The following is a 72,089-nucleotide window of genomic DNA, read 5'->3' as shown; positions in this document are numbered from 1 at the left end:
CTTCTTCCTTCTTCCTTCTTCCTTCTTCCTTCTTCCTTCTTCCTTCTTCCTTCTTCCTTCTTCCTTCTTCCTTCTTCCTTCTTCCTTCTTCCTTCTTCCTTCTTCCTTCTTCCTTCTTCCTTCTTCTTTATTCCTTCTTCTTTCTTCTTTCTTCCTTCTTCCTTATTCCTTCTTCCTTCATCCTTCTTCCTTCTTCTCCATTCTACTTCTTCCTCACTTCGCACTACTCACATCTCACTCCCTAGTTCTCATTCGGCCTAATGGCCATTCGGCCTAATGACCATTCGGCCTAATGGCCTTCGGCCTAATGACCTTCGGCCTAACGGCCTTCGGTCTAATGACCCAGCATCCTAAAAAGGGTGACCTGACTGTATGCGATAACTGGCGAGGCATTATGTTGCTGTGTATCGTTCTCAAAGCTCTATGCAAAGGCATCCTAGCCCGGATTCAGGAAAAGATCGATGCGACACTACGGCGGCAGCAGGCCGGACTCCGTGCCGGAAGATCCTGTGTGGACCATATTGTCACGCTCCGTATCATTCTGGAGCAGGTCAACGAATTCCAAGAATCGCTTTACTTGGTATTCATTGACTACGAACAAACTTTAGCCCGTTTCAATCACGAGAATATGTGGGGTGCCCTGAGACGCAAGGGGGTTCCTGAGAAAATCATCGGCCTCATCGAAGCACAGTCAGTACGAGGCCTTCTTGTGTAGAGTGCTGCACAATGGGGTCCTGTCCGACCCTATCCGGGTCGTAGCTGGTGTGAAGCAAGGATGTATTCTATCACTGTTACAGTTACGTAGGGGTTACTGTTCCTTATCGTAATCGACAAGATTCTGGTAGGTGCGATTGACCGTGAACTAAACCGCGGGCTGTTATGGCAGCCTATAACCATGGAGCACCTAAAGGACTTCGAATTGGCTGATGACGTTGCACTCCTCGCGCAACGGCGCTCTGATATGCAGAGTAAGCTCAACTCCTCAACTCCTCCAAGCTCAACGAGCGCTCCTCTTCGGTAGGCTTAGTCATCAACGTTAACAAAACCAAATCGTTGGATCTAAACACGGTAACCCCTTCCAGTTTCACAGTAGCTGGGTAACCAGTAGAGAATGTCGAAAGCTTCCAATATCTTGGTAGCGAAGTGGCGTCAGACGGCGGTACCAAGATCGACATAGACGCATGGATGAATAAAGCAAGGGCTGCCTTTGCGAGTTTAAATAATATCTGGAAAAACAGGCAGATAAGTGAACGCACAAAAATACGAACTTTCAACTCTAACGTGAAATCTGTTAATTGCATATTATTCGGCAACTCGGCTGTGATTTTTTTAATATCTTCTACTGCGGTTTAGCTCTCTAAGAGAGCTAACCGCGGTGGAGGTTGGTACTCGGATTCTGATGGCTTTTCCGCAAACGTGACCTTTAAGTGGTCTTGTTGTGTAGGGGTTATCACGCCTATCTAGAGAGTAGGAGGTTGAGGGTTCGAGTCCCTCCAAGACACGTGGTTTCTTTTTCGCAAATTTCATATCAATTTGTCCATTTCGAAACATATGCTGTGCATATGTACAGCCAAGATATTTAACAAAAAAAAAAAAAAAAAGGGAAATCTGTGCTGTTATATGCTAGCGAAACATGGTGTGTATCAGTGGAGAACGCTCAACGGTTGCAGGTGTTCATCAACAGATACCTGCGGTATATAATTCGGGCCTGGTGGCCTCACAATTGGATCTCAAACAACGAGCTCCATCGTCGTTGTCACCAGAGGCCGATAGCAACAGAAATTCGGGATCGGAAGTGGGACTGGGTCGGCCACACTCTACGTAGGGGCGGAAACGAAATCTGTAAACAAGCATTAGACTGGAACCCAGCGGGACATCGCAGCAGAGGCTGATTCCGAGACACATGGCGACGAAGCCTCAATAAAGATACAAAAGAAGTCGACCGAAAGCGATAGCTGGACAACGCTCAGGATGGAGATCTTTCAAGCCGGCCCTTTGCACCATCGGAGGTGTACAGGATCCATAAGTAAGTAAGTAAGAATCAATCTCCGCCAGCGGTCTGATGCAAATCAACTCCATTTCAAATCGTAATGGTAGAGTGCTTGGTCTTGTGTTCACGAACTCGTCGGACATCATAGAAGTTTCTCAGCCAGCCATCCTACCACCCGCCAGTGCTAATACAAATGGATGTTTGCAGTTCCGTGCCCGCTCAAACTGAACGCGATCCAGATGCTATAGATTTCGATTTCCGGCGATGCGATGGTTTCTCCCTCAATTACGAGCTCTCTACGATCAACTGGAATCAATATCTTCAGGCGCCTTCTATCGATGGTAATGTTGTCTTGTTCTATGACAACCTGTATGATTTTTTTCAATTGATGATACCTCGTCGTCGAAGTAATAATCACGGTATAAGTAGAAAGCCCAGGTGGAATGCTGAACTTCGTAACCCGCGAAACAAATTGAGAAAAGCGTGCAAAAGATTCTTCGCTTACAAAACCGACGAGAACAGGAATGCACTCCAACTGGTGAAATCTTCCTTTAACGACCTCCTTGACTCTTACTACAGTAGGCACCTGGGCAACTTGCAGTCGAATTTAACCCTTATGCGACCGACAGGGTATGTACCGATTGTACCCGTGTTCCTTTTTCCACTTCAAGTGGTGATATTTCAGTGTCTTTTTATAACTGGTAGCTGAAACTCGGTGACATCTAAGAACTCCATAAAATGTAGAATCTGTGAGAAAATCGCGTTGTTACGGTGAGGGGGGACATGGGGAGGGTCATCTGATTTTTTTACCACGTGGATGGCCGATAGGGTACCCGTGTTCCCATAAATTGATATTTTCATAACTTCAACAATTTACATAATAATTTTGGCCGTTTTGGAAACTGAAACTCATATACTTTTTGTTGGCTCTCAAGGTTTACAGCTTTTGTCCATGGTTATACAAGAAATCCTTGAAGTAAGGCTTAAGGGTCTACACGCGTAACCAAATGGCTTTCAACCAGTTTCAAATATGTGACATGCGCATTGCGGTTCTTAGAGTAGTCGGTGTTAACGATATAGGTTCTGGGTTTCCAAAAAACCTCTGGAGTGAGGCCTCAGTCATCCAAAAAATCCCTGGAATAGGATCTTGAGGTCTGCTTGCGTAACCAAATTTCCAAATACAAAAACCGGTATATGCTCTTTATGGTACTTAGCATATAATGCGTTCACAGTATATGTTCCGGTACATCCAATAAATCTCTGGAGTAAGGCCTTAAGGTCTACACGCGTAACCAAAAGTCTATCGACTTGTTTCAAAAGCGGCACATGCTCTTTGTGATCCTTCAAATAGAACGTCATCACCAAATTTGTTCTGTTCTATCCAAGAAATCTCTCGGATAAGTCTTAATCATATAAGAAATTCCTAGAGAAAGACCTTAGGGTATTTACACGTAACTAAAGGAGTTGTTTAAAAAGTGGCACATGTTCTTTGTGGTACATACTTAGAATTGAATGTAATGGCAATATATGCTTTACGGTATACAAAAAATGTGGTCCTTGGAATAAAATGTGATCACAACATATGTTCCGTATCTGGTGTAAGACCTCAGTCATACAAGAAATCCTCGGAGTAACGGCTTGTGGTCTGCCTGCCCTACTAAGCTAAGAATGCGTTCACATGATATGTTCCGGATCATCCAAGAAAAGTTTGGAGTAAGACCTTAAAGTCTACATGCGTAAAAAGAAGTCTATCGACTTGTTTCAAAATTTGTACATGCCCTTTCTGGTCCTTAGAATAGAATGTGATCACTGCTTATGTTCTACGTTATCCAAGAAATGTTTAGAAGTAAGGCCTTAGAGTCTACACGCGTAACCAAAGGTCCATCGACTAGGTACACAAGTTGTACAAGCAATTTGTGATCCTTTGAATAAAATGTGATCACAAAATTTGTGCTGCATCATTCAAGAAATCTCTTGAGAAAGACGAAAGAAAACCTGGAGTAAAGTCTTTTGGTCTGCCTGCGTAACCAAAGGTCTATCGTCCAAATTCAAATACGGTACATGCTCTTTATGGTACTCAGCATAGAATCCATTCACTGTGTATAGTCAAGATCATCCAAGAAATCTCTGGAGTAAGGCCTTAAGGTCTGCACGCGTAACAAGTAGTCAACGGACTTTTCTCAAAATTGGGTGTTTCGCAAGGCAGTATGCTAGGGCCTTTAATTTTCGTCCTGGTCCTCAAAGGATACATAGATTGCTCGGATCTTCTCTCGGAGACCCAACTTATCGCTCCTAGTCTTAGGCTACGGCACGCTTCTCTCATCGCTGTCCCCATGCACTTGACAAATTATGGGTATAACAGCCCTTTAAGTTCCTGTTTGAGAAATTTCAACGTTGTGTGTGATATGTTTGATTTAAGTGTTCGTTAAGCTTAGGAAAAGTGATTCTGTGCTCACTTTTGGTTTCATCACACCGCACAACGGGGACACAATTCCTTTACTGTATTTCTTCCTTATATACTTTCATCTCCAGGTACTCACAGGAACCACACAGCACAGGTAAGTCTTTGATAGTTCAGAAACTCTTTATTTTTATTACTATTATTTCAAAACTTTTATTCCAGAACTAACTAACTTTATTAACAACTATGCACAATTCAAATTAATTTCCCAACAGTGGGGTGGTAACTTGTTCACTGGTTTGTTTTTGTTCACGTTCGCTGATGGTTGTCGATGACGTCGGAAAGTCGTACAGAAAGAGGAATTCCTTGATGACAGACGTCTTTTTAAAGTAGGCATGGTTTCTTCATCTAGTCTTCATCATATTTGACCGGATAGAGCGAGATCGATCAAAAACGCATATTTCTGCAGGGCGCCATGTTCAGGATAGGATAAGGTTGATGCTATCGGTCGTCACAGTCCACACATAGATGGTGCGGTGACACTTCTTCGCGTATGCGAACATTAAGTATTTCAAAGTATTGTTTTGAAACTAGGATTAATAATCTAGTTTAATTTTATAATTAGGAAAGCTTTGATCACCGCGTGACTTTATCGAAATTAATTTATTGGCTTTTTTCGGTGATAATTATTACTCAAAGCGAAAGGGAGTAGATGAAAGTAATGAAGATACAGATTCGATTGACACCGCAAGCGAGCGGCAAGTGTGAAATGAATAGAAACTGAAGATTAGCAGAGGGCCATATGAGAGAACAAGCATTGTTGAAATCGCTGTTATTCTGCCTAACGTCCACCCAGGAACGGCTTGGATAGTGACGTGGTGATCACTGTACCAAGACAGGCAAAATAACAGCGATTTCAACCTGCTAAAGTGCTGTTCGGCAAGCGTAAACAGTTCTATTGATTCGTGGCTTCTATTGGAGGAATTCCCGATGAAATTGCTATAACATTGACAAACAAAGATAATATCAATTGAAAAAAGAAAACCTTGAAGAATTCACCTGGAAGAACTTTTCTTGGAATTCATATGAAAGGCGCTAAGGAAACTCCCGGAAATATTTCTGCAGAAATCCTGAAAACCTACGGGAGCTGTCGGAGAAACTCTTGGAAGAATTCCCAAACTCTGAGATTGCTGGAAAATCTTCCAGCAACATCAAGTCAATGTTAACTTCAGAATAACGCTATGGATTGCCAGTTCCAGTGGTAAAATTCCTCCATACAGATGACCCCTGATTCTTGGTGTGATGCAGCTTTATGCTTAACGTGCCTACGAATGAATGGTTAGGGGATTCTAATAAAAACCTAATCGCTAAGGGGGGCCTGTGAAGCAGCTGGCCACCCTTCACAGAATTAAGCCCTTATTGCGCCAACCGGAGCTATGGCGTAGTTGACTTTTTGCTTCTCCGAAACAATCGCCTACTCTTAATTCAATCTCAACTTGAGGTCAAATAAGGGTGGGATTATGAGTGCGTTTCTATTTAGTTTTTCATCAAGGATTCGCTTTATGTGTTTTCACAGTGTACTCTGTGTTTCGTTTTTGACGTTCTTGATGGGATACCGAACTGGTTTCATCATTGCTTTTCACATAAATGTTGAAGTTGTGGAGTGTATTGTTTTAGTTCGCAATGGATAAGTTAAGATAGCAGAAATAAATTTTCAACATAATAGAACAAGTGGTTTTGGTGCAGGAATCCTATTTTCGCAAGGGTAGCTTCTACCTAGGTAACGTAGCGAACCCGGTTTTTGCTGCTTTCAGTAATGAAATTGCAAACTCTTGATCAATGCCATTTTTACCGGATTTCTGTCCGACATACTGGCAACATGCCTGGCGCACCGCAGCCGTCCGATTTTCATGGTGTGAACGATGGACGGTTATCCCAACAGCTGAGGCAAACTCATGGTTCATTCGCCTCCTCCACGTATCGTCCACCATCTGCACCCCACCATAGATAGTACCCAGCATTTTCTTCTCTAAAGCTCCAAGTACGCGTTGGTCCTCCACGAGAATCGTCCAGGTCTCGTGTCCGTAGAGAACAACCGGTCTAATAAGCGTTTTGTAGAAGAAGAGTTTGCTACGGCGGCGAACTCTATTCGATCGAAGCATCTTGCGGAGTCCAAAGTACGTACGATTTCCAGCCTCTATGCGTCTCCGAATTTGATATGATATCATTTTCGGCAGTCACCAGTGAGCCCAAGTACACAAATTCTTCTACTACCTCGATTTCGTCACCACCGATGCAAACTCGAGGTAGGTGGCTCACATTGTCTTCTCTTGAGCCTCTTCCTATCCTGTACTTCGTCTTCGACGTGTTGATGACTAGTCCGATCCGCATAGCGTCCCTCTTCAGTCTGATGTAGGCTTCCTCCATCTTCTCAAAGTTACGTGCCATAATATCTATGTCGTCGGCAAAGTGAAATAGTTGGACGGACGTATTGAAAATTGTACCACTCGTGTTGATCCTTGCTCTTCGTATTATCTCTTCCACAGCGATGTTGAATAGCAGACACGAAAGACCATCACCTTGCCGTAACTCTCTGGGCATTTCAAAAAGACTCGAGAATGCTCCTGAGACTCGAACTACGCACATCACCGGATCCATCATCATCTTGATCAACCATGTCAGTTTATCTGGAACTTCGTGTTCGTGCAGGCGTTGCAAACTATCCCATCATTCGATCTTTTGAGCAAAGATACTGATGAAATGATGGGATATCGATCTTAGTTATCTATCCGTTCAGTAAACAAAGTGCAATGTTCGTCATGGAGAAACATTTTTTCACAGCTTTTGTTGTAGCAACACCTTCGCAACGCGAACAAACCTTGAACTGCGTTAGCTATCCGGATCATCATCAAACGATCAAATGATAATATCTTTCCAGAGTGCTCTTTGATTAGAGATAATATCTTTGCAGAAGCAAGAAGAAGCGGCATAAAATTTGGGAGAGTACCTTGTAGGCGGTGTTCAGCAAACGTGATTGCCCGATAGTTGCTACAATCCAGCTTATCGCCTTTTTGTAGATGGAACACACGACAACTTCTATCCACTCCTGCGGCAAAACTCCTTCCTCGATTTGGTTTTCCGTTTCTTGGTTAGGTGATCTCCATGTGGCCTTGTGTATATTTTTGCGAGGAAAAAAGGTGCTTCAGACTACCATTCCGCGGAAGGCTGCGAAGTTCATGAATCGTTGGCCGTTATCATTTGATACGGTGTTCAGTCAGACTATCATGTCCGATGACCGCTCTATACATTTCCTTCCTTCCTACCTGTGCTTTCATGTCGCCGATAACGATTTTGACGTCCCGCAGTGGGCATCCGTCGTATGTCTGCTCCAGCGTGCGTAGAACGCTTCTTTCTCGTCGCCGGGTCTCCCTTCATGTGGGCAGTGCACGTTGATGATGCTATAGTTGAAGAAACGGCCTTTTATCCTCAGCTTGCACATCCTTGAGTTGATTGACTGCCACCCTCGTTGGCGCATCTTACCCCGCACTATGAAGCAGGTTCCCAGCTGGTGCCACAGCTTTGATAGAAGGTAGCCGCTCGATGCCCGCTTTTCAACACTTTCTGTCCTGTCCAGCAAATCTCCTGCAGTGCCAAGACGTCGAAGTTGCGGGGATGTAATTCATCGTAGATTATCCTGTCGCAACCTCTGAAGCCTAGCGACTTGCAGTTCCATGTTCCATGCAACCAATCGTGATCCTTTATTCGTCGCTAAGGTCTTTGCTGATTATATCGAGTCGTATTATCTCTTATATTGCTCGTTATTAATATTAATATAGTAAATGCCATCGTTTCAGCATAGGGAAGCGAAAAAGTCAAAATTTGAATCAGTCTATTACTCATGCAATAGCGGACAGAAAAGCTTTAAATTCTAGACCAACATTTGAAAAGGGCGTAACAGCCAAAATTTATTCTTTCTAATTCTTCGTCTACATATATAGCTTAGCTATATATGTAGACAAAGAATCAGAAGGAATAAATTTTGGCTGTTACGCCCTTTTCCAATGTTTGTCTAGAATTAATAACTAAGGAAATGATAATAGAATATTGAAAGCAGGTCAACATCCAGTTGGAATATATATCCATTGTGTGTGTGTGTTATTACAATCTAACTCCCACTGTCTGGCAGTGGCATTATGGATAGAATATTCGTGCAACTATCAAAATTTACTATAATTGCAAGAATCTTAGATCCGGGAGCTAGAAGGTGATAGCTCTATTGTAACTCCTATAGCCCATTTCAAGAACGCAAGCATTCCGAAGCTATAGTCGCACGCAAAAAAAAAGCGTTCCCGAATTCGTGAACCAGCAAAAATACACCGTGATTTATTTCATGGATTCGGGAACAACAGTCACGTTTTCCAGAACGTTCCAGAAAACGTGACTGTATTCCCGAATCCATGACTGTTGTTCACGAAAAAATACACCGTGAACTCGTTAGTTCACGAATTTATGAACGCTTTTTTTCCGTGCGTTTGCAATAAGCCCCGCGTGATTACACCCACATATCATAAGGATATCTGAAGTGCATTCACACTTCCTGGACCAAAATTTAACTTTCTGATCCTGGCGCGTATAGCGACCGACGCGAAAACAACAACACGTGCGTTCATAACCATGGCACACTTCCCAGTTGGAGTATATATCCATTGAAGAAGAAAAAGATTGTTGAAATTTCGTGCATTACCTACACAAAAAAACTAATTTCGGGTCTCTTATTTTTCAAAAGGCCGAAACACTTGTTCTGTAGGATTTTAAATCCTTCATCGATGTGTCTAGTCCACTTGAGAGTATGGTTCCAAGTAGCGGTTATCCCCTATCTTACTGTGGTTACATCCCACTTCGCAGATACTTCATCGAGATTACGTTGTACCTACCCATCACGTTCGTCGTCTAATTAGTTTTATTCCCATTTTTTCCGATACCAAAAAAAAAATCGAAAATTTCTTTCGAATCAAATCATCATTATTATCGAGCTTGACTTGATTCGGCAGGTGCACATCCAGGCGCGCAAAGTCCTGTTAGATCGAGAGTCGTCCTTTTGGAAGGAAACCAGAAACAACCGTTGCTCCGTGGTGCGCTCGTTCGTTTGGTTGTTAGAAAGCGCACACACTCTCGCCCAGGAGGGAAACGAAACCAAAATCCAGAAAAAAATCTCGCGTCAAAGCAACCCAGAAAACAGGTGAAAGAAAATTTCCTCACTTGCAACGCGTTGCAGCAATGCGATCGCGGCGCGCAGTAGGCAGTGTAAGAGGGCTCAGCTGGATCACCTGTAGGTAGGTAAACGCAATGAACGGAAGGTTTTGGTTTGGAAATGAGAGTTGACTTTATGACTGTCGGCCTGCGGGACTTCTGAAGAGGTGGATAACGTTACTGGACCGAGCGAGGAGCGGAGGAAAGGAAACAAATGCTGACTGTCGATTGGTGGATGACACGAGCCGTCCGTTCGTGGTCGTGCGACTGTTGTTTTGAATGATCACTCTTTGCGCTCAGATTATTCAAGTTTTCGAAGAAGGTGTTAAAGGATTTTAGTTTAAACAATTTACATCAGGACGATTCTAAATAATGATTCTAATTATTTTAATCAGGCGTTCTTTTTATTCATGATTTCATTTTTTGTTTTATTTTGTATTTGTAACTTAATTTTCTATTTAATCAACAATGTAAATTTGGACAATATCTCTTCTAATAAGATTACACAACAATTGACATCGTGATCTCATAAAAAAATCAACAATAATTACACTCATCATAACAGTTTTACTTAAAAATTTCACGCTGTATTCTGAGAACCAGATCAGCGATCAAAATGGCTGTGTAATTGTGCATATTTCAGAAGTTCGTTAATTCTTTAAAAACTGTTTTTTTGCTACTCTAAGTGTACTTATGGGGTATATGATCCTTTACCAATCAATAGTTATATAAACATCACTTTATTCGTTGATGAATCAGTATCATTTGCGAAATTTTTTGGCATAGTTCAATCTAAAATAATTTCATCACGAATAACCAAAATTTCCACATCTTTTAGACACATTGAAACCAAAATCCGACCAGGGTGGTTTTATAAGGTATAACGTAATAATTTTTCAATTTTAATTATGAAGCAATTGCGATCATGATATTTATTCCAGTTAACACTGTGTACTGCGGAAAAGGTGTCGCATCGCGCGTGTTCCATTCGTCGGTTGGCGGCAGGTGCGTGCTCTCCGCTCTCCGGCAAAGACATCAACGCCACCAAATCAAATGTTGATGGTTTTGATAAGCGCACTCTACGGCCAGTTCGGTCAAACGCAATAATGGCACACGCCACAATGTATCGACCTAACTAACGACGGAGAGGAGTGCGGTGGCTCCATCAAGTACCTAAGTGTAAAGGACGACGATACGAGGCAGAAAATTACCGTGAAAAGGATTTGTTTTGATTGCAGTGGGTAGAACTGTGAAAAAAAGGATGCAAGGTGCCGGGAAGCAGGTGCATTTATTTCTTGTGGATTTTCTGCGTCGTTAGGAGAGAAAAAAAAGGGAAAAGCTGTGCCAAATTTTCCATGATGCTTTTATGTTAATTTAAACTGACATTTTGGGTTTAAAACAAATTCATGTTTTTGGTAGTCAATGGGTATAACAAATGATTACGTTTAATCACAATTGGCAGGGATTGAATCTAAAAAAGAATGAACAAATCTTTCACTTATCATCTCTTTATACACTCTTGATATGTAGCATACCGTGAGAGACTTTTTTCGCTGTCTTGACAAAGAACTAATTCGGGAGGCTATACCCCATGATAAATTTCTTTTTAAAAGCTCCAAACATAGGGGGAACTAGTCCTGAGGATGCATTTCAACTTGCTTTACACAATAGAGCAAACATATGGTGTCCAACGCAAAATTAGCGAGATATCATAACTTCTCGGTGGGGGCTGCCTATCCGATTTTGTTTTTTCGCACTTGTATACAAGTTTGATAAACTTGCTATCACGGCTTGTAATAATTCGAGACAGTTTTTTCCTCTCTTTTATCGTTGTTCGTTATCTAATAAGGGCGATTTCTGCAAACCCTGGCAATTGGCAATGTTTTAAATAACGACTGTAATACCGATAGCGGCGATGACCGAACATGTTTTTAACTAAATTAAAAATAATAGTCAAGGCATCTGGAAAAATATTGGCTTTTACTCCCGTAAGGCTTTTTCAGAACATAAAAACAAGTTCTCAATAACCTTAACATGTGCCTGGAAGAACAAATTAGTAAGGATTGCGCCAAGTTAAAAAAATATCTTCACTACATTTTTGTGCATTTCTTCAAAAATTCCGGCCCCTAGCTTAGGTAGTTCGCCGACTGGCTTGCTGAGATCCACTGCTACAATGTCTCGATCCCTTGTCTGCACTTCTTCGCAAAACTGCTTGGACAAATTCACCATCCTCCCGTGCGGCCTGCTAAGGGGATTGGGCTCTGGGGATTACGCCTGCTAAGTTACCTCCCACAATTAGGTAATTCTTACCTCTATGAAAACACCGTGATGGGAGGAAAAACCTCGTCCACCAACACTCTGCTCTGAAAGTAGCTCTTCAGTATATGGCACAGGTGACCAGGGACCCGCATTCTATGCAGCGCTGATGGGATGGCTTCGAAGCTGGCACTATTGAACGGATTTTTTCGTCTATTGTTACCACTGCGCAATATCGGTATTGGTGGCCACGTGGTCGGATCGTGTTTCGGAAAAAGACCCTCCCGATCTCCTTCAACTTGATCGGACACTTTTCGGCTGGCGTCGACGGACCCTTCATCGTCGCCATCACGACTGTATAAGCATCCCTCAAAGGGTTGGGGTCTGCTTCACGACACAACTCCTTCTGATCACTAACTTTGATGGCCTTTTTTAAACCGGTCCTAGGTTCCCGGAACGCCGCCTTGTGCTCCTCTATCTCTGGTTCCGTCCTCGCTCTCTGTGCCCGCCTCCTGGCTCTGAGACAAGCAGCACGAAGCGTACTGAGTTCCTCGTTCCACCAGTAAGCTGGACGTCTATTGCTCCTCGGCTCCAGTTTACGTGGCATGGCTGCATCACATTCTCTCCATTCTCCTTGTTAGGTCGAAATAAGAGGTCCTTTTTGAAGGCTTTCGTCTTCCACTTCCTCTCGCTGGACATCCTTACCCGTGTTTCACTGCTGTTTCGTTTGCCGATACGGTAACGATGGTCGCTATGGGTGTAGTCTTCACTTGCTTTCCAGTCCATGTTTGTCGTTAGTGAAGGGCTACAGAACGTGATGTCAATTATAGACTCCCTCCCGTCTCTCCGAAATGTACTCACGGAGCTTTCATTACACAATCTTACGTCTAGCTTCGCTAGTGCAGGAGGCTGATATCCTCTTGTGTTGGTCCCTCTACTGCCCCACTCAACAGCCCAGGCATTAAAGTCACCTGCTATGACTACTGGCCTTCGTCCGATCAGCTTGTCGGTTAACTGATCCATTATATGGCTGAACCGTTCCACGGTCTATCGTGGAGGTGCACAGCAGTTGCATACAAAGACGCCGTTGATTTTGGCAATCACGTAGTTTTCACATGAACTCTTCACCACTTCTTGAATTAGGAACTATCTGTCGCCCACTTGCCGTTATCAGGAGGAACTCGATACGGCTCTGCAATTATCGCGACATCGCACATCGTTTCCGTTAATGACTGCCACAACAGTTGCTGTGCGGTTTCGCAGTGATTCAAATTAATCTGTGTTATCTTCACTACTGTTGACCTGCGACCTTGTTTATTCACTGGCTGGGAGGCTTTCAATGGGCATTTAGACCATCCAACCTACCGCTAGAAACTTGTTAGCAGCGGTTACTGGCAGATGAATTATCGCTGTTTGTGTTCAACTATGAACGTTTCCCTTATTCGGATTGCCATTTGCACTTCGCCTATGTTACACTGTGACTTTTGAGCATCCTTAAGCTCTTCTTTGGACGTGATCCCTGCATATAATCACCATCTCTGGGGTCAGGGATTTAACTTCCGCCTCTGCGCCCAGCGATTTTGCAATGCGCTCTAGCATAATCGAGCAATCGACCGCAGGGTCTTTCTTCAACTTGAATAGCATCTCTCCTGTTTGTGTGCGCCTGGTCCTTACTACACTCTCGCTCAAGTCCCTCAGCTCCGGATCTTCTCTAACCTTCTTGAGGAGCGCTGCATACGTCCTTGCGTCGTTTGCCTTGACGAGTACGGCTTCCCCCTTTGGTGGCTAATAACTCCGCCTCGGATTTTGTTTCTTGTTCTGCTCCATTTTTCTTGCCTCTTTCCGTTTCAGCTGTCAATTTCTTTTCTCCTTCTGGCCAACTACGGTACTCCATCCTGCTCCCTGTGAAGTAGCGTCTGTTTCTACGACGGCGGAAGCGTCTTCCCGTGTTTGCTTATTTAGACCGCCTGGTCTCCCGTCTCCCGGCGAAGTTCTGGCCCTTTTGGGAGTCATGGAGACTGATGTACTCCCCACCCCAGCCAACTTTTCTTTCCCCTTCAGCTGTGTTCCTGTTCCGGCGGAGCTAAGGCAGCAGGAGCCTTAGTCAGCGCTAATGCGCGCTCCGTTGCATCGACCCTCAGCACTGCTGAATCGAATTACTCATTCTAAAAGGTCCCCCTTCCAAACCGTCCAAACTACTCATCGTACGTAGTCGCTTATGATCCATGGATTGTCTTTGCAAGAAATGAGGTCCATGCGAGGGTTAACACGGACGCACTTATATGGCCGTGACGCACAGTTCACCACTTTAATTCTGACAAAATTTAATGATGTTGATTCCAACCTAAAAAGATTGTTACCTGTAAAGAGAGTAAAGAGATGGAATAGTCTAGGTACGGCATGGAAGTTTTTGGCAGGAAGTCCGGATGCAAATGACTTAAAATTATAAATAACTCCATTAATAGCCTTATTGTCAACAACAATCAACAAGTTAGAATAAACAGAGAAATATCTTTTTTTACAATGTTATGGAAACTCATATGTGAATATGTACGTTATGTGGAAGATATTGATTTGAAAAATGTATTGGAGGTAACCACTTTCCCTTCGATGGGACTCGAACCCATGACCCTACAGTACGCTAGACTGGTGCTTTAACCAATTAAGCTACGAAGGACCTCCGTCGGCCTTCGCAACCTAGGAGCTACTGAACAAGCTCAAGATTCCCAAATTGGACGCATAGTCAAATCACTCGCAATCCATTTCTCAAGCCAACACTTCCACATGTGTATAGTACACGTCCACATTAGAGGAGCGTGAGTATTTAGAATGTCTGGCGGCTATACATTCTTCATCAGCAACGGTACTGATCAAGTGAGGTTGTGTAAGCATTTGCCAGTCGGTCGTCAAGCTCAGACCCGACCGCATTGCGTAGGCAAGAGCACGCAACTCAGGTTCAGTTCAATCAAAGTTAATTGCCTATTTCCGGAGATTAAACCACCCGACTTGGACGTTAATTTACAATGTTATGGAAACTCATATGTGAATATGTACGTTATGTGGAAGATATTGATTTGAAAAATGTATTGGAGGTAACCACTTTCCCTTCGATGGGACTCGAACCCATGACCCTACAGTACGCTAGACTGGTGCTTTAACCAACTAAGCTACGAAGGACCTCCGTCGGCCTTAGATCTTAAGCTTGGTTGGTTAAAGCGCCAGTCTAACGCATCAATGAGACAAATCTTGCGTCAGTGCGTGACATTCAAATTGAATCCATAACATAACGTCCAGTCAGGTGGTTTAATCCCCGGAAATAGGCAATTAACTTTGATTGAACTGAGAGAAATATCACTACAGATGAAAGAAGCTATTTTCAAAACAAAGGAATCAATCAAATTGTTCAATTCTAAATCCTCTGAATTATATTCTCTGAACATATATTTAAATCTTGATTTTTTGTATGAAAAACTATCCCAGATAAGAGAGACAATAATGTTAGCGAAAATAGGAGCTCTTAATGATAGGGTTTTGAGTCCATCAGAGATTGATTTGCTTATAAATGATTTAGCTAGGGAAAACATAACAGTCTGGAACATCGCTGAAGCACTGACCTATGCCACAACCTCAATAGTTACCAACGCCCTCGATATCGCTCTACTGATAAAGCTACCAAAGTTGGATCCAAAGATTTTTAGAAAGATTTTCGTTCTTCCAACATGGTTTAATCATCAACAAATACATGTTCCTAATAGCTACTACCTTAACCATGGAAATGAGTATTATATCGTTCACAGCCTGGAACCAAAGATCTTCGAGACAACAGACATAACACCAGATAATACCGCATGTGTGCCCAACCTTCTGAATGGAAAATCTGCCAAATGCGTATACCTTGCCAACCCGATGGAAGAAGTCGTTTCAATCGACAATCAACATATCCTTATCAATCTTCAAGAGAATTTCACTCTACACACCAACTGTGGTTTACCGACAAGGAACCTCTCAGGAACATACCTTATATCATTCTCCAACTGCGAGGTAACCATTAATAACAGAACCTTTTCACATCAAATTAGAAATACAACAGGTAAACCAATTTACTTACCGTTGTATGGAATTCCTATTGAAAAGCAACGAACAGTTGGACCATCTCCATAATCTACATTTGGAGACCAGAAAGCAGATGGAAACCATTCGTTTAAACGCCACAAGCTTCCAATAGCCACATTGGACAATATTCGGAGGACTGTCGGTCACTCCTATCATCATAAGTGTTGTTTTCTTTTCATTTCTTTGTCTTAGGGCCAATTTCTTCACCCGCGCTTAACTCCTAAGCGGTGCTTACCCATACGCTTAAACCTGGTTTAAGGACATAGTTGGAAGAGTACCCGAGCAGCACATATGTTGTACTTACATAGATCACAGTAGCTTATGTGTGACCCGATTCAGTCACAATTAGGTTGCTGTAACCAGTTTCATTAGACTTGTGCTGCTTGGGTACCACGATGGCCGTCAATATGGCACCGGACCTTCCACGGGTCGTTACCACACCTCCCGCACTCCTCTCCCACCAACATTCGAATGCATCGAACAGCATCGAACAAAAGTTTAATATTCAAATTACTAACCTGCTCACAGCATATTTATTTACTTCCCGTGATAATTAACATGTTTCTGCAAAAAGTCCTATCCATTTCCGTTCGAATTATAGAATAAATCAGCAGCTTCGTGCCAATTTAATAGCCGTTCGCGATTTGGTGGGCTTATCACTGCACTTCACTTCCTCTCAGGGCATTGAAAAATCAAGTTTTCACACACTTCTCCGCACATGAGCAGCCCGAAATGTTGATGGAATGCTAATTAAACATCACTTTTGAAATCAGTCACTTGTTTGAAGCGATAACTTAATATAAACTGCTATTTTGATCAAAAAACTGACTAAAACTGATCGCGGATCGAATGTAAACACCGGCAGCGGCAGCAGCAAACTAATATTTAGGGTGGCTCAAACATTATTTTGCTCCGCCACGCTCAGTCGAATATATTTCATATTCTGGGTGTCTTCGGATGGTTTGGGCTGGTTTGATTAGAGGCTTACCTTGTACTGGTCGTTTCAGGTTTGTAAGACAGTTGATATGGCGAGGTTGAATTTAACATTATTTTGATTGTGGCGCTTCGTCATTGGGCCATGGCGAGGGGGGAGACCATATGATTGGATGAAATATTCAAGAGCTTTGACTCCATAGACAATGCATATTGAATTGTCGTTCCGACAGTTGTGAGTCGATTTTATTCGAGATTACCAATCCATAGCATGATAATTAGGCTTCTCAGAAAGCATCAGTAAAACGTGTCATTCAACAAAATAGCCAGAATTTGTCTGTGATATCTATCGCACCAGGAGCAGATACTTCATACAAAAAGTGTGACATGGGAGTGAGCGGGGTATAAAATGCTATTTTTTGCGTTACGTAATCAATGGATCTTTCCCAAGGTGCGGTTTTCATTCAGCTATGTGGGTTCTCTTTTCGCCAGCGTTTGGAAGAGAAGCACTGTAGTCAGTGTAATGAAAGGTTTAGTTTCCCATACTAGCTTTCATACAAACTTGAACCGGCTTGTGACCAATCAGTTTTTGTTCAAATTGGCTTTTGGAATACACTCGGAGCATGGGACGGAATCGATTGAGCGTGGTGGAGCTGGGTCGTTTTTTGAACCACCCTACTAATATTCTTTGCTTTTTTATAAATACTACACCAATACTACTACAGTATATGACAGTTTTCATTGTACCAATACTTTCAAAGCTTTGTTTTGGTACTCAACCCACCTTCACCTTAAGCACTAAGCGGAGGTGAAGAAATCGGCCCTTAGAGGATCTAAGGTAGACATCCGGATAAAGCCAGAGGAAAAGACCAAGAAGGACGAAACCGAGGTCAACGTACCGCTCGAGGAGACCATTCGTACGGAGCCTCATTTCTAAGGGGGGTCTAGTTAACACCCGTCTTCCGTGGGAAGACAGTAACGTGACTTTTTCATAAACATCTAACCGTGGGACCCCGTGATGCTGAGTCGACACCACGACCGTGGGACTGTCACCATTTAGCTAGGGACAAATAGGTTTCTTTATTATTAGAATCGATATAATAACTCAGTTTAGTTCTTACCATCATATAATTCGTTTCGGCTTTATTATTTTTTGAAGAGACCCTAGGTCTTCCGTTAACTCGCGCGTGCTTCCAGGTTTATTACCATACCGCCACTGTTGCACATTGGGCCACGCCGGGACATTTAGAGGGGAAAACTATTTACACCAAGATGCTAGTATTTTAGGAATAGAGTGTCTTCAGCAATGCCAAACTTATTAATTAAGCTTTATTTTGAATTTTGTTGCAATACTACATTTTGTTGCCCCACTACATTTTGAGATAAAATGTTAACTTCTATGTTTCTAATTTTAGCAATGTACGATGTTCTAGAAAGTTGTTCCTTATTTAATTTCGAGGCACTTTGCTAAAGAAACCATTGTTGTACGTCGTTTAAATCATTTGTTATGATAATTTTGAATAATTATGTTAGGGTGACCGTTAAAAATCAATATTTTGATTGTAACTTTTTAGTTTTATTTTTTATCGAAGTGACGTCTTCTACAAAGTTTTAGAGCATAAAAAATGCACGTTTTGGTTATATAACCGATTGAATTCATTGGTGGATTGCAGAGATATCACTGTTTTTCTTGAAAAAAATTGTTGTTTTCAAATGCCTGTTATTTTGAATGGGGGAAAAAGGGGGATCCATTGTTCCCTGGGTTAGACAGAGGAAGGGCTAATGATTGCTCTGCATATTTGGGTATTGGAAAATTTGAGGTTTTTCCATTAATTAAAATAATGGCTTTATGTACGATGAAATCAAAATCATCAGTTCTAGAAGTGTTATAAAACCGAAAATTCCACAACATAAATTAAAGCCGATTACTAAATACAGTAATTTCCCGATTTTATCACCCCCCCCCCCCCTTGGTGAATTTTGGGGTGATAGAACAGGGGCCCTCCTTAGCCGTGCGGTAAGACGCGCGGTTACAAAGCAAGACCATGCTGAGGGTGGCTGGGTTCGATTCCCGGTGTCGGTCTAGGCAATTGTCTCGTCTTCCCTGGGCATAAAAGTATCATCGTGTTAGCCTCATGATACGCGAATGCAAAATTGGTAACTTGGCTTAGAAACCTCGTAGTTAATAACTGTGGAAGTGCTTAATGAACACTAAGCTGCGAGGCAGCTCTGTCCCAGTGTGGGGATGTAATGCCAATAAGAAGAAGAAGGAGAACAGGGTATGTGACAAAATCGGAAAATAAATTATTTGAAATTTTTTAATTCATTTCACAAATGGTCGGGGTACAACCAAACCGCACCAAGCAGCTTTTTGACTGACTTGTAATGTTTTGTTCGTACAAGGAAAACAAAAATCATTCCATGAAAATTTATGTGTACATTTGTTGCTGGATATCCTCAGTTATAGGGTTGATGGATATCCGATACGATTGGCAATCAATTGAATCTGCTATACGAAAGTTTGAGTAAAAAAATGGGTGATTTTTTGTTGGCGCTTGGTGCGATTTGGCTAATATATATCTAGATAAATAAATAAATAGATAAGATAAAAAAAAAAATAAAAATAAAAAAATAAAAAAAATACGATCGAAAAACCTAGCTTTCCGTACCACCCTAGCGATTTTAAAGTCAAATCGATTGAACGAGTGATGTAAACAACTTACGAGTACGGTGTGTTCAGTAAAGTGGTCACGTTGATAAGCGTTGATATTATTGAACATGTTATTCTACCAATCGGTATATTAAGTGAAGATGCGCTGGAAATATATAAGAAAATTATGATTACTATAAACATTTTGATTTTGACGAATTGGGCGGAATTTTCAGTTTTATAACACTTCTAGAACTAATGATTTTGATTTCCTCGTACATAAAGCGATTTTTTTTTTAAATGATGGAAAAACCTCAAATTCCTAAATACCAAAATATGCAGAGCAATCCTTGGCCCTTCCTCTGTCTAACCCAGGTAGAAACGAATCCCCCTTTTTCCTCCATTCAAAAATACAGGCATTTGAAAACAACGATTTTTTTCAAGGAAAGCAGTGATATCTCTGCAATCCACCAATGGATTCACTCGGTTATGTAACCAAAACGTGCATTTTTTATGCTCTAAAACTTTGTAGAAGGCGTCACTTCGATTAAAGTGAAAACTAAAAAGTTTCAATATAAATGCTGATTTTGTAGGGTCACCCTAACATAATTATTCAAAATTATCATAACAAATGATACAAACGACGTGCAACAATGGTTTCTTCAGCAAAGTGCCTCAAAATTAAATAAGGAACAACTTTCTAGAACATCGTACAATGCCTAAATTAGAAATATAGAAGTTAAACATTTTATCTCAAAATGTAGTGAGGCCACCCTATTGCAACAAACTTCAAAATAAAGCTTAAATAATAAGTTTGGCATTTCTGAAGAAACTTCGATCCTAAAATATTATCATTATGGTGAAAAATTTTTTTTCCTCCTAATTTCACGACGTGGCCCACTGTGCGTTGTCTGTCACATCGCCATTCAGGTGCTCTTCGTAGTGCTGCCGCCACCTTTGAATCACCTCACGCTCGTTTGTAAGAAGTTTCCCGTTTATGTCCTTACACATATCGGGGTGTGGCTCATGGCTCATACGTGAATGGTTCAACTATATAGAACTTTCGTCTGTTATTAGCGCGGTACAGTTGATCCGTCTCTTCACGGTCTCGATCTTCCGAATTTTGTCTGTACCGCGCCCGTTTATATCGTGCTTCGTTCGCCATCGTGCAGTGTTGCAGCAATCTCACCCATGCTGCATTCTTCTCTTCTACTAACTGCTCACAGTGCTGGTATGACAGTCGTTTCTTTAATGCGGGGGTACCATGCCTAGTGCAGCGGTTTCGGTGCTACCAATGGCGGATCGAATAGCTCTCCAGCCATCTTCAAGAGACGCTGCGCATAGCTGCTCTTCCATTGGGAGTGCCACTTCCAGCTGCTGCGCGTAGTCTTGGGCTAGTCTACCGTCTTGCAGCCACCCAATGTTAAGCCGCGGCGATTGATTGCGACGCGTGTTGTACACCGTCGAGAGTTTTGAGCGCAGCCATACTGCAACGAGGTAGTGATCGGATTCAATATCCGCACTGTGGTAAGTGCGTACGTTCGTGATGTCGGAGAAGAATTTACCGTCGATTAGAACGTGGTCGATTTGGTTTTCCGTTTCTTGGTCAGGTGATCTCCATGTGGCCTTATGGATATTTTTGCGGGGAAAGAAGGTGCTTCGGACTACCATTCCGCCGGAGGCTGCAAAGTTTAAGCATCGTTGGCCATTATCATTCGATACGGTGTGCACTGTGCAGACTATCCGGTCCGATGACCGGTCTATACATTTCCTCCCTTCCTACATGTGCGTTCATGTCGCCGATGACGATTTTGACGTCCCGCAGTGAGCATACATCGTATAGCTGCTCCAGCTGTGCGTAGAACGCTTTTTTCTCGTCGTCGGGTCTCCCTCCGTGTGGGCAGTGGACGTTGATGATGCTATAGTTGAAGAAACGGCCTTTTAACATCAGCTTGTATATCCTTGCGTTGATTGGTTGTCACCCAAGCATTAGTAGTAGGTAGCCGCTCAATGCCCGCTTTTCCACACTTTCTGTCCTGTCCACCAAATCTCCTGCAGCGTCATGAATTCCTAGCGACTTGAAGTTCCGTGTTCCAATCTTGATCCTTTATTCGTCGCCTAGGTCTTTACCGATTGTATCGAGTAGAAATATCAATTATAATGTGATCAGACGTCCCGGAATATGCAGGACACTCCTGCATTCCTTGATGAATCTATAGAATCTTGGAAATCTATGAAAATCCGTAGGAAATGAGAAAGGGGCTAGATAATTGTCAAAAGATTCGAATAATCAGAAGAAAAAGGGGAACTTGGCCAGTCTATAGTCTTGGACAGAGGGTTTACTGAAATATGAGAATGAAGGTGTTTCTTTATTTTGATACCCTTCTTCCCTGTCCACTAACCTCGAGGAACCGCGAGGTTGCATTTTTTATCTTTATCAAAATCTTCGAATTTTCCATGTTTATATATTTATCAATACCATTATTATTATTATTCTTATTATTATTTGTAGATTAAATTTGATTTTCATAGTCGTGTTTTTTTTCTGTTTAACTTTACTTTTTACTCTATTAATTTAATTTTTAGGTTTGGTTTAATTATTATTTATTTTATTTGGCATTCGCATCTCCTTCATAAAATGTATAAATTTCCGTACGCTGAACATTTAAACTTGGAGGAAGTTGATTACGAACTCCTCATTAGAGGCGTTTTAGATGAGAAAGTTTCGGTTTTTGATTTGGCAAGTAAGCAGACGCGTTTGCGCTTTTCAAAGATGATGTGAAAGAAATGAGAAATTATCCCTCACCTTATAACATCGTAGAAGAATATGACTATATCGAAGGTCGGGTAACAGACCTAATAAATTCGCTCTAACGCTACGGGTTGGAACAACGATTAATTTCGAAAGTGTTGCATTATTATTACCGCGTATAAAGATGTTTAGCAGTACTGGGTAGTACTGGGAGGTAGTTCCTGGTCGAAACGATGGCGGAGCCCAAGGGAGTTTAGTCGGTATTACCGGTACGGTTGAGTCCGACACTCCAGTACACTTCCGTGTGGTAGTTTGGCAACTACAATGCACGTGTACTGGGTTAGTATGTAAATGCATTCTCCCTTGTAAAAAAGAGATCTTTAGCAGAGCAGGAATGTGAAATTCAAATGAAACGTAAGTTAGTGCGTCGTATCGAAGAGTGTATGAAATAGTACAAAATAGGGCCACCAGTTTCCCAGTTTATAGAGAAGATTAATGACTTGCAAACCGAAGCAGATAATCGTAGGTCTTCTCAAGTGGAGCTACCTGCACCTAAGAGCAGCACCCCAAGAACGACAGGTACGATTCCAAAGACAGTCCGCAGAACACCAACCGAACAAAACCCAACGAGTGTAGCAAAAACTGGACAAGGTGACCAGATGTACCAGCGAATGGATAATTTAGAATGGATGCACGAAACCACCGGTTGCCCAAGCGGCGGGAGTAAGAAGAGAGAGCCCAGCAAAGCAGATTACGGCGGTATTGGAAGCCATACCACCACCAGCGAACAAGAATACGTCAAGCAAAGAAGATGAGCTCTACAAATTGCTTCAAAATGTGAGCAAATTAATAAAAGAGCAACAAGCACCGGAGACAGAACAGGTCCAAGATCGGGTGAACATTAGGCCGATGCGATCCGGATTGTTTTCACCGATTGTCCTGTGAGAAGAGGACGCTGGTAGATGAAACCGGCACAGGGAGATGGCTCAAACTCAGCAACAAGCTAGGAGAAAATGGAGACAGCACGACGAACGATATGACTCTGAAGATTCAGAGGGAAGCAGCAACCGATCAAGAAGAAGCCATAGGAATGGGCGACATCAGGGCGATCGCAGGCCACAACATGGCATGAGGGATCATCTCAACCGAGTGGAGAAATGGAAGCTCAGATTCAGTGGCGATTCGAGGACGGTTAGTGCAGATAACTTTCTTTACAAACTGAACAAGATTGCAGAGCTGGAAGGGGTACCCGGAACGACAACTCCTGAGGGATGTTCACCTTTTGTTGGAAGGACAGGTATTCGACTGGTTTTACACTTTTGTGGATGAGTTCGAGGATTGGCCATCGTTCGAGAGGCTCATCAAGTATCGTTTCAGCAATTCAAACCAGGATAAAGGGACCCGCCAGAAAATCCAAGAAAGGAAGCAGCACCGCGAAGATACTTTTATCGCATTCTATTTCAAAATCGAGAAACTGAACCAGATGCTATCAAAGCAGCTATCGACAACAAGAAAATTCGAAGTAATCTGGGACAACATGAGGCAGCACGACCGATCGAAAATATCAACCGTTGAAGTAAGAGATCTCCAACGGTTGGTCAGGCTGAACCACCGAATTGATGCAGCGGACCCGAGCCTACATCAGACGAGCGAACCAAGGAGGATGGTTCAAAACATGGAGGTGGAGGAATCCGACTACGACAGCAACGAGTCGGCAGCAGTGAACGCGATGCGTCCGCGTCCGGTCAGGGAGAGTAAACCACCAGCAACGCAGATCCAATCCGATATTCAACAAATTCAACGAGCAGGCCAACCAACAGGACAGCGAGCCTGCTGGAACTGTCAACAGCAAGGTCATGGCTGAAGAGAGTGCCCAAGGCTCAAAGCTCTGCTACGGTTGCGGAAATCTAGGGCGTACAATACGCTGCTGCGAACGGTGTTCGGTAAGCAGACCCACACCGTACCAGGGAAACTAAATCAGAGGCGCGGAGAAGGGAATCCAACCACCCCTCCGATGAATCAGGTTCCCAAACATAAAAAGACGGACATAGATTTTGACAATTTACAACAGTTCCATCACATAAGAGTGAGTGTGACAAAATATCCCTACATTCGAATACGAGTGTTCGAGACGGAAATTGAAGGACTTTTGGACTCCGGCGCATGGATCAGCGTCATAAATTCAACGAGGTTAGCAGAGCAATATGGTTTAGAAATTAAACCAGCGGCAGTACGAGTAAGCACTGCTGACGGGACAGAGTACAGGTGCCTAGGATTTTTGAATATTCCGTTCACATTTAAAGGCATAAAGGAGGGTGATTCCAACGATAATCTTTCCACAAATCTCCAGATCGCTCATTATCGGAGCGGATTTCTTGGAAAGCTTTGGTATCGAACCAATGATAGATGTTGGGAACGGACCAGAAAGGATCGAAACATTGAACACCATAGCGGGTCCGCACATCTGTTTCAATATAGAGCCCACCGGAGAATTACCAAAGGTGACAACGGAACGCAGTTCGTGTATGGCGTGTTCAAGAACTTGCTAAAGGCTTTCGGCGAAAATCATTGGTTGACTCTCGCCTATCATCCACAAGTCAACAACACTGAGCGTGTAAACAGAGTGATAATGACAGCAATACGAGCGACTCTGAAAAAGGAGCATAAGCACTGGGCGGATGGAATTCAACGGAAAGCGAATGCGATCCGAACCGCCGTGTATGACTCTACTAAGTATAGTCCCTATTTTTTTGTTTTCGGGAGAAATCAGATGTTAAGTGGACGGGAGTACTCACATATACGAGACAATCATAAACCGGAAGAGACTAATGAAACAGAGGAGGCTGACAGAAGGAACAAATTTTTTGGTGAGGTAAAGGAAAACCTGTCGGCAGCCTTCAAGAAGCATGAGGAGACCTACAATCTGCGTCCAATGCTAGCTGTCCACGATACGTTGCTGGGGAAAGGGTGTTGAAGAAGTACGAATCGAAAACAAAACACCTACGGGGTAATAATTCTTCGATTAAGTTAAGGAAATTGGTTAGGTTTCGACGGCATGAGATGATACCGTTGGTAGTAGTGAACACCACGAATTTGGAAAGAGCCAGGACGATGGCCTGTTCTAAGTAGTGGTTTGCCACGACTGCATAAAGCGAGTCCAGCGATGATTTCCTCCATCATGTAGTAGGTGTTGTTCATGAAGTGGAAGAGCAAGTTATCGAATCATCTAATCGAAAGTACTTAGATTGAAGCCAACATCGAAAAAAAAAAACAAAATTTATTTCGTGGGCTATGAAAAATCTCATATGAGTGACAATGAGAAACTAAGTTCCCCTAAAAAACACCAACTAGGGTAGAAATACGTCCAGTTTCCAATTGAGACGAGAAACGAAACGTTTCTTTGTAAATATTCATTGTAAATAGTATTAATTAGTTAGATTTGAAGTCCTACGCTTCGTCCTACTTTAAAACTAGGATTAGTATTTAGGCTAAATATTGGTATTAGGGTAAATGAATTCACTCACGATTATTTCCTTCATTGATTTGGTCTCCGATACCGTTTCGAAGCAATTTATAGTTTCCTTCTTCCAATTAATTACGTAGTTTTTTTTCGTATTTAGTTTCTTCATGTCCATACCTAAAAGTCGAAATAGAGCATTAGAATTTCGATAATTTGAGTAAATTTTGTTAATTAGAACGCATAACTTACCTTTGTTTGTTTTAGTTGGTAGTTTCTTAAGTTGCACTCGTTTTTTGAATTTGACTCCGTTAAAAGTTCCCTCCATCGCTCGTCGAAACGTTTAGTTAGTAAGTCAAAATCCTCCCGGTATATTGATCCTTAGTCCCATACAGTCCAATCCGTTCCCTCCAATCCATGCTACGCTCAAATGTCAAAATCCATCGGGTGAGTGAATTTGATGAACTCCTGCACAGGTCTATCCGTCCTTTCAATCCAATTACACTCGAATAAAAGAAAATTTTGTTTTGGTTCATCAGCAGTGTTGGAAGAATGCGTGATTGTAATGAATGTGATTGAATGAATGCGAGGGGAAATTTTTGAGTTACGTTTATTTTTTTCGGGTTGTTTTCGTAGTCGGTAAATCTGTCGATAAGAAAGTTACCCAGTTAATGTTTAGATTTCAGAAACACGAGAAACAGTTCTGGAGAAGAGTCTGGGTAGTTGATCGTGATCAGAAACAGACCACCGTTTAAGGCGAGTACTGATAAATCCGTGTTTTCTCGGGTAGAGACCTGGGGTTAGGATTTCAGTAAAACTCACCAGTTCGCTAACGTTTTTCACTTCGGTGATAGTTTTCGAAGAAATCACACTGTTTTCTTAGTTGTTATACTGAGGATAGTGTTGAGCTCTTTTTGAAGGTTTTTTTCGTTAGTTTAGTGTTAAATATTTTGAGATTTTTTGAAAGTTGGGTTGGAAATAGTACGGTTTTATTTTGTGAATATGTATGAATGAGTTACCAAGCGTTTGCTGAAATAGTTTCAGTTATTTGCAAAATCAAGATTTTTTTTTCTCATCATCCTGAGAGTTGCTGTTCCATTCGTTTTGTAGATAGTTCCATTCTTCATTTTTGTAAATAGTAAAATTAGAGTAATAGTTAGAGGCGTTATTGATTTGTTTTTGGAATTTACTTGAGATCTCTGCAGGAGCCCGGAGTTGCAAAACGCTGATGGTCAGTAGCAGGCATGATGGTTTATCATGGGCTGTAAATAGAGGAATAGTCAAATCTTTGACGATGAACACATATGACCCCGGATATTTTAGTTAATATCGAAGGCAGCTTCAAATGACCTTCGAAAATTTGGTTTTGAATGTCTTTATTCAGCACCAATCAAATTTTTTAAAATTTAGTAAGGAATAATGTGGCGGTACCACGAATATTTGAATTTAAAGTTGGACCAAAAAAAAATAATTTGAAAACTTGAACCCTCCCCTTAAGGGTCTCACAGGTCGGGCAACCCACTTAAGCCTTTGTTACTTGAACCCGGGAACTCGTGAGGCTGACGGGTTGCAATGTTTAGTTGTTTACAACATGCCATTGAAACAGGAGGTACTGTGGCGCGCATTTTACAATTCTTTTAAGCAAACAAACATCGTAGAAATTGTACACGGTGGACAATTTAAAGCACGAAAATGTATCGAAAGCTGTTGAAGGATGTTTGGTCTATTAAGCTCTAACTCATCAATAGGATCAGAAGCAGCATACGGAAATGGCAGTCGTCCACCGGTCATGTGATACTAGCAAGATGAAGCTATGCTACACGGCGGACCACAGACAATATGTTTTTATTCATTGATCTAAGTTTGATGACTAAGGTCAACTGTTAATAACGTATATCAGATAGAACTGAGCTTCTTTGAAGTTTTCTTCCCGATAATTTTTTTCTATTTATGGGTGGCCACCATTATTTAAAATCCTGGCATTATGAAGATTCAACAACAAAAGCTGAGTTGATTTTTCAGACTTTGGATAACGCAGAAATATTAGGAATCTGAAGCATTTGAGTACCCTGGGCACCCCTGGGTTGAAAATGTGGGAATATGTATGATCTGCGGAATCAGAAATATCTCAAGAAGTTATGAAAAGTTTAGTTCATGATCAAGATTACAAACGAATTCAATACATGAATAAAGTTAAAATGGCCATTTGAAAACGAGTGTTCAGAATATGAGTCATGTTCGGGATTTGAGTCTAAACGCTATATAATGCATACACCGTCTCGGATTGCGCAAACCTCCTGACTAGTTGGAGGGCCGTCTGGGCTTGTGCGCTTTCAGTGGCACACGATCGCTTTGGCGAAGTCTGCCTGCGGATGCATGCAGCTTTTAATAGAAGTTTAACGGAGCCCACTGTCAAACCCCACCACATCCTAGGCATGCGCCACACCTCGCAGAAGGCCTGGTGAGGGATCGTTAAGCCCTTGGACATTGTCCCTGCTTCCGGACCTTAGTCTGAGTAAATAAGTAATTATAGTTGGATCACGATTTGAGTACCGTCTGACTTTTTTTTACAGAAAATATTTACAAACAAAAAATCAGTTCTAACCACATCACATTTCAGACTCCTCAAGAAAAGCAAGCAAACGATGGTTTGCACAAAACGTAAAAATTTTCTGGAATTTTCGTCAACGCGACGAATATGGTAGTGAAACATGGTCTGCGGATCTACCACGGGAAGTAATGTTGGCAATTGAACGCTATCCTGAAGCCAATTACAATAAGCGCTAAACGTAAATCAAAATCAATCAGCACATGTTATTTAATCAATCAAATCCACAAACCCGTTGGCATCGTGGCAATCTTTACTCCGCCGTCTACTGCGCATAATTATTAATCAAGATCGTCCCTCATAAATCCCAAAAATTCCAGATTCTCATTTTTTATACCTTCACTTTTCAATTATAAAGTGAGTGCATAAAACGTCGTCAGTCGGTTCAGAATGCATCGATTTTTTTAACAGGCGCTATCCAAAAATTGCATTGCAGCAAAATCGTGATGGGGCCATATTCATTAGTGACCAGTCAGTGTTCTGAATTCTTGAAGCAAGACCCGCAAGTATTCATCGCCGGACCGATCAAGCGAGCGCCGATCATCAACAGCGAGTAAAGAAAACGACAATCATAAAATTTCGGTAAGTCGCGTGGCCGGACAGGCCGGTTGCAGACTCACCCGGCAGACGATCGTGACTTGCTGGAATGGGCTTCTGATGAAGTTCGGTTGATGATGCCGTTCCGATCCGAAATTTTTGTGGCCGACAAGGAGCTGTGTCGGGAGGAATTTCCAATTTTTGTGGGCAACTAAAATCACGCGACGGGCGATAAAAAGAAGGAATTCATCGCATTCAGCATTTCCGCCTGAGCGGATGATTGCAGCGTTGATTGCAACAACCTGCAAAACGGAAGGGTCACCCGATCGATTTCACGGCTGCCGACCGATGAGAGTGGGTCGAATTTGTTTGGGGTAAACAAAATTGTCCCTCATTTGGTGGGGGCCACCGGCTGGGAAATTTATTGCCGGTTGATTCGATGGCTTAACGATTATGGGATTGGTGTTATTGGTTGTTAATTGAATTAAAGACCGGAGCCGGGAGACAGACTGCTGTCGGTCGAGCATGCTGGTCGCAGCCTAAATCGCAGCAGGGCAAATAGCTTCTGCTTCGAGGCTCCATGGTATGTTATGTGAAAGTTTGACTTCATCGATTAAGACGTTAGAGCGATTGCATCAATGAAGCACGATTTGAATATTTCAAAGGCGCCTGTGGTGAACACATCAACGAATTGGATGCACGTTTCGATTGAACTAGGCCAATATTGCTCGTTACTTGGTGGCAATAGCATACCACCCAAGATCTTTGCGAGTAAAGAATGTGCGCAGTCATTGTTTATCCTTTTTCTTTTGAGAAGATTGAAGTGTTGAATCATGGGACTGTTTAGTCAAGATAAAGTTCATTGATGATAACCGCTCTCCTGCTAAGAAAAGAATTCTAGGAATTTCACTTCCAGCTCTGGCATGAAGATGGAAGAATATAGCTTGATGGACATTTGTCATTTCGCTTCATTTTGGAGAATAATCTCGCACGTCAATATTTGGTAATATTTTTTAATGTTTAGTGGGGTTTAGTCACACACAGTAATAAAAAAAAGGAATATTAGGTTCAATTTGCTGCACATCATCCCCGTCGCAAATCATATGTTTTATAACATCAGAATTGAGTAACAAAAATTGACGTACGTAATTTTGTCCTCAAAATGAGGCGATGTAGTACATTAGCGACGTAATGGCAAGAACGATGTAAAATCCAGTGGATTTTGGGCAGCGGGTTTTGCGGGACCAAGAATTTTCTTTCTGTCCGTGGGTGGCTAGTTTCTTCTCCTTAGGAAGCTCCTCCAGAAATTCCTAAAGCAGTTCCTCCGGAAGTTTCTCCAAGAAGTAGTCCTTTTTGGCATTTCTCTGGAATTTTCCTGGTTTTTCTTCAACGAGGTCTTGCAAGAATTCTCTCAGAGAGGATTCTTTAGAGAGTATTCTGAATTCCTTCATAATTTACTAACTAAAACATCAGTCCAGTTAACAAGTGTCGCTTTTTAACTGGGCTGACGAGGTGATTCGCGATGCATTATTATGGTCATTGTTTCACATGGAACGAAAAGATTATGCCATTTAGAATCCTCTCCTTGCCAAGTCATTGTTTTTACTCTTGACGAATAACTGCTTTTTACCTGGGCTTTTGCCCAGGACTACGATCGCCCAGTTGAAAATCAGTCCAATTAAAGGGCGTCCAATTAGCGAACTGTTGCTGTAATTCCACGGAAACTTCATTTTAATTATTTATTTGTTTGAGTCTTCGAAAATATAAAAAAAAATCGCACAGACTGGAAACTTAAATATTAATCTTAGATCTAAACACATTTTTCGACATAGTAAAATCAAACAAGTGGTACACATCATTAAAACGTTGACAACACACATCTAGCGGATTATTTTGTCTATAAAGAGTCCGATGCGCTGTACGACGAAAGAAATCAAATCGCCTGGTTATCCTTTCTGGAGCGTTGAACCGAAGGCTTTCCAAGAGTTCAGTACAGTCGATATTGCCTTTGGGGCAGGTAAAAATCAGCAAACGTTGGAGAAGCTAAAATCGCTGTTGTAGCGTTGGTAAATTAATCATGGCACGTCGTTGTTGGCACGGTGGAAGAAAGTCACGTGTGCGCCACGGAAGGTGCCGAAGTGCATATCGTATGACAACCTTCTGGACTCGTTCCAGACGAGCGATTTGCACGGCATGATACGGGGCCCAGATAGTAACACCATATTCCAAAATACTTCGAACAAGCGAAACGTATAACGATTTGAGGCAATAAACGTCAGTGAAGGTCCTCGTGTTACGCCTTATCATTCCCAAAATAGCAAACGCTTTGGCGGTAGCAATTGCGATGTGCTCAGAAAACTCAGCTTGCTATCAAGTGAAATATAAAATAAGTCCATGATGACCGCAACTCGTTCCAGAATGATATTCCACATCGTATATTGAAAATTGATTGGAGAGTGTAAGCGAGAGAAGGTGATCACGTTACATTTTTTGACGTTTACTTCCATGCCATTTGTTACGCTCCAGCCAAGCAAAGCATCCATGTCCATCTGAAGAGCACAGCAGTCCAGTAGGTATGTCACTACTCGGTTTTTTTTTAGGTCATCTGTATACATTACTTTACATGATTTGAAAATGGAGGGCAGATCGTTGACGAAGAGCACAAACAGTAGTGGCCCTATATGGCTACCCTGAGGGACCCCGGAGTGTACAGAGAAAGGCGCCGAAAATGCTGAGCCAATTTTAACATATGCTCTACGATCAGCCAGGAACGATTGAATCCAGCTAGTAAGTCGACCACCGGATTGTGAGGGACGCGGTCGAAAGCTTTAGAGAAGTCGACGTAGATAGCGTCCACCTGCTCTCGTTTCTCAATTTTGTCTAACAGAAGGGACACGTAGGTCATGACATTTGTTGTTCTGGAACGTTTCTTAACAAACCCGTGCTGTTCATCTACGATGGTATGACGTATAGATGGATATACGATGTCCAACAACATACTTTCCATGATCTTCGGCAGGCAGTTGAGTATGGATATTCCTCTGTAGTTTTGGACATTATGTACGTCTCCGGCTTTATGGATTGGAGTTATTGCAGCCATCTTCCATAAGTTTGGAAAACGCGCCTCACTTAAAGAGCGGTTGAAAAGCAGCGTAGTAGGTAAAACCAACGAAGAGCAGCATCCCTTGATGAAGCATGGTTGAAGATTGTCAGAACCAGGACCTTCTGAGGTTTCAATGTTTAGGAGCTTTCTATGCACCTCTTCTACCGCAAAAGAAACAAATGGTATGTTTAAATCATATTCCGGTAAACTGATCAAGTACTGTTCAGACGAAGGTGGTGAGTTATTACTTGCCACGTTTTGAAAGAAAGACGAGAATAAGTTTGCAGAATCGATCGATGAAACTGATGTGGTATCCTTGTAGAACACGTTCTGAGGGATTCCACCGGTCGAAGTCCATTGTCGCATGTACTTCCAAAGACGTTCTGGGTTCGTTTTGACTTCATTTTCGACTCGGTGAACGTAAGACCTGAAGCAAGATTGTTTGAGGGCACAACATGAGAGCTAGAACATGCAGCCTTTTTGCAATTGCAGTTTTTAATACAGTTTTCATTTTTCTAAACTTCTTCACTTGCAAATATGATAAATATTTGGTAAATAAATGATTTATATAAGAGTATTTTCGTTAGCATGTCCCTGGTAAGCGTTCTATTTGGGGAATCTAGAACGCACTCTCACAATCAGGGTGATATTATCTTACATGCAACCAATTAGAATCCACGTTCAATAAGATGTTTTGATTATCTCTATTCAACGCAAGCAAAATGACTAGTAATATAAACAGCAACCTACCTATCTATCTTTCGTATGTTCGAAATCAACAATCACTCGTCCTTAGTGGGCTGAAAAATCATCCACCTGATAGGGACAATGATGTCGACATTTTGTCCATTTCGTTCGAGACTTTCGATGGTTTAAATGAGATATTGCAGACATCCATCGTCGTTTTTTGCTGCTTGCGTCAAAACAATAGAGGTAATAAACTATAGAGGACGATTGTCGCTGCGGTTCCCTTTGTTATCGTTCCCAAACATGTTTGGTACCTATCTGTCAAAACGTACTGATCGTTGACATTTAAAGCCCTATCTTCGCCAGCAAAAGCTGTTTCGCCAGTGACGACAGCGACAATCTTCCTCTATAGTTTATTACCTCTATTGTCTAATTAGGAAAGCTTTGATCACCGCGTGACTCTATCGAAATCAATTTATTGGCTTATTTCGGTGATAATTACACTACTCAAAGCGAAAGGGAGTAGATGAAAGTGAAAATACAGATTCGATTGACACCGCAAGCGAGCGGCAAGTGTTAAATGAATAGAAACTGAAGATTAGCAAAGGGCCATATGAGAGAACAAACATTGTTGAAATCGCTATTATTCTGCCTAACGTCCACCCAGGAACGGCTTGGATAGTGACGTGGTGATCACTGTACCAAGACAGGCCTGTTTGGGAGGGACTGAAATAGAGTTGTTCTACATATTTATTTTATTTGGATGAATCAATTATTTTCGTCAGAACATGTCCACAAACTTCTCGCTTCAAGAACTTTTCCGTGGTCGGAGACAAGCCAGCCTCAGGCTAAAAGTCTCCCTAATAAAGAAAGAAAAAAAAAACATTTCCGTGGAAGCCTTGCCACCATGAAACGATGTGTTTGGATGCATAACATTGGTTGCAGAATTCGCTCTCAATTTATAATTAACGACGATGGACATAAAGCATAAGGCTTTTTCTTTATCATATCAAGACATGAAAACAAATTGCTCGTCACCTGATACAAATGCGAGAAAAGGGGCAGAGAAATATTTCCCCCACCGACGTTGTGATAAAACGCTTCGTTCTAGTACAATTGCCATTGAAGATGATGCAAAAGAAGTCAAAATGCTCCATCAGCACCAATGACTTTTCAATTGGAGTTATCCTAAAGGCATTTATCTTGCTGAATATCACCCTTTAAGGAATAATCCATTAATAACGTAACGCAAATTTTGGGGGCAGCAGGGACTATGTCCAAGGGCTTGACGATCCCTCCCCAGGCCATCTGCGAGTTGTGGCGCCTGCCTAGGATGTGGTGGGGTTTGACAGTGGGCCCTGTTAAACCTCTATAAAAGCTGCATGTATCCGCAAGTAGGCTCCGCCAAAGCGACCGTGTGCCGCTCAAAGCGCACAAGCCCAAGTCCTGGTGTTAGGTGGGACGCTAAACAGCCCTGACACGACGGCCCTCCGACGAGACAGGAGGTTTGCGCAGGCCCAATAAGCCGCCTTTAAAAACAACTATTACGAACGACATAGAAGATAATACGACTCGATACAATCGGCAACGACCTGGGCGACGAATAAAGGATCACGATTGGAAGCTTGGAACATGGAACTGCAAGTCGCTAGGGCTTCGCAGGTTGCGATAGGATAATCTACGATGAATTACATCCCCGCAACTTCGATGTCGTAGCGCTGCAGGAAATCTGCTGGACAGGACAGAAAGTGTGGAAAAGCGGGCATCGAGCGGCTACCTTCTACCAAAGCTGTGGCACCACCAACGAGCTGGGAACCGGCTTCATAGTGCTGGGAAAGATGCGCCAACGCGTGATTGGGTGGCAGCCAATCAACGCAAGGATGTGCAAGCTGAGGATAAAAGGCCGTTTCTTCAACTATAGCATCATCAACGTGCACTGCCCACACGAAGGGAGATCCGACGACGAGAAAGAAGCGTTCTATGCGCAGCTGGAGCAGACATACGATGGATGCCCACTGCGGGACGTCAAAATCGTTATCGGTGACATGAACGCTCAGGTAGGAAGGGAGGAAATGTATAGACCGGTCATCGGACCGGATAGTCTGCATACCGTATCGAACGACAACGGCCAACGATGCATAAACTTTGCAGCCTCCGCGGAATGGTAGTCCGAAGCACTTTCTTCCCCGTAAGAATATCCACAAGGCCACATGGAAATCACCTAATCAAGTAACGGAAAACCAAATCGACCACGTTCTAATCGACGGTAAATTTTTCTCCGACATCACGAACGTACGCACTTACCGCAGTGCGAATATTGAATCCGACCACTACCTCGTCGCAGTATGTCTGCGCTCAAAACTCTCGACGGTGATCAACACGCGTCGGAGTCGTCCGCCGCGGCTAAACATTGGGCGGCTACAAGACGGTAGACTAGCCCAAGACTACGCGCAGCAGCTGGAAGTGGCACTCCCAACGGAAGAGCAGCTAGGCGCAGCATCTCTTGAAGATGGCTGGAGAGATATTCGATCCGCCATTGGAAGCACCGCAACCGCTGCACTAGGCACGGTGGCTCCGGATCAGAGGAACGACTGGTATGACGGCGAATGTGAGCAGTTAGTTGAGGAGAAGAATGCAGCATGGGCGAGATTGCTGCAACACCGCACGAGGGCGAACGAGGCACGATACAAACGGGCGCGGAACAGACAAAACTCGATTTTCCGGAGGAAAAGCGCCAGCAGGAAGATCGAGACCGTGAAGAGACGGAGGAACTGTACCGCGCTAATAACGCACGAAAGTTTTATGAGAAGTTGAACCGTTCACGTAAGGGCCATGTGCCACAGCCCGATATGTGTAAGGACATAAACGGGAACCTTCTTACGAACGAGCGTGAGGTGATCCAAAGGTGGCGGCAGCACTACGAAGAGCACCTGAATGGCGATATGGCAGACAACGGTGGCGGTATGGTAATGAACCTAGGAGCACGCGCGCAGGACATGCGACTTCCGGCTCCGAATCTCCAGGAAATCCAGGAGGAGATCGGCCGGCTGAAAACAACAAAGCCCCTGGAGTTGACCAACTACCAGGAGAGCTGTTTAAACACGGTGGTGAAGCACTGGCTAGAACGCTGCACTGGGTGATTACCAAGGTTTGGGAGGATGAGGTTCTGCCGCAGGAGTGGATGGAAGGTGTCGTGTGTCCCATCTACAAAAAGGGCGATAAGCTGGATTGTAGCAACTACCGCGCAATCACATTGCTGAACGCCGCCTACAAGGTACTCTCTCAAATTTTATGCCGTCGACTAACACCAATTGCAAGAGAGTTCGTGGGGCAGTACCAGGCGGGATTTATGGGTGAACGCTCTACCACAGACCAGATGTTCGCCATACGTCAGGTATTGCAGAAATGCCGCGAATACAACGTGCCCACACATCATCTATTTATCGACTTCAAAGCCGCATATGATACAATCGATCGGGACCAGCTTTGGCAGCTAATGCACGAAAACGGATTTCCGGATAAACTGATACGGTTGATCAAGGCGACGATGGATCGGGTGATGTGCGTAGTTCGAGTTTCAGGGGCATTCTCGAGTCCCTTCGAAACCCGTAGAGGGTTACGGCAAGGTGATGGTCTTTCGTGTCTGCTATTCAACATCGCTTTGGAGGGAGTAATACGAAGGGCAGGGATTGACACGAGTGGTACGATCTTCACGAAGTCCGTCCAGTTATTTGGCTTCGCCGACGACATTGATATCATGGCACGTAACTTTGAGAGGATGGAGGAAGCCTACATCAGACTGAAAAGCGAAGCTAAACGGATTGGACTAGTCATCAACACGTCGAAGACGAAGTACATGATAGGAAGAGGCTCAAGAGAGGTCAATGTGAGCCACCCACCACGAGTTTCTATCGGTGGTGACGAAATCGAGGTGGTTGAAGAATTCGTGTACTTGGGCTCACTGGTGACCGCCGATAACGATACCAGCAGAGAAATTCGGAGACGCATAGTGGCTGGAAATCGTACGTACTTTGGACTCCGCAAGACGCTCCGATCGAATAGAGTTCGCCGCCGTACCAAACTGACTATCTACAAAACGCTTATAAGACCGGTAGTTCTCTACGGACACGAGACCTGGACGATGCTCGTGGAGGACCAACGCGCACTGGGAGTTTTCGAAAGGAAGGTGCTGCGTACCATCTATGGTGGGGTGCAGATGGCGGACGGTACGTGGAGGAGGCGAATGAACCACGAGTTGCATCAGCTGCCGGGCACGTAGCCAGAATGTCGGACAGTAATCCGGTGAAAATGGTTCTCGACAACGATCCGACGGGAACAAGAAGGCGAGGTGCACAGCGGGCAAGGTGGATCGATCAGGTGGAGGACGACTTGCGGACCCTCCGCAGACTGCGTGGTTGGCGAAGTGCAGCCTTAAACCGAGCTGAATGGAGAAGTCTTTTATGTGCAGCACAGGCCACTCCGGCCTTAGTCTGATGATAAATAAACGTAACTCAAAAATCGCGAATTTACAGGAGAAAATCTTCAGTAACAAACGGAAACACGTTACCAAGAAGAGATTGCAAGGACCTGTAAATGGTTATTTGATGCGCGGATCATTGCCTAATATTTGATTCAAAAGACCCCTTTTTGTCTCCCTCGGACACAAAGTATACCGAAAGGCTATTTGTTTTCTCCAAAAACAAACATATTTTAGATGTCTCGGAGCTTCATAGAATTATATACCGATCATCTATGGTCGGCGAATTGGGGCCCATTTTTGGCACTTATCCTTATCCAATTTGCTTGCGACTGGTTGCATTTAACGGGAAATCTTATTAAGTTCCCCCTAACACACGTGACTTGACCGAAAAATTGCGACGCGATTCTAACGCTTGGCGAATGCGATTCTGTCGCCGTTGGAGTGGAAGAGTAACTGGAACATTGCCTACAGCGACCCAACGATAAAATCGCGGCGACTAGTTTTTGCCGTTGAGGCGATGAAATCACTCAGGTCTGGGGGAGCCTTTATATTGTTTCCTATTGACAAATGGATAGATCGGACAATTGACTCCAAACGTTCATAGCTTTCTGTTGAAAATTGCCCAGATCAAACTTCAAGCTCAGAAATAATTACCAAAATACTATTTTTGTACAAAAGTGCGGAATTCTAGTCTCATCATTTCATATTCAAAATTGGCTGGATCGTACTATAGACTAAAAAGCTATGGCAAAAATATTATTTTCCATTGTATACCAGAAAATCACAAATAATTTCTGACTACACCACTGCAAATACAATAAAACATAATTTTTCGTCATTTAATTGCAGATTTGATTTTTTTCTAGTGATTCGATTATCCGGAGGATTCGATTATCCGGAGTGAAAAAAAAATCGATACTCCGGATAATCGAGTCCGACCTGTATTTTTTAATATATTTTTCAAAAGAGTTTCAGATTTTAAATCTGATAAATTTTAATTTTATGAATTTTAAAATTCCCATTTTTTTTAAAATTTTGTAGCTGTTGCGTGATTAAATTTAAAAATCTAAACATTTTTTTTTAACTTTTAAATTTTTAAATTTCAAAATTTTTATATTTTAAATTTATATTTTTTTAAATTTTTAAATCTTTAAATTTTTAAATTTTTAAATTTTTGAATTTTTAAATTTTTAAATTTTTAAATTTTTAAATTTATTAAATTTTTAAATTTTTAAATTTTTAAATTTTTAAATTTTTAAATTTTTAAATTTTTAAATTTTTAAATTTTTAAATTTTTAAATCTTTAAATTTTTAAAATTTTCAAATCTTTAATTTTTAATTTTTAAAATTTTTAAATTTTTAAATTTTATAATTTTAAAATTTTTAAAGTTCTAAATTTTTAAATTTTTAAGTTTTTAAATTTTAAATGTTTTAAATTTTTAAATTTTCAAATCTTGAAATTTTAAAATTTTAAAATTTTAAAATTATTAAATCATTAATTTTTTTTAAATTTTAAAATTTTTAAATTTCTAAATTCTTAAATTTTAAAATTTTAAATTTTAAATTTTTTAATATCAAAATTTTAAATTTTTTGAATTTTTAAATTTTAAATTTTAAATCTCAAAATTTCTGAATTTTTAATTTTTAAAAGTTTGGTTTTGCTCTTTGCTAGAAAATTGCCCTCTAAGAATCTGAGAGAGTTCCTGAAAGGCCTAAAGAAGAATTTCCTAAAGAAATTCGGGAAAGAATGTCTGGCTAGGAATGTATTATTTCAGGGGCATTTTCCAATGAAGTATCTTAACGTAATCTCGATAAAAATCTGAAAAAGTTGTTTTTTAAATTTTTAAAATTTACAATTCCTAAAATTTAAAATTGTTTAATTTTCAAATTAAAAAAAATGATTTTTTAAATTCTTAAATTAAAAATTATTATATTTTGAGGTTTTCAAATGTCTGGATTTTAAATTTTAAACTTGAAATAGCCAAATTTTTTCATTTAATTTTCGATGAATTTTCACTTTTTTTAATTTCAACATATTTTTTTTTTAATTTTCAAATTTTTACATTCATTAATTTTTGAATTTTGGTAAAAAGTTTATAGTATTTTGTTTGGCATCAAGTTTATAATTTTTAAATGTTTGAATTCATATTTTTAAGTAACTAAATTAATAAATTTCGAAATTTTGCAAACTTTGAATTTTAAATCTTCAAAACTCTTAACTTTTAAATATCAAAACACTTTAATTTTGAAAATTTTAAAATTTTTAAATTGTAATTTTTCTAAATATTTTTACCAATTTTTAAAATTTGAAAATTATTAAAATTAAAATTTTTTTAATTTTTTAATGGTTTTTATATTTGAAATTTGTCAAAATTCGATTTTATTTTAATTTTTCTGAATTTTGTAAAATTTCAAAATTTAAACTATAATTATTAAACTTAGTTTTTTTTTATTTTTTTTTATTTCTTTATTAAAGAGGCTTGCAGCCCTAGGCTGGCTCACCTCTGAGCATACACTTAGTTCTTTTTTACATTTTCCTAATTCTTAAATCGTAAATTTAAAATTTTTTAAAATTTTAAAAATTTAAAATTTTTGGATTGTAATTTTTTAAATTAAAAAAAAAATTTGAAAAAAAAGTTTGTTGTTTCTGTTTTTTTTAATATTCTGAAATCTTTAGGTTTTTATATTAAATTTCAATTAAAAAAAATCTAATTTTTAACCTGTTAAGTTTTGATTTCTTAGCTTTCAAAATATTATATTGTTTTCACATTAGTTACAAAATAAATGTTCAGATTTTAAAATTTACATTCTATGAGATCTTTTTAAAGCCTTCAAATTAAAAAATAAAATAATCAAGTTTGTTTTCAATGATTGTTTGTTCAACATTCTGAAGCGACGCAAGCATACTGTCCGCAAAACTTGCACTGGAGCACTCAGTTAGGCAACAAAATAACTTTTATCAGTGGTTAATGTGATATAAAATTGCTTCCATCTTCAAAAATGTAACGTTTTTCGAACATATTTTTCTCTGGTCAATACGCCCCAGTGTAGGCAGGACGATATGCCCTTACCAACTGGACACAAGCGCGGCGAGCTTGCAGCAGTTGTTTTTAAATTATATGGAAACTATTGAAACGTATTTCAAACCTGATTAAATGGACTTATGTTGGTTTTTTAATGTCACGCACATAAGGATTTGTAACCGTTTTATTATGGGATGGATAAAATACCAATGAAGGGCTATGAAACGTCTTTGGCTAAGGTGGGGCGTATTGCCCAGGGACTTTTTGAAATCCATTTTTTCACGACTTTTAAAAAAAAACTTCATTGCGTGTTAACTGTAATATTTTTATATGACTACTCACGGGCAATGCATTTGCGACTTCCTAGACTACCAAATAACACAAAGTTTGCATAAATTGCGTTGAAAAGTAAAAAGTTATGAAGGTATTGCCTTAGGGGGGCATATTATACCGTCTTACCCTATCACTTTTTCTAATTTTGTAACTTTTGAATGTTCAAATTTTAAAATAATTAAGTTCTAAGGTTTTTAAAATTTTAAAGTTTTTTAATTTTAATATTTTTAAGTTTGGTTCGAAATTTTGAAATTTTCAACATTTTGAATTTTTAAGTTCTTCAATTTCAAATTTATAAATTTTTCAACTTTCATATTTGAAAATTCTTAAATTAGAAGATTTAATTTTTTATTAAAATTTTTACGTTTTAAATTTTAAAAGTTTAATGTTTTGAATATTTTTTTTATTTTCAGAACTTTGTTAAGGTGTTTTTAACTTATTTTAAATTTTTGAGCCCTGTCTCAATTTTTGAATTCATGGTAAGTATGCAGCCCTTGATGAACATTTACTAAATAGCAATCGTTTCTGTTTTTAGTTTAGATCAAACTAGCAGAAGAAATAAATCTCCTCCCGGAAACGGATGAGCATGTAGGAGAACTTTCTATTATCATCAAGTGGTTGTATAAAAAATTCCCCATCGCTTTGCTACGCGACGACAGGAACAAACTTCTGTGGAACATCTTTTCTGGATCGGTTTATCAGCATGTATCAAGAGAACTCATTCGTGGGAAAGTCTTCCTGCCTGTAACGATTGCAAATCCTGCCTGTAACGATTGCAATACAAAAAAGGGATTTTGGGTACAATTTGATATCGATCATTGTAGGCAGACTCGATTTTCTCTGACCACGTGTTTTTATATTATAATTGTCCTTACATCTGAAAGAAAACTTTCGGAACCGAAACAGCTTTTACAGACGAAGGAGGTAATAAAATGGATACATTTTTGATGCTTTCTGTTCTTTCATAGAAATTTTATAATTGCTTTGATCCTTTGTTTTCAATTGCAATTTTAAATGATTTTTCTTATTATGCATGGAGAATAAATTTGGCTGTCGCCCAAAATTTTGAAATTAGTCAAACCACACAATCAACGTTCATGAAAGCATGTAGTTTTTTTTAAAGTCCATTGGTCACTTGAAATGACCCAACCATCAAAGCAAGGAAGACCGTTCAACAAAGCGCATCAAATCGACTTCCTCTTCTCGGGACTAGATGCAATGATTGATGCGCGGCGCGCCGGACTCACATCCTCCCATGTCCATCCGTGCAGTTGACGACCGTAGCCAGAGGTCTTCATTGACCGTGAAAATTGATCGAGCGCGGCTCCTGGAACGATCGCGCCGAGAAAGGGTTTTGTTACCGCCGCACAACAAGAAGGAAGTGGTGGTTAGCCATCTATGAGAAAGAAAAACATCAAATCACTTTTAGACTATGCTTAAGCGATTGGATCGGCATCGAAAATAACGTGAGTTGGGCTGGCTGGATTTGTTTAGGACTAGAAAGCGGAAGCGTTTTTTCGGGAGTCAATTCGAAGGGAAAGATTCAAATATTTGACTGTGCCCTTTCGAGCGTGAGAAGCGTGTAAAAGGCTTCTGGTTTCCTGTTGAAGCAACGATCTACGCAGTGATTGCTTGTGTTGAGTATCCACGACTTCAGTGTGAGTTCTTAAATGAAGTCCCCCATCAAGCTCAATCGCATCAGAGAAAAAAACGGGCTGGATTCTTCTGTCAGAACATCAAGAAAACGAGAATTGTTTCAAAGTTTATTGCAACATTTTATGGGTACTTTGCAATTATTCTCGTTCTCAAATGTATCCCTTGATTCAACTGTTGTGTGCAACGGGAGAAGGCACGCAAACGCTGCGCTCATTCACTTTCCATCAGCTTGAATGGGGCTTGCCCTTTTATGACCCGCGACCTACCAATTTGCATGAGCTGCCTTTTGATATCGTAATTTTGCACAAAAGCCCGGTATGATTTCGTTTTTCAAAACGGATTTGGGGTCGGTGGCTGTGGTCCGAGATGATGATGGCTCGGGCTTGATCCTGACGACAGTAAATTATATGGGATGAGTATTAGATTTACAGCTCTGGGCTTTTTGGTAGGCGCGCGGCATAACAAGGTCCTTCCTGTCTCAGATGGTTCCGAGAATTTGGACCGGGCGGATGGCAGCTTCCCAGATGTTGCGGCGGGAAGCAGAGGTGTCAAACGGGTTTAAGGTCGTCATTATCACATTCATACCTTCGAAGGGGAGGAACGAAGGCTGCTCGATAGTTTAATCATTGGTGTAGACGGTCGTGACCATAATGCGAATTAATGGTCCCTCGCTAGAGCGTTGAAGCGGACTCAACACGCAAAAAAAATCATTCGATGCTTGACGTCGGAAATCATTTGCAAATGATTGGTTTAATGATGGCCGATTCGGCGAGATATTATGAATTCGAGAACCTTTCCGGATGCAATCATTAGTAAATTTGCGGGCGGTTTATCACGTGTTAAAGACGGTGGTGCTCAAAACGGCTATGGAAGGTTTCCACCCTTTTTCAGAGGAAGAGAGACCTTGCAGGGCGGTCAATTGTGATCATTAACAAGAGGATCTGTTATTGTTCGCACCTACATCTACGGTTACATCTAATCTACATCATCATATGCATTCGGAATGCGAGATGGTTTCTGTTCGGAAACCAAGTTAGGTTTCATTCTAAGATAAATGTCGTTCGGAGTCGTAGACGGAATTCGTTCAAAATCCAAGATGCATACCGTATGGAACCCAAGACCTTTCTTCTTCCCTTTGTCCTATTTCTTCTAGATTTTCTACTTTTTCTCTTGTCTATTTTATTTCTTCTTTTTTCTTCTTCTTTCTCATTTCATCATTCATTCGGATATCTACCTAACACAAAAAAAATCGTCTGGGGTTCCATACGGAATCCGTCTGCTATTACAAAATAAAATCAGTGCAGGTTTTCTAAAGGAGTTACAGGTTCCAAATGCCTTCGATTCCTAACATAATGCGTCTCCTCGCTAGCTCTTGCTAACGGAATCCGTCTAGGTTTCCGAACTGAATCCGTCTACGATTCAGAACTAAATCCGTCCACGATTCCGAACTGAATCCATCTGGGATGCTGAACGTCTACGATTCGGAATGATATCCATCTGACATTTCAAACGAAATCCGTGTGGGTTTCCAAACAAAATCCATCTATGGTGCCGAAAGGGATTCATCTGCGATTTCGAACGAAATCCGTCTGGAAATCCAAACGAAAACCGATTCCGAAGGAAATCTGCCTGGGATACCTCAAGAGATCCACCTGGGACCAAGAACGAAGTCCGACTAGGATTCTGAATGGAATCCGTCTATGATTCCGAACAAAATTCTTATGAGATTCCGAACTGAATCCGTTTACGATTTCGAACGGAATCCGGCTACAATTTCGAACGAAATAGTAGACGGATTTCATTCCGAATTTCATACGAATTTTGTTCGGAATGATACACAGATTCCGTTCAGAAACTCAGACGGATTTCATTCGGATCCCAAGTGGATTGCTTTAGGCATCCCAGGCGAGTTCCGATTGAAATCGTTGACGTTATTTCGTTTGGAATCCAAGACGTTTTTTATACGAATTCCCCGATGGATTTCGTTCGGAATCGTAGACAAATTCCATTCGGAACAGTACACGGATTTTGTTTAAAATCCCACATGAATTCCGATTTGAATCTCAAACGGATTACTTTTGATATTTCAGACGGATTCCTTTCTTGATATTTTAGACGGATTTAATTTACAATCTCGGACGGATTCCTTTCGGAATCTCAAAAAAGATTCTATTCGGAGACCCATCTAGTTCGGATTGTTAGACAAATTCCATTCAGGTTCCCAGACGGAATCGTAGATAAATTTTATTAGATTACCCAGACTCCGTTTGGACTCGCAGACTGATTTCGCTTGGAATCCTACACAAAAGCAGCCCCAGATCCGAGATCCAGATCCAGATTCCCGTTCGGAATCCGAGACGGATTCCCGTTCGGAATCCGAGACGGATTCCATTCGGAATCCGAGACGGATTCCCGTTCGGAATCCGAGACGGATTCCCGTTCGGAATCCGAGACGGATTCCCGTTCGGAATCCGAGACGGATTCCCGTTCGGAATCCGAGACGGATTCCCGTTCGGAATCCGAGACGGATTCCCGTTCGGAATCCGAGACGGATTCCCGTTCGGAATCCGAGACGGATTCCCGTTCGGAATCCGAGACGGATTCCCGTTCGGAATCCGAGACGGATTCCCGTTCGGAATCCGACAAGGATTCCCGTTCGGAATCCGACAAGGATTCCCGTTCGGAATCCGACAAGGATTCCCGTTCGGAATCCGACAAGGATTCCCGTTCAGAATCCGACAAGGATTCCCGTTCAGAATCCGACAAGGATTCCCGTTCGGAATCCGACAAGGATTCCCGTTCGGAATCCGACAAGGATTCCCCGTTCGGAATCCAAGACGGATTCCCCGTTCGGAATCCAAGACGGATTCCCCGTTCGGAATCCAAGACGGATTCCCCGTTCGGAATCCAAGACGGATTCCCCGTTCGGAATCCGAGACGGATCCCGCTTCGGAATCCGAGACGGATCCCGTTTCGGAATCCGAGACGGATCCCGTTTCGGAATCCGAGACGGATCCCGTTTCGGAATCCGAGACGGATCCCGTTTCGGAATCCGAGACGGATCCCGTTTCGGAATCCGAGACGGATCCCGTTTCGGAATCCGAGACGGATCCCGTTTCGGAATCCGAGACGGAATCCGAGACGGATCCCGTTTCGGAATCCGAGACGGATCCCGTTTCGGAATCCGAGACGGGATCCCGTTTCGGAATCCGAGACCGATCCCGTTTCGGAATCCGAGACCGATCCCGTTTCGGAATCCGAGACGGATCCATTTCTTGATATTTCAGACGGATTTATTTCACAATCTTGGAGGGATTCCTTTCGGAATCTCAAAAAGGATTCCATTCGGAGACCCATCTAGTTCGGAATGTTAGACAAATTTCATTCAGGTTCCTAGACGGATTTGATTCGGAATCGTAGATAAATTTTAATAGATTACACGGACTCTGTTCGAAATCGCAGAATGATTTTGCTTGGAATCCTACACGAAAGCAACCCGAGACTGATCCCGTTTCGGAATCCCGTTCCGGAATCCGAGACAGAATCCCGTTTCGGAATCTGAGACGGAATCCGAGACGAAATCCCGTTTCGGAATCCGAGACGGAATCCCGTTCGGAATCCGAGACGGATTTCCGTTCGGAATCGGAGACGGATTCCCGTTCGGAATCGGAGACGGATTCCCGTTCGGAATCGGAGACGGATTCCCGTTCGGAATCCGAGGCGGAATCCCGTTCGGAGTCCGAGAAGGATTCCCGTTCGGAGTCCGAGACGGAGCCCCGTTCGGCATCAAAGACGGATTCCCGTTCGAATCCGGGACGGATTCCGTTCGAATCCGAGACGGATCCCGCTTCGGAGTCCGCGACGGATCCCGTTTCGGAATCCGAGACGGATCCCGTTTCGGAATCCGAGACGGATCCCGTTTAGGATTCCGAGACGGATCCATTTCTTGCTATTTCAGACGGATTTATTTCACAATCTCGGAGGGATTCCTTTCGAAATCTCAAAAAAGATTCCATTCGGAGACGCATCTAGTTCGGATTGTTAGACAAATTTCATTCAGGTTCCCAGACGGATTTGAATCGGAATCGTAGATAAATTTCATTAGATTACACGGACTCCGTTGGGAATCGCAGACTGATTTTGCTTGGAATCCTACACGAAAGCAACCCGAGACGGATCCCGTTTCGGAATCTGAGACGGAATCCCGTTTCGGAATCCGAGACGGAATCCCGTTTCGGAATCCGAGACGGAATCCCGTTTCGGAATCCGAGACGGAATCCCGTTTCGGAATCCGAGACGGAATCCCGTTTCGGAATCCGAGACGGAATCCTGCTCGGAATTCAAGACGAAATCCCGTTTCGGAATCCAAGACGGAATCCTGTTTGGAATCCGAGACGGAATCCTGCTCGGAATCCAAGACGGAATCCCGTTTCGGAATCCGAGACGGAATCCCGTTTCGGAATCCGAGACGGAATCCTGTTTCGGAATCCGAGACGGAATCCCGTTTCAGAATCCGAGACGGAATCCTGCTCGGAATCCGAGACGGAATCCCGTTTCGAATCCGAGACGGAATCCTGCTCAGAATCCGAGACGGAATCCTGCTCAGAATCCGAGACGGAATCCTGCTCGGAATCCGAGACGGAATCCCGTTTCGAATCCGAGACGGAATCCTGCTCGAATCCGGAGACGGAATCCGTTTCAGAATCTGAGACGGAATCCTGCTCAGAATCCGAGACGGAATCCCGTTTCGAATCCGAGACGGAATCCTGCTCAGAATCCGAGACGGAATCCGTTTCGAATCCGAGACGGAATCCTGCTCAGAATCCGAGACGGAATCCTGCTCGGAATCCGAGACCAAATCCCGTTTCGGAATCCGAGACGGAATCCTGCTCAGAATCCGAGACGGAATCCTGCTCGAATCCGAGACAGAATCCCGTTTCGGAATCCGAGACGGAATCCCGTTTCGGAATCCGAGACGGAATCCCGTTTCGGAATCCGAGACGGAATCCCGTTTCGGAATCCGAGACGGAATCCCGTTTGGTATCCGAGACGGACTCCCGTTCGGATTCCGAGACGGACTCCCGTTCGGATTCCGAGACGGATTCCCGTTCGGAATCCGAGACGGGTTCCCCGTTCGGAATCCGAGACGGGTTCCCCGTTCGGAATCCGAGACGGGTTCCCCGTTCGGAATCCGAGACGGGTTCCCCGTTCGGAATCCGAGACGGATTCCCGTTCGGAATCCGAGACGGATTCCCGTTCGGAATCCGAGACGGATTCCCCGTTCGGAATCCAAGACGGATTCCCCGTTCGGAATCCAAGACGGATTCCCGTTCGAATCCGAGACGGATTCCCGTTCGAATCCGAGACGGATTCCCGTTCGGAATCCGAGACGGATTCCCGTTCGAATCCGAGACGGATTCCCGTTCGGAATCCGAGACGGATTCCCGTTCGAATCCGAGACGGATTCCCGTTCGAATCCGAGACGGATTCCGTTCGGAATCCGAGACGGATTCCCGTTCGGAATCCGAGACGGATTCCCGTTCGGAATCCGAGACGGATTCCCGTTCGAATCCGAGACGGATTCCGTTCGAATCCGAGACGGATTCCCGTTCGGAATCCGAGACGGATTCCCGTTCGGAGTCCGAGACGGATTCCCGTTCGAATCCGAGACGGATTCCGTTCGGAATCCGAGACGGATTCCGTTCGAATCCGAGACGGATTCCCGTTCGGAATCCGAGACGGATTCCGTTCGGAATCCGAGACGGATTCCCGTTCGGAATCCGAGACGGATTCCCGTTCGGAATCCGAGACGGATTCCTTCCGGAATCCGAGACGGATTCCCGTCTGAATCCGAGACGGATTCCCGTTCGGAATCCGACCAGGATTCCCGTTCGGAATCCGACAAGGATTCCCGTTCGAATCCGAGACGGATTCCGTTCGAATCCGAGACGGATTCCGTTCGAATCCGAGACGGATTCCGTTCGAATCCGAGACGGATTCCGTTCGAATCCGAGACGGATTCCGTTCGAATCCGAGACGGATTCCGTTCGAATCCGAGACGGATTCCGTTCGGAATCCGAGACGGATTCCCGTTCGGAGTCCGAGACGGATTCCCGTTCGGAATCCGAGACGGATTCCCGTTCGGAATCCGAGACGGATTCCCGTTCGGAATCCGAGACGGATTCCCGTTCGGAATCCCGTTTCGGAATCCGAGACGGATCACCCGTTTCGGAATCCGAGACGGAATCCCGTTTCGGAATCCGAGACGGAATCCCGTTTCGGAATCCGAGACGGAATCCCGTTTCGGAATCCGAGACGGAATCCCGTTTCGGAATCCGAGACGGAATCCCGTTTCGGAATCCGAGACGGAATCCCGTTTCGGAATCCGAGACGGAATCCCGTTTCGGAATCCGAGACGGAATCCCGTTTCGGAATCCGAGACGGAATCCCGTTTCGGAATCCGAGACGGATCCCGTTTCGAATCCGAGACGGATCCCTTTCGGAATCCGAGACGGAATCCCGTTTCGGAATCCGAGACGGAATTCCGTTTCGGAATCCAAGACGGAATTCCGTTTCGGAATCCAAGACGGAATTCCGTTCCGGAATCCGAGACCGATCCAGTTTCGGAATCCGTGACGGATCCCGTTTCGGAATCCGAGACGGATCCCGTTTCGGAATCCGAGACGGATCCCGTTTCGGAATCCGAGACGGATTCCCGTTCGAATCCGAGACGGATTCCGTTCGGAATCCGAGACGGATTCCCGTTCGAATCCGAGACGGATTCCCGTTCGAATCCGAGACGGATTCCCGTTCGGAATCCGAGACGGATTCCCGTTCGAATCCGAGACGGATTCCCGTTCGGAATCCGAAACGGATTCCCGTTCGAATCCGAGACGGATTCCGTTCGAATCGAGACGGATTCCCGTTCGGAATCCGAGACGGATTCCCGTTCGGAATCCGAGACGGATTCCCGGTGGGAGTCCGAGACGGATTCCCGTTCGAATCCGAGACGAATTCCGTTCGGAATCCGAGACGGATTCCCGGCCGGAATCCGAGACGGAGTCCAGTTCGGAAGCCGAGACGGCTTCCCGTTCGGAATCCGAGACGGATTCCCGTTCGGAATCCGAGACGGATTCCCGTTCGGAATCCGAGACGGATTCCCGTTCGAATCCGAGACGGATTCCCGTTCGGAATCCGAGACGGATTCCGTTCGAATCCGAGACGGATTCCCGTTCGAATCCGAGACGGATTCCCGTTCGGAATCCGAGACGGATTCCCGTTCGAATCCGAGACGGATTCCCGTTCGAATCCGGGACGGATTCCCGTTCGGAATCCGAGACGGTTTCCCGTTCGAAATCCAAGACGGAATCCCGTTTCGGAGTCCGAGACGGAATCCCGTTCGGAATCCGAGACGGAATCTCGTTTCGGAATCCGAGACGGATCCATTTCTTGATATTTCAGACGGATTTATTTCACAATTTTTATTTAACAATTTTTCTGTTAGGAATAGTATGACTTATGTTCGGAATCCCAGCTGGGTCCACCTAAGAATGGCAGCCAGTTTCCGTTTGAAATCCCTAGCGGTTTCCGTTTGGAATCCCATCGAGTTCCAATCGAGTTCCGTTATGAATCCCAGTCGAAATCTCAGACGGATTTAATCCGAATTCCTAAGCGGATTTTATTGGGAATCCCAAATAGTTAACTTTATGTCGGAATCCCATCCGGATTACGTTTGAAATTCCAAATGGAATTCGTTTGAAAGCCTTATCTAATTGCAGAAGCTTTTTTTGTAAGAATTGAAGGAAGATGTTTCCTTTAACGATTTGATAATGAACTCTTATGATACTCGAGGAAGAGTCCTCATCTGATTCCAGGAAATCAAATGTAATTTTTTAATTAGGATCCACAAATATCAGTGGGGACCATTCGCCCAATGTTGGCTACAAAACAAGTCAATTAGGCTATCCATGAGGACACTCAGCGTTGGAACTAACAATCGAAATCAAAACAAAGTGTGTATGCAGTTGAACGGAACTCACTTTTGGTGTAAGCCGCGCTTAACATTTTCCTTTGAATTGTTCTGTCAGTCCGATCAGAATCTGTCAAAAATCAAGGTAAACAAAATCGTCAGCTGATCGCATCTGTCTTATGGATTGCCTTATTGAGATTCTCACGTCCGAATGTGTGAGTGGCGATAAAAGGAAAACAAACACTCCTAGATGATGCTACTCAGCAAAGTTTGGGTAAAATGAGTATATTTCCATATATTTTGACTCCTTCGCAACCATTGTGATGACTCGATCAATTTTGAGGTTATGAGCAGAAGGAAAACAAACATGTTTTTACACAAGCCGAATTGCACATCAGTGTGCGAGCGTTAAACGTCACTCATCTCTATTATGCGAGAGCGAGATACCTACCTGGACGTTTCATCGAAAATACGTTCTGTCGAAGGAGCATTTGATCGAAAGTGAATTGCAGCAAAGGGATTAGCGCGATATTTGGTCTATATAGCGTTTGGTTAAAATTCTCGGATGAAGCAATATTAAAAATGTATAATTTTGATTTCCTTTTTTAATTTTTCTTTGAAAAAATAGTAACTTACTGACAGCAGATATTCTTTCAAAAATAAAAATATTCTTCTCATAAATATCATTTACTCGTTTCGCTTCATATTCGACAGCTTATCCTCTCCCAGTTCCAGTACCAATCACGAGGCAATTCCCATCTTTATAGATTTTAAAAATTTGTTGATAACAGACTGCACGTGCAAAGATATAATTACATATTGTTTGATTAATATGTCGATATTTTGAACAAAATATGTGATATCTCTTGGTTATAATGCTTCCAAAGCTCCGAAAAGCTAAACCAAACAAATCCACCGAAAATGCACGTGAGAGCCAAAGTCAAACCGCACCCCGAAAATTCTGCATGACAAATCGTTTGTTTGATCTTCACCGCCCTTTTTCGTCTTTCTGCAGAGCTCAGACTTTGTGCTACCAAACGGAATTCTTCCAATCAGGGAAATAATTCAATCGATCCTTCTTCGCAAACAAAACCCTACCTCCCGAAACCGAAGCGGCCGACCGTCCTCCCGAGTCCCGTGATCGAAAGAAAAGAGATTCGGATGTTACTTTGAAAATTTCACACCGAATTCAAAATATTGACTTATGGCGAAACGGCCGGCCTCTGCGCCGTGCAGAGTTCTGTTTGGCCGCAATTTTTCTTCCCGCTATCGCTCGGCATCTATCTATTATTATGCTTGGGAACGGTCTCGAGCTGTGCCCACAAAGGGCTTCCCATCTACACGCTTGAATGCTTCCGAGTGCAGAATCGGAAAATGTGTAGCATTTTTTCAATTAAATTGAATTTGCACCTCATCGGGCCACTGACTGCCGAATTCGAAATCGGAGGCGGAACATCTGAAAGGGTTTCGCGTAGCCAATCACCGGATCGATCCATCATCATTCCACAGAGAAATGTGCCGGCCACAGACAGTGCCAACTGTTGACATTCGCAGATGAATTGCGGGAAAAAGGGTTGCCGCTCTGTCACTGAAAGGAAAGGTGATAAATCATTTCGGCGATCGAGCGATTTTGTGACGGGTTGTCACGTTCGACGTCGGTAGCAAACGGATCATAGGAGAATCTGTCATTCGACAGAAAATTCAGATTGTGTCCTTGAACAAAAGTGAGAATATTTCGAAATATGGTTCATTGCAAAAAATATCATTTTCACGCGTTATGGAACGTACACACGGTCAAGCAGTTTGACCAACATTGACTCCACCTCTTGTTCATTCAAACATCCATCAAGTTTTAGCAAAAGCGGCACGAACAATCAATTTATTCGACCAACACGAACGACCGAAGCGCCAACTTGAGCACCAACAATCAAAAAATATATGGGGGTTTGTGCAACTTCACTACAAATGCTCAAACATGTTCGGCGAACCTTGACTCCACCCCCGACAACTCAAACCAAAATCAAACCGTTTTAATTTTTCCAACCGAGCCGCCAACTGTCAAATGGTTGTTCGAACAACTTTACACACGTTCAAACAAAGCAGCAACCGAAGCGTTTTCTTGGGGGCGGAGTCAATGTTCGTCAAACTGCTTGACTGGTGTGTACGTTGCATTATGATCTTTTCTAAGATATTGGAATTTCATTCCAGTTCAGAACACGAGGTATCTTCAGTCGAACTTCAAACTTGCGCAAAATACCTTTTCTAAACGATGAAGAACTACGACATCAAGACGTTGAAACTCAAACTCAAAATATATCAATTCTAAACCTTCGTTCATCCAGCACCTAAAATCCCCCAGTGATCAAGATTTACGCTTTGACAGTTGTTTGCCAACAAACATCGGTTCCCTGTCTAATTTAATCGATTATCGGACTCAATGATCACATCTTCATTAGAGATACTGCCGCGGTAAGAAGAAGGACCAACCTAGAACTGTCCCACAGACTCCCGCGGGACACCCAAGCTACCAGGCCGACGAAGATGAAGACCAAACCCGACAACGGGAGTGGATTGATTGGAAATTCAAATTTAATCTCGACGTGGCCCGACCTGCGTGATGGCAGCGGTATGCCGCCGACCCTATTGACAGTTTCGGAAATTGTGAATGGGACCAGAGATCTTGTTTGAGATTGAATAATCGAGATAAATTTGGGCTCGAATGGAGACTGTCCCACGAAATGTTCCTTCTCGGGGTGAAGTAGAGGTTTTCTACTTTGTTTTCGGATAAGAATCTTGCGGCATCGTGAGTTCGCTATCGATTGAGATTGTGACGATGCGATGTTTAGTATCATGTTACCTGGCGCTGGCTGCGATATCAACGCTGGCTGGCCGGCGCTGATCGATTGCAGATATTGGGTGATAATGTCCGAGTAGTGCGTGTTTCTGTTGGTCCCTTCGGTCGGACTTGTACGGTTCAAATAAAATGCTTTTGCAACTGTGTGTACCTCTAGCGCTGAGAATAAAACGATAAGATCTTATGTGAACTCGGTGAATCTGATAAGTCGCCATGTTAGCGATCATTCTGGTAGCTTCTCTAACTGTCAAATTCAGCAATTTACTGACTTAATCTTCAGAATTGGCCTTGGTTAATTGAAGACACTATAAAAAAGGCAGGAAATGTTCCAATTAGAATTCCAAATTTACTGTCAACTTCATTCCAATCGAGGATTTGTTAAAAGCTATTTCAATTTTCACAAATACACGTGTTTTAATTATTATTTTGGTAACAATGCAATTAATTTATGTTTATTTATTTAGCAATGCAATCATATTATTCGGCAACTCGGCCGTATGAAAACCATTTTTTTGTTAAATATCTTGGCTGTGCATATGCATAAACGGAATTTTCAGCCAAATAACTAGACGGCTAAACGACTTTTTGGCAAAAAAAAAACAAATCAGCCGAACGACACTTTTCGCAGAAAATGCCATTTGCCAAAATGGTTGTTTTGAAGAATGGAAATTATTGGACACCATTTGTGGAAGAAAGACGCCAAGAATGGAAATTATTTGTCCATTTGGACGCCTTTCTGCCTGGCATTTTTGGTCAAATGATCTATTCGGTCAAACGACTTTTTCGGCCGAACGGCATTTTCAGTCAAAGGACCAGTTATGCCGAATGCTCCTTTCGGCGAAATTACATTTTCAGTCAAACCATCTTCGACCTAATGATAGTTTCAGATAAACGTTCAGTTTGGCTCGGCTAAATGGAATTTGGCTAGATGAATTTTGGCTTGAAGGCCAGTATCGACTTAAAAATAGAGAGATTACGGATTTTAGTTCAATGGTCATTTGAATCATTTGTTTGAGAAACTGCATAAGTCCATTTTACACTATTTCGAGAAAACAACAAAAAACTGTAATGAAAACTCATATGTGAATATGTACGTTATGTGGAAGATATTGATTTGGAGAATGTATTGGAGGTAACAACTTTCCCTTCGATGGGACTCGAACCCATGACCCTACAGTACGCTAGACTGGTGCTTTAACCAACTAAGCTACGAAGGACCTCCGTCGGCCTTCGCAATCTAGCGGCTACTGAATGAGCTCGAAATTCCCAAATTGGACGCATAGTCAAATCACTCTCAATCCATTTCTCAAGCCAATACTTCCACATGTGTATATTACATGTTCACATTAGAGGAGCGTGAGTATTTAGAATGTCTGGCGGCTATACACATTCTTCATCAGCAACTGTACTGATCAAGTGAGGTTGTACAAGCTATTTGCCAGTCGGTCGTCAAGCTCAGACCCGACCGCATTGCGTAGGCAAGAGCACGCCACTCAGGTTCAGTTTAATCAAAGTTAATTGCCTATTTCCGGGGATTAGGCAATTAGGCACCCCGGCCCGCAATTAAGCAATACATCAGGGGGGACTATTGAGAACGCTCACGCTTCTTTTTTTTTTTTACAATGGAGAATGCATTTACACACTAACCCAGTACACGTGCATTGTAGTTGCCAAACTACCACACGGAAGTGTACTGGAGTGTCGGACTCGACCATACCGGTAAAACCGACTAAACTCCCTTGGGCTCCACCATCGTTTCCCCCAGGAACTAAATCCCAGTACTACTTCTGGGGGATGGCAGTTGTTGGCACAGCTTTGGAGAAAATGTTTCGGACGATCTCATAGCACGACTCGTTTATGTTTTGCACATGAGTCAGCTTTTTAGCTGCAATTCAATTAAGTCCAATTAATTCCAGTTTTTGTTTGTGATTGTGTTGTTACTTACATTTCTAGTCCTTAAGGTTAATTTGTCCACTGTCCAACAATTTTTACTTAATTTTAACTAATTTATAAGCAATGACAATATGATTTTAATTCAATTTTCAAGTTGTAGGCATATTTTGACTAACTTGTGGTATGTGACTATTTCTATAGGTAAATATAGCAAGCTCCTGTATGACAGCCGAGACGCATAGATACGATGACATTCACTGCATTATGCTGCGAGTGGATCGAGTGACCCTTTCGAAACGGGGTGCTGGTTTATCGCCGTTCGTGACCCGTATTGCTCGAAGTTATCTTCAGCGGTACTACCGACCTTCAGAACCGCCAGCTTGGCGATTGACCGAACCAGCACTCCTGCATTGGCTGTCTCCACTTCAGCATTCCGTACGCGCCCGTCACGTCCCGGAAACACACGTAGTACACGTCCTCTCAGCCACCCATTCCGGATACGGTCTTCGACTACTACTACCAAATCTCCAACTTCAACGGGCTTGTGATCTCTGAACCATTTCGTGCGCCTGGTGATCGTAGGGAGATATTCCTTGACCCAGCGACTCCAGAACCTATCCAGCAGTTGTTTGCATAGGTCCCAGTTGCAGCGCGCACCCGAACATTCAACGATTGGACCCCTTGCCGGCTGATTTACTCCGCTAGTACTAAGCATCAGGAAGCAATTAGGGGAAAGTGCTTGTTGCTCCTCGGACTCGATTGGCAGGTAGGTAAGTGGTCTCGAGTTAACTATTGATTCAGCCTCGATTAAAAACGTGCGAAGGGTTTCGTCGTCCGGCTTGCCCCCTATGGAAATTGATGCCAGTGCGCTTTTGACCGACCGGACCATGCGTTCCCAAGACCCCCCCATATGCGGTGTCGATGGAGGATTGAAACGCCACTGCGTATCCGTATTAGTGAACGTACTGGCGAGGTTACTGTTGATTCTCTTCAGCTCTTCCTTCAGATCGCGGCTTGCACCCACGAAGTTGGTTCCCCGATCGCTGAAAATTTCCCTCGGAGCCCCCCTCCGTGCGACGAATTGCCTTACCGCCATCTTGCAGGACTCTGTAGTCAGGTTATGCACCACCTCAAGATGCACTGCGCGGATGGTCAAGCAGGTGAACAACGCGACCCAACGTTTTACCTCGCTACGTCCCTGCTTAACCAGCATCGGCCCGAAGTAGTCAACGCCGACATAGGTGAATGGTCGCACATGTGACACCGTCCTTGCTTGTGGAAGCGGAGCCATTCTCGGGATCTCCGGCGCTGCCCTGTAAATCTTGCACCACTGGCAATGTTTTCCGGCCTGCTTGAAAACAACTCTCATTTCCGACACATGAAACTTCTGGCGCATCTCGTTGACCGCAGTTTCAGGATTGCAATGCTTGTGCTGCCGATGATACCAATCGACAAGAAGCTTTGTTCCCTCATGTCCTTTGGGAAGAATGACCGGGAACTTGAAATCGAAGGACACCTGTTGTGCACCTGCAATCCTGCCGTCCATCCGTATGACACCTTGCTCGTCCAGAAAGGGTGAAAGTTTGAGGATCTTGCTAGTTTTCTTAAGTCTCTGTTGTTCACCAGCGGGAAGTTCTTGGTTTTTCTTCAGAATAACAAGCTCGTCCCCGAAAGCCTCGTGCTGGATTTGTTTGAAGACGGTTGTCTCCGCACGCAGCAGTTCGCCCCGATTTAACCATTCCGTGTTGCTTGGTGATTGCTTTTTTGCCTTGCAACGAAGATTGTCCACGAACCGGCGTACGTAGGATACAGCACGGACCAGGCGCTCCCATTTTGAAAACCGTTCGTACTGCAGCAGCTCTTCCCTGGCTACTTCAAGGTGAAGATGAATCGGACGAAGTTCTTCCGAAGACTCCTCTTCTTTTGTTGTTTGCTGTGGCCACGAATTCGGGTGCTCGTATAGTATAGATTTTGGAGCTTGGAACCAGCGACTGCTGGAGGTGATATCGAGACCTTTTCCCCACTTTGTGGCCTCGTCAGCGACATTCATACGCGATGGTACCCAACGCCATTCATCGACCTGCGTAAGATCGTGGATTTCTGTCAACCTGAATGCGACAAATTGCCGATATTTCCTGGGATCTGCCCGCAACCAAGAGAGAAAGGTACAGGAATCACTCCAGAACGTTTTGCGACGGATTGGAAGTGTGTGGTTCTCAATGACGGATTTCGAAAGTCGGGAATCGACAGCAGTTTCAGGGGGGCAACCTTCGTTTTCGCTGACACCAACGAGCATCGAACTCTTGTTTCTTCAACGATTCGGAAATATGCTACGGCTGCAAAGGCTTCCTCGGAAGCGTCTACGAAAATGTGCAGCTCGGCGGTTCTGTAGCCTTCAGAAGAGTAGCCAGGGAAGTAGCAACGTGGGATTTCGACTTGATTCAGCTGCTGGAGTAACTTGACCCATCGCTTCCACTGCTCAAGCAGTGTGTCACCAATGCGTTCATCCCAACCAAGTCCAGAGCGCCAGATATGCTGCACAAGCACTTTTCCGTGGATGACGAAGATGGCTACCAGTCCGATGGGGTCGAAGATGCTCATCACAGTGCGCAGAACTTCTCGTTTGGTTGGAACAGCGCCATCCGAAAGTAGAGCCTGGATTTCTTCTCGGAAAACACCTTGAAAAACAAAGACATCCGGTTCAGGCTTCCAGACCATTCCGAGAACGTGTTCGTAAGCGTCGGACCTGTCAATCCAAACTTTTTCCATCATTTCTGTTGGCTGTTCCCCGACCCGTGTGAGAACGTAACTAGAGTTCGACAGCCAATTTCGAATCACGAATCCGGCCTTGGAGTGCACTAACTTGACCTGTTCTGCTAGCTCCACTGCTTCCTGCTCGGTGTCCACGCTGCACAGAAAATCGTCTACATAATGGCGTTTCGTGATTGCCTCCGCTGCCCGCGGAAACTCTTCGGAAAACTCTTCGGCATTCCGATTTTTGACGAATTGAGCTGCAGAAGGTGAGCAGGTGGAGCCGAACGTTGCTACGTCCATGACGAACACCTCGAAGGGCTTGGAGGGATCGTCCCGCCACAGGAACAGCTGTGCCGATCGGTCCTCAGGCCGAATCAAGATCTGGTGGAACATCTCGCAGATGTCAGCGCTGATGGCCACCTCAAACTGGCGAAACGAAGACAGAACCGCCGGAAGCGGTAAGAGGAAGTCCGGACCAGAAAGAAGAGCAGAATTGAACGAGTGCCCTTGGACTTTAGCGGCCGCGTCCCACACTAATCGAACCTTGTTCGGCTTCCTTGGGTTTGTAACGACGTTCAACGGCAGAAACCAGGTCCGCTTGGGGTCGAAACTGGCAAATTCCTCCGGACTAGCCTTATGTGCGTATCCCTTGGCTTGGTATTGTGTAATCTGGATCTTCACGTTGATGTATAGGACGGGCCTTGATGCTAGGCGGCGCTCGAGACAGCGGAACCGGTTTTCCGCCATGGGCCGACTATTCGGGAATTCCACGTGGTCGCACTTACACAGCAAGCCTGTCTGGAACCTCCCTGATTCCGTCCGTACAGTAGTCTCTTCCAGAATTTGACGGGCACGTCGATCATCGTCGCTCTCTTTCGTGGAAGTTACAGCACCCGCACTTTCCAAAGCAAAGAACTCCTTCACTAGGTCGTGGAGCTCTTGATCGGGCGAACGAACGGAAATGTGAAACAGCTGATGGGTGGACTGGACCACTTCGCCGCACGTGCTTCCATAGACTGTCCAGCCCAGCCTGGTTTTGGCTGCGATCGGACTGCCTCTAATTCCTTCTCTACTTTTCCGTGTTGCCATCACAAACGAATTATCCAAGCCGATCAGGATCGTGGGAACGGCGGTCGCGTAGCTTTGGACAGGTAGTCCTTGTAGATGGGGAAATTGATTGGTAAGTTCACTGAAGGCCAATGACTGGGCCGGAAGGTTAAGACTCTTCACAGTATGCACTTCCTTCAAGTCGAATCTTGTGGTATTTGTCGTACCCGAAATCTGCAACTTTATCAGCTGTGATTCGTCTTCCACCCGCTCAACTCCACTGGTCCACTGCAAACAGAGGGGATGTACGTTGCCGGTCACGCCGAGCTCTGCAGCTACCTTCGCTTCCACCAGAGTTCTGGATGAGCCGTCGTCGAGAAAGGCGTACGTCCTGATTGTTTTGCCATTCCCGTGTAGCGACACCGGGAGAATCCGGAACAGGACGGTTTGCTTGGGCTGACGATGAACGGTAACTGTGCTTGTAGTTGCTGGGTTTTCGGTTGCTCGAGATAATTGTGGATTCCCGGGATGTAGTAGCATGTGGTGCCGATCCTCACAACCATTCTCCCCACAGTTGCTTGCCTTGCATGGGAATCTGCCGTGAGAACCCAAACAACGACGACAGAGGAACCGCTCCTGAACCAATTTCCAGCGATCTTCGAGAGTCATCTTGCGGAAGCTGTAGCAATCCTTGATTTTGTGACCGTCCTTCTGGCAGGCTACACACGGCTTCGGCTTGTTCTCCTTGTGATTGGCTGCTACACTTTCCACTGCCTTCTCCTCAGAAGTGTGCATAAACATCTTCTCCTTCGTCTTCGGTTTTTCTTGCTTGCCATGTCCATCTGCTTCACAGAGAAACGTCACCTCACTGGCGGCTGTCACAATCTGGTCCATGTAGTTGCCAAACGTAGTAAGATCGGCGTTCACATGTTGGCGCTTGAAGAGTGACCAGTTTAGCTTGAGGGTGGCTGGCAATTTACTCACCAACTCCTGAAGCAACAAGGGATTCGAAAGGTGATCGTGAAAACCCGCTGCTTGGAGGTGGCTACAAAGGTTTTTGCACGCCAAACCGAAACCGATCAGGCTCTCCAGGTGTTCAGGCTTGGGGGTTGGCGTTGCACGTAGCTTGGATAGTAGCGATTTGATGATCTGCTCTGGGCGTCCGTATAGAGTTTTTAACGTGTCGATGATCAGCGGCACGGATGTAGGATGCATCAGATGGCTTCGAACAGCCTCCAACGCGTTTCCTTTGAGGCACCGCTGCAACCGCATAAGGTTTTCGCCATCGGAATAGCCACACATGTCGGTCGTATTTTGATAGCAGCTCAGGAACAACGGCCACTCGACTGGATCACCGGCGAAAGCAGGAAGCTCTCTGGGCACGACGTGTCTGGCGGCGAGTTGCTGTGAGGTTGGACCACCGAATAGTTGTCGGCGGGGAACATCGTGGGCGACGGACAGATTAGCGACGTTGGGAACAGATGTGGGAACCATCGATGACATAATTGGAGACAATCGAGATGAAACTGTATACACGGAGAGGGAGTAGATTGAGCTTGGGGCGTACTCATATGCGCAGGAACAAATGGTAGAATGGGGGAAGTAAGCATGGTCCGGTGGCCGGAGGGGGAGTTTTATTCATTTGTTCAATAGCTCGGGTCGGAAGATATGCATCGACCGAGCTTGCAACATTCAGTTGCGGTGCGAATGTGGTAGTAGTATTGAAGCGCGTTTGACTTACCGAGCTGGTGACCCTGGTGTTACCGTCGGTGGTCGGAAAATCGTAAGCAACGTTGGGCGCTAGCCGAGGAACATTCACCGTTGATGATTGCGTCGGCTGGAATCGCCGAGCTTCGTCCGGAATTTGATCTGGATCCTGGATTTGATGGGGTGTCTTGGCCATCAGCCGCTGCTGGATACAGTCCGCCCGTTTCTGCAGCTCGCTCAGCTGCTCCATTAACCCCTCCGGTGTGTGAGTTGCCGAGATGGAAAAATTCACTTCAGTCGGCAACGGATGATGATCCGTCGGTAACGTTATGAAGCCACCTACGGCGCCCTCACAGTCGGTTGTGCTGTTTACAGCAGTCGTTTGTTCGTTGTTCTTAGCTAGCAAATGTGCGAGCCGACGACGAGTTGGGACAAACGATGAGCCAGTAGCATGCGGTACCTTCGACGTCACTTGATCCACTGGGTTCGTGTTGATTGATAACGATTGCATGTCCAGCACACTCGATACATCCGTGATAATGGCACTAGTTGTAACTGGAATCGCTGGAGTAACATCCTTGGGAATTGTGCCGGTCCGGGACTGAGTAACCACGGGAATCACTGGTGGTCCGGTGGTGGTACTGGTAGTCGGGACTAACTGGCTCTGCACCCACTCGTGAGTCCTCTGCGAACTGCCATGGGAAGATCGACGAGTTTTGCCGCTACTGCTACCTTCTCCATCCTCAAGCTGGGCCTGGAGGATTTCATACTTTCTGGCGAGGAATTCCTTCTCAAGACGCTTCTCCTCCTCGAGCCGCTGCAGCTCGAGAGAAGCACGTAAAGCACGGGAGCTAGTCTTCGATGATTTGCTTCTTCGAGAACGCGTGACGGTCGATGCACCATGAGCATTCACGACCGGATCATTTGATCCTTCTTGATGAATGACCGAGTTGAGGTTAGGATCACTTTCCCGCTGCTGGTCTGTGCATCCCGACTGCTGCTGCTCGGTCGGTCCTCCTCTGCCGCGAATATTTGCGGAATTCGGCATCTCCGCGAGATTTCTTGCTAGAAATCTAAAAAGTTTGTTGGCACAGCTTTGGAGAAAATGTTTCGGACGATCTCATAGCACGACTCGTTTATGTTTTGCACATGAGTCAGCTTTTTAGCTGCAATTTAATTAAGTCCAATTAATTCCAGTTTTTGTTTGTGATTGTGTTGTTACTTACTAAGGGTATGCGATAACACATTTTTTCCTGACGAAACGAAACGAAACGAAATTTGAAATGCTATTGTTGGTTCGGAACGAAACGAAACGAAATTCAGATTTACTTCCGATACTTCGAAACGAAACGAAATTGAGGTCCATTTGATTCGAAATTTTTCGAAACGAAACGAAATTTAAAAAAATTTCCGCGGAATTTTTATTGAATAGTTTTTTTTTTGCTTTATATACATAATGCAAAAAGCTAATAAAAAGAATACGAATAAAAAAAAATTAATTTTCTTTAATATTGTTAAAGAAAAATATTGTTACCCAAATTCCATAGGTAGAATCTAGCTTAATTTTACAAAAGGACATAAGTAACAGATCAGTTTTGCACCTGCCTCTTTATCATAAACAACGTAAAAATATTCATCGCTTAATATTTCCAACAGGCCTCAGTAAAAATAAATTACAGCTGATTTTTTAACTGCAATCAACAGATTTCATATTTATTGGATCTGTTCATCATTTTGAAAAGTATTACAGATTCAAAGTGCCACCCTTCCATTTCAATCGACCTCTTGAATAAAGTCTCCAGGCAAATTTCCAACCAAATTCATGAAGATTTATTGAATCTGTGAGACCTTCCATACAGCTGTTGGTTGCAGTAGTACACACTTAATTTTTTTACCGGGATGTCAGCAAAATGGTCAACTTTTACCGAGATTCGCACAGACGTGCCCCAGCAAACATTCTAAATTTTTACTGAGGTCTGATGGAAATATTAAGCGAGCATTTTTTTTTGGTTATGGTAAGGGGCATTCATCCATCATTTTTTCTCGGCCTTTGAAGATAAGCGAAAATCGTGACTGCTAGACGAAAACCTTTTTCGTTTAATCTCTTCACCTCTCACTCACTTTTTGTGAGAACGATTAGAAAAATTCTATGGTGCGCTAATGGGAGTCGCTGTGAGATGCTCTTACTCTAGCAACACCATTACGCTATCTGCATGTAGGCATTAGGTTACAAACGTCCCGGATTATGCGCGACAGTTCCGGGTTCAGCATACTTGCCTCACATTGCCTGGCGCTCCGGAAAACGTTCTTCATTCCATGATGAATCTGTAAAGCCTGGAAATTCAAACCATTGGAAATAGAATGTAAAAAAACTATAACAGATCTGAATAATTAAGAGAACTTGAACCATACTGCAGTTGAGGGTCTTGAGGGTCTACTGAAATTATAGGATGAAGGTAATTTTGAGTATCCAAACAATTTTCACAATAATCAAAATACACAATCAGTTTTTATTTCTGCAGCTCAGCATAATAAAGAACAGACTTCCTACAAAATACGGTTATTTGCTGTGTTTTAGCAATAAAAAATAGGCATGTTTGCTGAAAGCTAGGACATGATGTGGCAATTCAATCGTGTCTGCCTTGTTACTATTCAGTCGGTAGATCTGATGAGGTGGTTGCCAGTGTAACCAAATTAATTTGGTACAGAACCTTCCATACAATATGTTTCAAAAATCGATGTTTATCTTCCTCGATAGAAACTATCTAAACTCAATAGAAATATCCATTATTTATGTAAAAGAAGCGAAAGTTACAAGCACAAAAGATTTCACTAGAAAAAATATAACTGCTAGATGGAAAAAAAATGAATATAATGCTTAAAATCAACAGTTATAAAAAATTTCAGACCTTGAGAACAATGTATAAGCCTTTAGCTGTTAAATGTAAACTAATTTTATGCCACCAAACTAGAACGCAGACATTTACGTTTATTGCTAAATATTAGGGAGAGTGCTAGTAATGGACCCCGTGCGTATAATGGACCCCCTGAACAAAAACCAAAAGTTAACACTGGAATCAAAGATTTCCTGCAAATTACCATTGGATAAAGTTGCTTCACATATCATGGTAGTTTTTTTTTGTCTTTATTTAAGAGACTTGCAGAAATCATCGTAGTTGATTTTGGCGTGCCAATGAAATAAGTCTCAAATGGTGTTTGGGGCCCTCCTTAGCCGTGTGGTAAGACGCACGGCTACAAAGCAAGACCATGCTGAGGGTGGCTGGGTTCGATTCCCGGTGCCGGTCTAGGCAATTTTCGGATTGGAAATTGTCTCGACTTCCCTGGGCATAAAAGTATCATCGTGCTAGCCTCATGATATACGAATGCAAAAATGGTAACTTGGCTTAGAAACCTCGCTGTTAATAACTGTGGAAGTGCTTAATGAACACTAAGCTGCGAGGCGGCTCTGTCCCAGTGTGGGGATGTAATGCCAATAAGAAGAAGAAGAAGAAGGTGTTTGTAAAAGTTTTTTTTTCCATCAAATTTTCACGGTAGGTAATCATACAATCTATATCTATATCTATATCTATATACATACATAAAAATGAATTTCTGTCTGTCTGAACCTTATAGATTTCGAAACTACTGAACGGATCGGCGTTAAAGTTTGTATGCAGAGGTTTTTGGGGCCGGGGAAGGTTCCTAAGATGGTTCGAGATCCCTCCCTCCTTTGGAAAAGGGGGCTCCCATACAAACGAAACATCAATTTCTTCATAACTCAAGAATTATTCAGAAAATAAATCAATTTTAGGCGAAACGAAGTTCGTCGGGTCTGCTAGTGTTGAATAAGCATAATGATTATAAAAATCGATGAAAGACCCGGTAAATTTTCGTATTTTTGTCATTTCAACCCATCGGGGCAAATAGAAATGCGTGGTGCGGGGCAAGTTGAAACAACGGTTCAAAACGTCACCCTCGCAATTTAAAATGAATTTTTTTTTTCAGAATTCACATTGGTCCGTAAATACATTCGGATAATATAAATTTATAAAAAGGTCCAAGCTTCTGAAAATAAATTTAATAAATTTTCGCCCATTCCGTCATGAATACAACCCACCTGCAATTTCCACTAAAGAATAGAATTAAAAGGGGTCATGTTCAAACTGTCTTGTTTTGAGATTCTTAAGCTACTTGTCCTCGTAGTGAGCACTGACTTTCACTTCCCTACTCCCCTATTTCTTCAATCGAGGGATTTGTGAGAGATATGCTGGTTAATTAATGTGAATTTACGAAGAAGCCACAAATGAATTGATCAAGCGCACAATTCAAGCGAACTAAATAATTAACCATCCTGAACAGTAATCCGAGTAAATATCAAGATGGAAAATACAAGAAGGATTTGATTTTCAAAATTCTAGAACAAAGCCTACTATTTTATCACTTTTCCTTAACAGGAGACAATTTTGAGCTAACGTCTGAAAGATATTCAAAATCATCAGAAGTTTACATCAACATTTACATGGGACTCTTATGAGTGTCCTGGCAGTACAGTCACCAAACCAACCTTGTGCATTTTGAGTTTCACTGAGTACCCATTTTTTTTTTGATACGGCAAAATTGGCTAATGTCTGTATATAGCGCAGTGTTTCAACTTGCCTCGAGACGCGGGGAAGTTGAAACGGTACATATAAAAATATAATTTTAGTATACTAACTATTTATAAGAAAGTTTGGTAAGGTTGCTAATTTTTTATGTATATTCTTTGCCCCGAACTAGCAAATGCCGCAAACGAACTAAAAATTTATCAAAGAATGATTTTTTAATTTAAAGATGTTAACGATCATTCAGTATTTTGCGTTCGATCATTTAGTAGTTTGTCAATAACACATTCCAGAAGCTGAATTTCAAAATATGTTGTAAGGTGGTCTTCTAGTGCGAAGGTTTTTCTACAACTTTGCCTAATAGTTCGTTATTAGTATTCAACTAATAACGGAGAGCGCTAGTTGCAGTAACTTAAACTAAATGATTGGAATTTTGTTATCATTTAGTCTAAGTTACTGAAACTTTAGCTATAACTCCGTTACTAGTGGAATTCAAGCAACGAATCATTTGACAGAGTTATAGAAAAACCTTCGCACTAGAAGTCCTTACAACATATTTTGAAATTCAGCTTCTGGATTGTGTTATTAACGAACGAACGCAATGATCGAACGCAAATTACTGAATGATCGTTAACATCCTTGTTTTTAATAGCACAACAAAGCTCAACTTAAAAAAAAACCGTTTCAACTTGCCCCGATGTACCTTATAAAATTTTAAATAGAGTTTGAATGGCTTTATGCAGCGGCGCAGCCGAATTTTTTTACGATATGAAATTTCGAAATTCCGCGAAATTCCGTTTAATTTCGTTAAAAGCATGATTTTTCCGTCGAAATTTTTGAAATTAATCGAAACGAAACGAAATCAGAAAATCAGATTTCGCCATACTAAAATTCCGCGAAATTCCGCGGAATTTCGTTTCGAATGCCCTAAAACGAAATTTTTCGAAATACCGCATATGCTTATTACTTACATTTCTAGTCCTTAAGGTTAATTTGTCCACTGTCCAACAATTTTTACTTAATTTTAACTAATTTATAAGCAATGACAATATGATTTTAATTCAATGTTCAAGTTGTAGGCATATTTTGACTAACTTGTGGTATGTGAATATTTCTATAGGTAAATATAGCAAGCTCCCGTATGACAGCCGAGACGCATAGATACGATGACATTCACTGCATTATGCTGCGAGTGGATCGAGTGACCCTTTCGCAACGGGGTGCTGGTTTCTCGCCGTTTGTAACAGCAGTACTAAACGTACTCGCTCATTCTCGCTCACACAGGCACCCGTCCCATGCGAGTCTGACTTGGGTGCTCGCTCTATCGCACCCTCAAACACACCCTACATACTCTGTTGCACCTCTGTCATGCCGTGCGGGTCTAACTTGTGTGCCCACCCTTCTCATGCCATGTGGGTCTAACTTGTATGCCCACCCAAACCCTTGATTCATGCTCATACACTCCATGCTTGCACACACGCTAACGCTCCTATGGGTCTGACTTGTGTGCCCACCCTTCTCATGCCGTGCGGGACTAACTTTTGTGCCCACCCTTCTCATGCCGTGTGGGACTAACTTGTATGCCCACCTTTATCGTACCATGTGAGACTGCTCACCTCTTTCATTCAGTTCGCGCTGACACATACTTCTCTAGTCATTCGACCTAACACTCCCTCTGGCATCCCTTGTGGGACATTTCACTTAGGTTCCCACTTCTGACATACCATGTGAGTCTGACTCACCTCGTTCATGCCACATAAGAGGAGCTCAACTCAACTTAACTCATTCCTTTCGTATCATATGAGACTGACTTGGATGCTCACCCAAACTCCTCTGCCACGCCGCGGTATGTTAATAGTCATAGGGGCCACCATGCCTGCGCTATTCCCAGCGCGGGGTTTGTGGTCCATACATACACCTATTCATTCACACTTCTGCCATGCTTCGAGGTGACGATCTCGGTTGCCACCCGCTGCGCCATTACCTCTGCATGGGCAGACCATTCACACACTTCTCCGCGTTCGGCACTTTCGCTCTAACTAACTAATCACAAGTTAGTCATGCTTGTCGATTGTTGCTCGGCGCGCCAGATTCTCTGCAAGCTGCAGGCAATCTGAGTGGTTGCAGTCGAGACTGCGTTCCACTTCTCCACCGCTTGACACATCTTCTGGATAAGATTATCCGGAGTTGTGTCCCGGCCGCAAACGTCTAGCATTGCTCTTCTTTCGACGAGGACATACGAACAGTATGTGCTCTGCAGTTTCGTCAACACCTGGGCAGTCAGGGCAGACGGGGACCTCCACGTGCCCAAACCTGTGGTGGTACTGTCGGAAACAGCCATGGCCTGACAGGAATTGTGTCAGATGGAAGTGAACCTCCCCATGGGGTCTCCCCACCCAGCTTGATATGTTAGGAATCAGCCGGTGGGTCCACCTACCTTTCGAGGAGTTATCCCACTCGCGCTGCCATCTGGCAACCGAAGTCACCCTGGTACGCTCGCGGGCTCCTCTGGTGCCACGTAGGTCAAAACACTCCTCTTCTTCCCGGATGACCAGCCCGACTGGCATCATACTCGCTATCACGCAGGATGCGTCGTGCGATACCGTGCGGTAGGCCGATATCACCCTGAGACACATCAAGCGGTAGGTGCTCTCCAGTTTCTGCAGGTAACTGGTTACCCCCAGTGCTTTTGCCCAGGACGGGCCGCCGTACCTAAGAATAGATGCAGCAACGCCTGCCAGTAGCCTACGTCTACTGGCGCACACCTTGGAGCTGTTGGACATCATCCTCGATAATGCCGCCACAGCAGTCGAAGCCTTCTTGCACGCATATTTGACATGGCTACCGAAGGTAAGCTTGTCGTCTATGATGACCCCAAGAATCTTCAGACTCCGCTTTGAAGTGATCGCGACGTTTCCCACGTGTACAACTGCATGTTGTGCCGACTTACGGTTGCTGACGATAACCACCTCCGTCTTATGTTGAGCGAGCTCAAGGCCTCTCGCACTCATCCAGTCCGCCACAGTGCTGATCGCGTGTTCTGCGGTTAGCTCTACTTCGGGATTGACTCCCGTAGACCTCTAGGGTTACATCGTCACCAAAGCCGACGATCTTCACACCAGGAGGGAACTTCAGCTTCAGAACCCCGTCATACATCAGGTTCCATAGTACCGGGCCCAAGATTGACCCTTGCGGGACCCCTGCGGTAATAGGAACACTTTTCTGACCGGCATCGGTCTCGTATAGCAGCACACGGTTCTGGAAGTAGCATTCCAAGATCCGGTACAGTCCCACCGGCAGGCTAAGCCGGTGTAACGAGAGCGCGATGGCATCCCAGCTTGCGCTGTTGAATGCGTTCTTCACGTCCAGTGTCACCAACGCACAGTATCGAATTCCTCGCCTTTTCCGTTGGATCGCTACCTCTGCAGTCTTGAGGACTGAATTGATAGCGTCCACCGTGGACTTACCCTTTCGAAAACCAAACTGGTTACTCGACAGAAGCCCCCTTTGGTTTTGGCCATCACGATCCTATAGGCGTCACCCCACGGATTCGCATTGGCACCCTCGCACAGGTTGTCGAAGCACGCTCTCTTGCTGCTCTTAATGGCTTTGTTAAGGGCCAGTCTCGCAGCTTAAAACACTTCCCGGCGGACCGCTCTTTCCTCCTCGGTGCGGGCTCGTTGCGTCCTACGTCTAGCCTTGAGGCAGGCTGATCGTAGGGCTGCAATTTCGGCACTCCACCAGTATACCGAGCGTCTGCCATTTCTTGGCAGGGCTTTCCTGGGCATAGTAGCATCGCACGCGCGTGACAGGACAGGTACCAGCGCATCCCCGCTTAGACTGTCGGTGTTGGCCTCCAGTCTCAGGGCCTCGGTGAAACTTCGCTGTCAAAGTGATTGGTCTTCCACCCACGGACTTGACAAGGATCACCCGCCCTCGGACGCTGCACACCATAGTTGATCTTGAAGCGAATTGCTAGGTGATCACTATGGGTGTAGCCCTCGTCTACCCTCCAGTCCAGGTCCGAGACCAGACTGGGGCTGACAAACGTTACATCTATCCATGAGGAGGGCTACTGGCTCCGTCATTGACAAGCACTGCGTCGAGTTTTGCAAGTACCTCGAGTAACGCTTGTCCCCTCTGATTGGTGCAGCGGCTGCCCCATTCCACTGCCCAAGCATTAAAGTCTCCCGCTATAACGAACGGGCTCCGACCTACTTGGTCGGCCGATAGCCTGTCGATCATCTGGTTGAACTGTTCCATTGGCCACCTTGGTGGGGCGTAGCAGCTACAATAGAACACCCCATTGATCTTGGCTATCGCGACACCCTCCGCGGAGGAGTTGAACTCTTGAACGGGGTACCTTCCCGTTGTGCAGATTGCCGCCGACCTAGACCCGTCCGCCACCCAGTTGCCATTGCCGGCAGGGACGTTGTACGGGTCGGACAGAAGGGCGACATCGATCCTCGACTCCGAGACCGCCTGCCACAGCAGTTGCTGGGCAGGTGCACAGTGATTCAGATTCAGCTGTGTTACTTGCACGGCTTTTTCCGATTGGCTTCTCCGAAGGGACACGCAGGCCCGCCCATAGCATGGTTCCGGGCCTGCTTCTTACTGGCGCAGATAAGGCACCTAGGTGCCCTGTCGCATTCCTGCGCTTTGTGTTCCTCCTCGCCGCAGCGACGACACATCTTGCTTCGGTATGGGCCCTTGCAGTCATAAGACTTGTGCCCGGACTCAAGGCACCGGTAACACCTGTCCACTGAAGGTGGCTAGAGCACGCTTACTGGGCATACTGACTTTGACAGCAGAGACGACGTCTTCCGCGGTCGTGACCTCATCCAGCTGCTTACACTGGAGGGTCACTTCCGCACCCAACGACCTGACCTGAGCGCCGTCACCCAAGACCTCCTGGGCAAGCTTTTTGTAAGCCACCCCGCTGGATTGCGCGCCACGCTTCAGTACCAAGATCATTTCACCGTTCTTGGTACGTCTAACGCTGCGCACATCCTGGCCCAGGGCCGATAGGCTATCGGCCGCTCGCAGCGATTTCAGGACATCGGCGTATTTGTCCTTGTCGGTTTTCACCAACAAGGCCTCGCCTCTGTCTCTCACCTTCTTCGTAGGTCGAGGGGTGTTTGACTTCCGCACCCTACTGACCAGTTGCCAAGGATTCGCATCCCCTTCGGCGAGTACCGATGGCTGGCTGGGGCCAGCTTGTGGCTCAGCAACTTGTGCCTGTCTAGTGCCTTTTGCCTTCTTGGGCACACGCCCTTCAGGCTCCGGTGCACCATCCAGGCGACGCTTCGCCTTAATGGTAGCGCGTTTGGGTCGCTTCGAACTTGGTGTTTTCTTGCCCTCACTGGCCGTAAGGGCGGTCGCCTCTTTCATCGCAGTAACACCGCTAGGGGAGGAGAGGGCCTTGGTCTGCGTACCTTTGGCTACCTTTTCTGCTGCCGCTACACGCCTGATATAAGCGTCCTGTTCTTGTCTTGCGACACGAACAGCTTGCCGGAGCACCAAGAGGCTCCGCTTAGGCTCCTTGTTGGTGTTCTGCCTGCCGCTTACAAACTCGATGATCTCGTCGAGTTGCTCGGCCATCACCCATATCCCTGGTAGTGTCTCGTCAGACGTTCAGGCAGGGCAACTCCCCACCACCACTGGAGACTCTTCGGTACTGCCAATAGCAGCAGCCGTCACTCCACTCGCCCCCTCTTTAATAGGGGACCTCGCTAGACCCCTTTTGGCAAAGGGGTCCGTCACCTCCAACTCCAAAGACTGATTACGTTCAATGCTCATTGCTGTATGGGTCCCCCTTGCGGCTGCCGCCGAATCCTACTGGAGTAGTCGCCTTTAGTGATCCCATGGTTATCTATGCCTGCCTTGCGGCAAGCAGGGAGGCCATGCGAGGGTTGACACTTGCGTGTTCAGAGCCAGATCAGCGCAAGTCAGGAAAGGGCATCTGAGCCTACTCCCACCCAGTAGGCAAAACTGGATGGCAGGATTGGGCAGCGTGCTACAAGGCTCGCCACGGTTTTATGGGACGGAAGACAGCCTAGCCATTAGCCCACTCGCCGTTTCGAGTCGGTGTCACCCGGCCCTACTAAGAGAGTAGAATGTCAGACTGCCAGCCCTCACTTCACAATATAACAATATCCAAATACAAGACCAATACACGCAACCAGTATGCCATAATTAGGGTCTTACTGGTATCAACCCTGATGTGCCAGTAGCACTCCCTGGGCTTGTGCTTTTGAAGCGGCACACAGTCGCTTTGACAATGATCGCTTCGCCTCTGTCCTTCCGCTTGTCGCTGTCATTGGAAGGCGCGCCCTTTTTCGCACGGGCTCTACCCTGCTTAGCGGTGACTGGTTCCGTACCCTTGGTCGCACTCCTTATGACCTGCTGACGGCTTCTTTTTGCCTTTTTAGGATTCACGACCTCGGTCCATGGTAGGTCTTCCTCCCGGCGATCCTCTGGTATCTTCTTAGGTGGAGGTACCATTTTCCACTCGGACCTTCTCCACGGTCCATGCCGAGGCTTTATTAGCTGCTTTCAGGTCCGCCTCATGCGTGACCCTACTTAGCTTAGGAGTTGCACCGCTGGTTGCCATACGCCGTTTAAGCTCTGCAGTCTGGCTCTCCGCCAGCTGCTTCCTCTGTAAGGAGCCGAATCTTCGATTCAGCCTCCTTTGAGGCCTTCACTGCTTGACCAACCGCCAACTCTTTCTCCTCAGTAAGAAGACGGATCTTGTGCTCCGCCTCCTTACTGGCTTCCAGCAAGGACTTCCACTCCGACTTCGCCTCCACGACTAGAGCGCAGAGGGTCAGTACGGCCTGCTTCAAGTCCTTACTATAGTTTACTCGATTGTCCAGGAAGGACATGATTACGTCCGATACGTCCGTAATCACTTCCATCGTCTGGACTCCATCCTCCCCGTGGTTAGTCATCACCGAGTTTTTGGTCAGAGTGGGGCCGTCCATCTTGACGTCCACCGGCATCTCTTCTAACCCATCACGTGCTCCGCCATCGCCT

General features: G+C 43.9%; 1 protein-coding gene across 1 annotated transcript; it reads right to left on the bottom strand.

Annotated features, from left to right (window-relative positions):
• Positions 1–55,207: 55,207 nt before the first annotated feature.
• On the bottom strand, positions 55,208–60,249 carry LOC134207091 (uncharacterized). Its single transcript, XM_062682812.1, has 2 exons — positions 57,214–60,249; positions 55,208–57,025 (listed from the first exon to the last, which is right to left on the bottom strand). Exons 1-2 carry the CDS (start codon positions 60,247–60,249, stop codon positions 55,208–55,210), a joined length of 4,854 nt encoding a protein of 1,617 aa, XP_062538796.1.
• Between the last annotated feature and the right edge of the window lie 11,840 nt (positions 60,250–72,089).

This window comes from Armigeres subalbatus, chromosome 1 (assembly GCF_024139115.2).
Source record: "Armigeres subalbatus isolate Guangzhou_Male chromosome 1, GZ_Asu_2, whole genome shotgun sequence".
Classification (NCBI taxonomy): Eukaryota; Metazoa; Arthropoda; class Insecta; order Diptera; family Culicidae; genus Armigeres; species Armigeres subalbatus.
The sequence above is the reverse complement of the archived record's forward strand: the minus strand, read 5'-3'. Positions and strand labels throughout refer to the sequence as shown.

What these genes read in the sequence shown, in the direction of transcription:
- LOC134207091 (XM_062682812.1), bottom strand. Translation starts at nt 60,249, where the DNA reads ATGTCATCGATGGTTCCCACATCTGTTCCCAACGTCGCTAATCTGTCC. An exon ending in TGGTGTCAGCGAAAACGAAG is followed by an intron (nt 57,026 to 57,213) that starts GTTGCCCCCCTG and finishes GATCTTACGCAG; the next exon opens with GTCGATGAATGGCGTTGGGT.